Source organism: Hyperolius riggenbachi, chromosome 12, assembly GCF_040937935.1.
Source record: "Hyperolius riggenbachi isolate aHypRig1 chromosome 12, aHypRig1.pri, whole genome shotgun sequence".
Taxonomy (NCBI): Eukaryota; Metazoa; Chordata; class Amphibia; order Anura; family Hyperoliidae; genus Hyperolius; species Hyperolius riggenbachi.
This window is the reverse complement of record NC_090657.1, coordinates 38,526,005-38,598,093: the sequence shown is the minus strand read 5'-3', so window position 1 is coordinate 38,598,093 and position 72,089 is coordinate 38,526,005. Positions and strand designations below refer to the sequence as shown.

The 72,089-nt window shown below is 45.9% G+C and overlaps 2 protein-coding genes across 2 annotated transcripts in view; both read right to left on the bottom strand.

Moving 5' to 3' along the window:
* LOC137540924 (pancreatic polypeptide prohormone-like) overlaps positions 1-5,333 on the bottom strand; it is a 16,821-nt gene extending 11,488 nt beyond the window's left edge. The window contains exons 1-2 of the mRNA XM_068262104.1: positions 5,238-5,333; positions 2,168-2,343 (exon numbers count right to left, since the gene is read on the bottom strand). Coding sequence (XP_068118205.1) covers positions 2,168-2,343; positions 5,238-5,333 — 272 coding nt within the window. The remainder of the gene's footprint in view (positions 1-2,167; positions 2,344-5,237) is intronic.
* An 11,345-nt stretch (positions 5,334-16,678) lies between these two features.
* LOC137540923 (peptide YY-like) lies at positions 16,679-50,473 on the bottom strand. Its single transcript, XM_068262103.1, has 5 exons — positions 50,462-50,473; positions 48,620-48,807; positions 45,371-45,451; positions 37,371-37,457; positions 16,679-16,706 (listed from the first exon to the last, which is right to left on the bottom strand). Exons 1-5 carry the CDS (start codon positions 50,471-50,473, stop codon positions 16,679-16,681), a joined length of 396 nt encoding a protein of 131 aa, XP_068118204.1.
* Between the last annotated feature and the right edge of the window lie 21,616 nt (positions 50,474-72,089).

Sequence of the window (72,089 nt, the reverse complement as noted above, 5' to 3'; positions counted from 1 at the left end):
TGGGCAGGTCTGCCGCATGATTGCGTGTATGTTCTGGGCAGGTCTGCCACATGATTGCGTGTATGTTCTGGGCAGGTCTGCCACATGATTGCATGTATGTTCTGGGCAAATTTGCTACATGATTGCATGTGTTTTCTGGGCAAATCTGCCGACATGATTGCACGTATTTTCTGGGCATATCTGCCGACATGATTGCAGGTATTTTCTGGGCATATCTGCCGACATGATTGCAGGTATTTTCTGGGCATATCTGCCGACATGATTGCAGGTATTTTCTGGGCATATCTGCCGACATGATTGCACGTATTTTCTGGGCAAATCTGCCGACATGATTGCACGTATTTTCTGGGCATATCTGCCGACATGATTGCACGTATTTTCTGGGCATATCTGCCGACATCATTGCACGTATTTTCTGGGCATATCTGCCGACATCATTGCACGTATTTTCTGGGCATATCTGCCGACATCATTGCACGTATTTTCTGGGCATATCTGCCGACATCATTGCACGTATTTTCTGGGCATATCTGCCGACATCATTGTACGTATTTTCTGGGCATATCTGCCGACATCATTGCACGTATTTTCTGGGCAAATCTGCCGACATGATTGAATGTATTTTCTGGGCAAATCTGCTCACATTATGTGTATTTTCTTGAGAAAACCTGCACAATTATGTAAATTTTCTGGGGAAAGGGTCACCAAAACTTGGGCCCACTGTCTTTGCGTTGCACTTTTCAAGGGAACCTGAGGTGAGAATAATATTGAGGCTGCCATATTTCTCTCCTTTTAAGCAATACCAGTTGCCTGGTTGCCGTTCTGGTCCTCTGCCTCTTATTCTTTCAACCATAGACCCTGAACAAGCATGCAGCAGGTCAGGGGTTTCTGACAATATTGTCAGAACTGAGAAGATTAAGCTGCATGCTTGTTGCTGGTGTAATTCAGTTTATTACTGCAGCCAAATAGATCAGCAGGGCCGCCAGGCAACTAGTATTGTTTAAAAGGAAATAAATATGGCAGCCTCCATATCACTCTCACCCCGGGATCACTTTAAATTACAGTTAGCTCCGCCCTTATCAGCTCTGTTACTGGCTGCCCTCCTATGCAGGGCGGGGGTTAGCTTCTCCATGCAGCCAGGCTGGTTGTCTCTTTCTCCCCCTTCGTTGCCGCTTGGTTAATTATGCGGCAAGAAGAAGAAGAGCAGCCGGCAGATGATACCGCTGAGCTCCCGCGGTTTAAAGGGGCCATGCCAAGGGAGCATAAATTACCGAAAAGTGCGCCTTTGAACTGAATGGCTCTCTAGGCAGATTGCTGTAGTGCCAGTGCCGAAAGGCGCCCCTGTGTGTGTGTGTGTTTTTAATTTACTTCTATTTACTCATTTTTTGGGAATGATATAAACCTAATGAAACTATGAACCAGTTTATCTTCACTTTTAAAGAGGCACTGAAGTGAAAAAAAATATGATATAATGAATTGGTTGTATAGTATGGATGATTACTAGAACATTAGTAGCAAAGAAAATATATACACACACGCACACGCACACGCACACGCACACACACACACACACATTGCATCATTCTCTAATTGCAGTTTACACACTACTCAGCATTTTCAATGTTTTTACAGAGCAGGCCAGTGAACTATTGAACTGTCCTCTGCAGAGCAAAATAAATTACAATGACTTACAGTTGAGATAACAAGCTTCAGAAGGCAAAGCTCTCTGCGACTTTGAAAGTCGTGGAGCTCAATGGCTCTTTTGAATATATAACTGGAGTTTCTTAATGCTCCCTGCACTGGAAACAATTTTAGACTTCCGTCACTGCTCCTAATGTTTTATTTATTAGCTGTACTACACATACAAATCCTTATCATATTTTTATTTTCCCTTCAGTTTCTCTTTAACCCCTGAAGCATGCTGGTTAGTTGGGGCTTCTGGCTGCCCGAGTTCCGGATAACAGGGACTTGGCTGTAAATAGAATCAGCAGAACAGCCAGGAAACTAGAATATTTTAAAATGGTAGCCTTCCTATCCCTCTCACTACTACAAGGCAATTGTATACTTCAGGATTAAAAAAAAAAGTCTAAACGGAGGCATCCAATCCACAACCAGGTTTCATATCTGTCATGCATGTGTTGTCTTCATGCTGACTTTCTGGTCTTACCTTGGACGGGTGACGAAGGTAATGTACTGCCATAGATCGGAGTAATACTGTGCCAGCTGCTCGGCAGTTGCATGGTCTCCGGGATGCTGCGGCTCGTTGGGGGCTGCTGATGTGGCTGCAGTCAGAGCCAAGACAATGAAGAGGAAGGCAGAGAGGTATTGGAGGATGGAGTTCATCTGTGCAGAAAAATGAAGTCAAAGATTAATGGTCTTCTATAAGGCTTTTTCTGTCATTGATGGCAGATGAAGCTGTAGGACACGCTGTAACAAAGAAATGTTTTTCTTTAAAGGTTATTCTGCTGTTGTGTATCTGTTTAGAGCAGAGAGGAAGTTCTGTGTTCAGGTCCGCTTTCAGTTTCTCTGACAAAAGATTTAAACTGCATTTATGCTAGATACACACCATACGTTTTTCGGCAGATGGATGGTTCGATAGATAAATTCTGACATGTCCAATATTATTTCCGAACTTTTTTCTGGTCGATTTCTCATAGAAGTGAATAGAAATTTTAATAAGAAAAGGTAAGAGAATTGAGCAGAAAGTCGAGCGGAGAAAAACGCATCGTGTGTACCTAGCATTAGATTGCATCTAATGATGAACAGGGTCATGCAGTGGCTTACAAAATGCTCTTGTCCATTTACATTTTATATGTGTGGCTTTGTGGCAGGGGCGTAACAATAGGGGATGCAGCCCCTGCACCTGCGTGGCCATTTGGGGGGGGGGGCATTGCACAGCGGTGGGAAGGGGGGACAGTCCCCCTCCTCCCTCAACTCGAGCTCTCCCCTCTGCGCTCCCCTCCTGCGTCTATTAGTGGCAGCAGCGTTAAATACTTCCATTCACCACGGAGACCTGTAAGGGCTTCACACTACTTCCTGTTAAAACAGGAAGTGAAGCCCTTACAGATCGGAGACCTCCGTTGTTGAATGGAGGTTGTATTGGTGCCGCCACTGCTGCCACTAATAGATGCAGGAGGGGAGCGCAGAGGGAAGAGCCTGAGGTGATGGAGAAGGGGGACTGTCCCCCCCCCCCCCCTCCCACCGATGTGCAAAGCTCTCCCCTCATGCTGCGACCCCTCCTGCCCTCCCCCCCCCCCCCCCCCAAAACAGCCCTGAGGGTGCCCCTTGGGGGCACTCAAGTTCTTGCAGGGGGGCCCATTGACTTCTAGTTATGCCCCTGCTTTTGTGGTAAGCAATCTAACCTTGTAGTGTTGGAATCTTCAATATCTGTCCCATACAAGGTACAATCTGCATGGAGTGGGTATACTGTATTCTCCCTAAGATTACTTTACTGTGGGCTCACTGAATCCTCCCATCTACCAACAGCCCAAAAACACAGGTTCAGGTAAAGCAGAATACAATGATTTTACCAAACCTTTTGTCAAATGTCAATTCACAAAGGCTGTTGCCACATGGAAAACTGAAGCATTACAGACTAGTGAGGGAAATTACCAATCCTGAGGTAAATTGCCATAGTTGTGAGGTAAATGATTAATAAATGTCAATTCACAAAGAGTATAACACATGCAACAAAACAAGTGAGAAGTTCAGCATTGTATCGCTGGTCTGGAGCTGTTGGTAAGATAACAAACAGCCATTTGGAAGTTTACAGAGGGGTGTTCAGAAGGAGAAAGAAGGGTAAACAGGGTAGAGAAAGTTCATTTTAATTTATTTTGGAACGTAAGTAATAGTCGCAACAATGGAGACGAGAGGTAGAGTAAGTGAAGGTACTCACAAAGGAAGGTTGCAGAAGGGCAACCAACCACTCTTGGCGGATGGAGATGCACAAACCCGGCTCCACTCTGGTGTCCAGGTGAGCTGGACGTGGTCGCTCTCTCGATGCAAAAAGGTTCTAGATGGCTGTTTTGGGAGGTGTCGACCACCTGACCAAATAGAATACCCCTCCCAAGGGAGGGTGAATAACGCAAAGAGGGGAGAAAAGGTTCACCCTGGGTACTCCCTGGGTGCCTCTTTTTCCCCCTTTCTTGCTTCATTATTAGCGCGTCGTAATTAAAAATGGTTAACAAAATAACCGTTTTGAGCTGACACAAATTTCATGTTAATTTTATGCAGCTTGGACTTGCTCTTTAGTTGTTGTCAGTAAGCATGCATTCTCTATCAGATCTGGCTTCCATTTTCCATGCACTACAAAAAGCCATCAAATACTGAGTGAAATACCGTATGAATATTTAAGACAGCAAATACTGCATGAGGTAAAAACCGTTGTGTATTGTCATTAAATTTTGATAATTTACCAAACTATTACCATACCTCCCAACTTTTTGAGATGAAAAAGGACACTTAAGCCACGCCCCTGATCACGCCCCTGTCACACCCCTAGTCATGCATACCATAAAGATATCATAAGAAAAATGTTTTATAATTCAAACCACACTGGTCCTTTCTATCCTGGTTCATTTTCCTTCATATTAGCATTTTAAAATTAGTAATCTATCAATTTAAAGTATGGGAATAAAGTTTAGAGTCAATTTTTAGTAGAGAAATATATATATATATATATATATATATATATATATATATATATATATATATATACATATATATATATATATATATATATATATATATATATATATATATATATATATATAATATTTATTTACGAGGAGAGAGGGACAGGGCTCCCAAAGAGGGACCGTCCCTCCTAAAGAGGGATAGTTGGGAGCTATGCTATTACCACATATGTAAAAAATCTTAGTGCATGCTCCTCCAAACTTTTTTGTGTTTGCATAAGGTAAATTTACCTCACGTGAAACGTTTACCAAACAGGTAATATTGAGCCTTTTGACTTCCTGAATATAGCAGGGACAATAGTGCACAAACTGTGCCAGTGCTATATAGATGTTGTCGTTATTTTTTTCTATCATTTGTAGTCGTTTGTAGTGAAATCCTAGCTATTTTTGTATGATAAACTAGCAGCCTTTCAGTCTCCGCTGTTGTCTCTAGCTGTCACCAGTGGATTAATAAATTGCTGCCAACAATTTTCCCAAGGCCAGCAGACTCAGCTGTCGGGACGCAGGCGGTTAGGCAGAGCCCTGTGTGATAGGAATTCTTACCTTCGCAAGTTTGTTGCTTGGAGCATGAAATGATGACCCCTGAAAACCTGCGTAGATTTTTATCGCTGTCTCAGTTCCCTCCCAGTGTTTCATCATTATAGAATCCCACCCATTCCCCTCCCCCATGTCCTCTTCATACTTGCCCAGAACATTACTCAGTGCTAATGTGTCAACTTTCCAATTCACTGACCCCGATTTACTTGTGTATGCTAGTTAGTCATGGCTGGTGGACCCGAGTGATGTGCTGGTGAGGGACACGTAATCTGGATTCATTAAGTTGGTCAATGTATATCTCTGATAACAGTTGCATAGTTATCCAGGCTGACTTGTCTATCAAGTTTATCTTCTTAAGAGAGAAGAGGGCAAGAAGGGAATAGCCAGAAGGGTAAAACTTGTTTCCTGGACTGGATCAATTTGTCCCGTCCTGTGTCTAGTGTTGCAAAGTACCCAGTTAGTTCACACAGTGAATCAGATCCACTGACCTTTTTCGAGAGATTCAAAGGAACGAAACGGCACAGGGAAATTTGGGCAAACCAGGCACCGCCATAGACCGTAATGGGAATTATGGCTATAGTGGTGCTCATACAGTAAATTGGGCACTCTTAAAAGATGGAGCCCAAATGACTTTAGAAACGATAATAATCGCTGTCAGCCAAATTGCATCTTACCCACTGCGCTGAGTCCCCGGCGCCCTGGAGGTGCAATAGTAATTGACACTGCCAGGACTTTTACAGGAGCAGGGTGAGCTGTTTTTTGGCTTTACCCTGCTCCCAAAATTACCATTTTTACATTAATACCCAAAGGAAAATCTCCTTTCTAAAATGCTATGCTACATATTATTTTGCCTCAAAGTGAAAGGTATTTGCAATATTAACCACTTAGCGCCCCTCTATTGATGGTGCGTGCGCACAGGCTTTTTGGCAGAATTGATATTGAATATCCTATTTGCACAAATAGGACATTTACTGGCATGGATTTACATCACAGGAGCCTATAGGCACAGATGTCCTGCCACCCTAGACTTTGCCCTCCAGAAACACCCAAACCATGCTGATTAGCACTGCAAGCTGCCCCTTCTCCCTTACTTCCCTTGTTTGTTTATAGAGTAGTGAGCGACATCACCAATGAAGGGGGGGCTGGGAACGCAGACAGGTGCCCCTGTTGAGATGCAATCATTTAGCATGGGCTGACTCCTGCAGGGACAAATAGAAAGCACAATAGTCCGTTTAGACCCTGCACATTCTGGCTTGTAGATGCAAATGGTATGAGCTGTGCCTTTAAATGACAAGACACTGTTATGCAGCCAGTATATAAGTCGGATGATACCTAGTTTGGTAGCACAAACCCTCTGTATTTCTCTTGTGCAGTACAGTTTGAGGGTTTGTAGGCTCATGGAGGGTGAAGTGTAGGGTGCCAGGACATCTGTGCCTATAGGCTGCTGTGTTGGAAATCTGGGCCTGATAACTACTACAAAGGCATTAAAGGCGCGCTATGGCGAAAAATTGTAAAATGTAAAACACAGACAAAGTATGTTGTTGTTTTTTTTTTCTAGGGTAAAATGAGCCATAAATTACTTTTCTCCTATGTTGCTGTCACTTTACAGTAGGTAGTAGAAATCTGACAGAAGCGACAGATTTTGGGCTAGTCCATCTCTTCATAGGGGATGTTCAGCAAGGCTTTTATTCTTTATAAAGACAATCCCTAAAAAGGATTTAAACAATGATGCTGGCCAGCTTCCCTAATCGCTACAGTTTTTTTTTTTGGGCAGTTGGACAAAGCAACAGCCATTCGCTAAGTGCATTTGAATATAAATAAATCCCTGAAAATCCCCTATGAAGAAATGGACTAGTCCAAAACCTGTCACTTGTCAGATTTCTACTACCTACTGTGAGTGACGGCAACATAGGAGAAAAGTCATTTATGGCTCATTTTACTCTGGAGGAAACTTCTTATTTGTATATCCTTTTCGGGACCACGTGCATTAGATTCTACGCCGCACTTGTGGCTGTTCTAGCCTGATGCGGCGTAGAATCTACGCCGGCCCGCAATTTCCGCTCCCGACGCGATCGTGCGCACCCGGAGGGGGAGATTAAGCTGTCATATGACAGCCGACATCTCCCCCGAGTGATCAGCAGCCATCGCGTATGGCTGCTGATCACGTGATCACTACGATCGCCGTCGGATCGCAGTGATCAGTTTGACAGCTGCGGCGGCAGGGGGGGAAAGAAGAGGATCCACTCACCTCCCTGCCGTTCCCGCGACGATCGGCAACCCCCTCTGCTCTGGCCGGCATCTTCGCTCCGTCTGACGTCAGCGCCGAGTCCCGGATTGATGACGTCATCAAGCCGCGACCGGAACTGATCGTCAGACAGAATGGAGATGCCGGCCAGAGAAGAGTGTCCCGTGCGGCTCATCGCTGGAGCCTGGAAGGTAAGTGAAGGCTGCTGGCAGAAGGGGGGGCCCAAGCCACCATGGGGGGACACAAATCCAGGCAGCCACAGATGGGATCCGGCCGCCTGACCCCCCCAAACGCGCGAACCCCCTTCCCGCGCAAAATGCCTGGTCCTTAAGGGGGGGTAGGTGGCCGGTCCCAAAAAGGATATGTTTGCACATTGTTTACAGTTTAAAATTTTTCACCATAGTGCCCCTTTAACATTTTTTTTTTAATAAGCAAAGACTGGGCTCATCATAAAATCACTCAACCTGCAAGTGATCTGGTGCATTAAAAAGCGACCTTGTCAAGCAAGCTTCTCTACTTATCCTTTTTTAGATGGTCACTAAAATAATGGTGATTTTCTTAGAAAAAAAAATTACATTTGTTATCAGTTGCACATTATTAGATACAAATCGTGTAGTAATCTTGTCAACGCCAAACATGCCAGGGTCCAGATGCCTGTTACACTAGAAAAGTGTATTTAATGCGCTTATAAGAACTGAGCATACCAGGTCTGTACTGTTTAAATTTAAGGATATTTTAATTTATGTTGCAACATTTTGTGCTGGTCTGGTGTACGTATGATCTATTGTAATGGGAAGCTAGTGGGAGGAAAAAAAAATCATCTGAGTAGCAGAAATACGGAACACAAATGGAGCATATACCCAGCAGGCCATTAATCAAGGGGAAGTGCTTTAAAGAGACTGTAACAAAATGTTCAGCCTTATGTCTTCTATCCTATAAGTTCCTATACCTGTTCTAATTTGCTCTGGCTTACTGAAGCCTTTTCTAGTTGCACTGTCTCTATAATATATCTAATCTTCTTTTCTTTGCCAAGCTTTGTGGAGCAGAGAGGAAGGAGCTGCCTCTGCTGTGATGGGGAGAAGTTGTGCACGCCCCCTGCAGGCTCTGTGTGTGTGTGTGTGTGTGTGTGTGTGTGTGTGTGCTTTGTTTATTGCAGTTTGTGAGGCTGAGGGGGAAAGGAGCTGCTGCCTGTCACATGCAAACTGACTAATCTGAGACTGGAGTGCACATAATTCAAACTTGTAGTATACTCACTGTAACCTGAGATATATATATATATATATATATATGCATGCATGCATATTACAGTGTGTGTGTGCATATGTATATATCAAATGTACACACATACACATCACTTCCTGGTTGGCAGCCATGTTTTTTGTTTGTTTGTAAGCACTGCAGAAAACTGGCGATTAAAAGCCAGGATTGGGGTGGGGAGCTGTGAAAACGACAAATGGGAACCCAGTGACTTGATCGGTTGTTTTTTTTTTTTTTTTTTTTTTTTTTTTTTTTTATTGTACAAATCGGTCAGTACAGATTCTCTTTAAATAGTTTAAAAACAAAGGTTATAAAATACCATTCTACAGCTGAAGGGCAGTGGTCTGCTGGTATCAGTTGAAAAGGGCGCCTGGGACATCTGTGTAAAAAGGGCACTGCCATAGACTTCAATGTTGTTTTGCTGCGAATCTCGGCTGTAAGGTGCGGAGAAGGGCACCCAAGTATTTTTCTTTTTTCGGCTATAAAAGGATGCTGGGTATAACAGAGGTTTTTCTTATGGCTATATAAATGCGGCCACAAGATCGGTTATATCAGCAGATTACTACATATATTTATATTAGTTAATTCAGTTATATCCGTTCAAAATAGCATTTATGTTTGACATGAAATGCAGCAAAGAATGGTCACCACCATGGGGGAGTAAGGTTAGGTAGCACTACCAGGAGTATTGGGGTTAGACACCACCAAGGTTGGTCTTAGAGATGGGCATCAACACGGGTGGGGGTGGTCTTAGGGTTAGGCACCATGGGGGGGTCTTAATGTTGTGTACAACTGGGGGGGGGGGGTCTTAGGGTTAGGAACCACCGGGGGGGGGTGTCTTATGGTTAGGCACCACTCGGGGAGAGTCCTGTGAGAGTAGGGAGAAGTTGGGTCAAAGGAATCACTTTTCTCGGCTATATTCAACACAGTTTCAGAACCAAAACATAAAAACCTTGGCTATATCTGAGAAACTCTTACAGCCCCCCAAACATTTCGGCTATATCCAGCGCCCTTTTGTAGCCGAAAAAAATCTTGCCTATATTCCCCGACCCCCCCCCCCCCCCCCACCTTGGCTACTTGGCTATATCCGGTGCTATTTTGTAGAATATGAATGCTGGTCAGCCTATATTTGCCATTTAATGCATTTTTAAAACAATATATTCCTCTCACTTTTGGTTTCTTTTAAAACTCTGGGGCCTGCAATTCTCTCCAGGTATACCACTCTGTTGTAAACCTCAGAAAAGGGGTGGTAACTTAAAAGACAACTGAAGCGAGAGGGATATGTAAGTTGCTGTGCCGTATTTATTTCCTTTTAGACCACACCAGTTGCCTGGTAATTCTGCTGATCTTCTGCCTCTAATACTTTTGGCCATATACCCTGAACAAGCATGCAGCAGATCAGGTGTTTCTGACATTACCATCAGATCTGACAAGATTATCTGCATGCTTGTTTCCATAGCTCCCAACTGTCCCTCTTTCGGAGGGACAGTCCCTCTTTGGGAGCCCTGTCCCTCTTTCCTCCTAATTGGTCCCTCTTTCGGGACTTTGTCCCTCTTTCTATGTAAATATATATATTTCTCTACTAAAAAATGTTTGGTTGACTCTAAACTTTATTCCCATCCTTTAAATTGATATATTACTAATTTTAAAATGTTAAAATGAACTAAGATAGAAAGGACCAATGGGGTTTGTCTTCTAAAACATATTTTTCTTATAAAATCTTTATGGTATGCGTGACTAGTGGTGTGATTCAGACACTTCTGCAGCCAAATAGACCTGCAGGGCTGCCAGGCAACTGGTATTGCTTAAAAGAAAATAAATATGGCATCCTCCATATTCTTCTCATTTCACCTTTAAACAGACCGCCTCCCCCCCCCTCCCCCCCCCCCAGCAATGTTCAGCAGGCTGGGCTGCTCCCACCCCGTGTGGGCTAATTTAAAAAAAAAATGCCATGTGTGCATGTGTATCTTGCAGAGTAGCTGCAGCGGAGCTTCATACTCAACAGCAGGACAAGTTTCACTCCTCTTCAATGTAGCCGCACCATGCAACCTGTCGACTTGCGGCTCCCGACATGTGAGGAGCTGCAAGGTGGCAGGTTGCACTGTGGCTACACAAAAGAGTGAGGAGGACTTGTCCTCCTGCTGAGATAAGGTAAAGTTTGATGCTCCGCTGCCACTACTCTGCACCCCAGCACTGGGCCTTAGTGAGTAGCGACCCGACCCCCTCCCCCCCCGGGACAATGGCAGGGGTCATGGGGGCAATTATTACACCCCTGCTCCAAGAAAGTTTTTTCTGCTATGTCAGTGTTTCAAGTTCTTGGAAGAATTTCCAGCAGAGAGACCAGTATATTATCATTGTCAGTGTAATGGCTTTTACATGTTGCTTTGCTCTGCAGTAGCTGGTTCTGTCCTGGCCAATATGCTGAAACTGTTCTCACAGAAGATATCCAAATACAAAGTGCAGGTACAGAAAAGCAGCTAATTTATTGCTTATTTATTATTTACATATTGATAGAAAATTTACTTGCATCTTCTGGTTAACTCTACCGGTGGTTTTGGTAGAAAGATATCCCTCTCTGGTAGTTTATAATTCCATGCTCTGCTCTTAGCTATAGCCTTCAATTGTTTTGACCACTAGAGGGAGCATAACACCTTCTTTTGGCTTTATGAAACCTACTGTAGTGCAACAGGCAACATTATTCTAAAGCTGGGTCTACCCGCTGCGATGTTAACTTATCAATCGAGCCGCATCAGCGGCTCGATTGATAAGATCCGACAGGTCCGATTTCGCCGCCGCTCGATTCCCCGCGAGCGGACAATAGCGGGAAATCAAGCGGAAGATAAGTGGCGCCGGCGGGGACGAGCGTGTATCGAATCCGACGCACGCGCGGACGAGCAGGGAGGCGGCGGGTACGCGCGGGGATGCGGAAGAGGCGATCCGGTGGCTAATCAAGCCGCCGGATCGCTCCGTGTAGACGGAGCTTAAGGCTCCTATGGCCTGCAAGAAGATAGGAGTGCAAGGAAAAATGGGTGCCCACTTTCATTAATAAAATTAATATCTACAGATAGGCTTAGTTTTTAAAGTGATAAGTGTGGGTGTTCTTTTTTATGGTGCCCAAATTTATGCACCTGCCTAATTTTGTTTAAACAATTTATTGCACACTTTCTGTAAATCCAATAAACTTCATTTCACTTCTTAAATATCACTTTGTGTCTCCTATATGATATATTTAACTGGCATTTTTTTTTTTATTGTAACAACGAACAATTTATACAGGAAACTTTTTTGCATCTCACTGTATAATATATAATTTTACTCCAATTTAACCTAACCCTACTCTCACACAGCAAAAATCTATTAACCCTTCGCACTCTCGCATGCAAATGTTCAAACAAATGCATTCACAGATTCACTCATCCAGGCACAACTGTTATCCCTAGAGCTAAGTTAAAAGCCGGGGTTTTAGTTCACAGAAGAATGCATTCTTATGCTTAGTCACCTATACTGCGCAGAAGTACCGAGGTAAACATAGGTGTCCTAAGTCTGGCCCTGTAACATGCATAGTGCAAACACATTAATTGCATCAAACCTATCAATGGATTAGGAGCACACATCCTGACGTCCTCTCCTGGGACAGACAGTGCATCTTACCAATCGCACAAGGGAGCTAACGTTATGTGTCCATGTGCACCATGCACATACACCAGCATACGCTGTGTGCATGCTGACAAACACATACAGGGGAAGGAGGGAGTGCACTGAATTAGACCCTAGCCACAGGGGTCAGTAACAAGAAAAAAATACATATATCCAGGCACATCGCCTCTAGTTAGGACATTAAATGTGTGATTGGTAAGATGCACTGTCTGTCCCAGGAGCGGACGTCAGGATGTGTGCTCCTCAGACCCGGCCCTAGACTTTTTGCCGCCTGAGGCAATTTTCAAAGAAATCGCCGCCGCCCCGCCCCCCCCCCCCAAGCCGTGGGTGTGGGGGGCCGCCCGAGCTGGAGGGGACAGCGGGCAGGAAGGGGGTATTGGGCCTAGCGGCGGGGAGGGGGGTCGGACCCCCCCTCCCTCGCCTGGGTCCCCCGTCCTCCGCTCCCCTCCAGCTTTAACAAGGTCCGTGCTGGCTGCAGCTATTTGTAAGAGGCAACGGGCGGGGATTACTCACCTCTTCCTCGTTCCAGGCCAGCGTACGCTTCACTGACGTCACTTCCTGCGGCGTAGCAACCAACCAACATAGTAACCTGTGTTTACTCTTCTGGGAGGGTTTGCCACATCTGCTGGGAGGGCCTAACGTCTCCACCAGCTTGCCCCTTTGAGCTAGTTGTGCATCTCCTGTGTGTGTAAAGGGGCACTATGGTGAAAAAATTGTAAAATGTAAAATATGTGCAAACAAACAAATAAGAAGTACGTTTTTTCCAGAGTAAAATGAACCATAAATTGCTTTTCTCCTATGTTGCTATCACTTACAGTAGACAGCAACATAGGAGATATTTATCACAAACCATATACAGCGTTGTGGTTCCCTGTGATTTCTTTTGTTTTTGGTAACGGGACACGGAAGGCTTTTGAACTCAGCTGAGCATAAGCCGAGTGCATTGTTCTCCTCCCCCCGCTCACTTTTTGCCGCTTCATTGTGCGCTGTGACCCTCCATCGCAACAAAACTTGTTTATTAAAAAAGTAATAATGTACAAGCACTTTGTAATTTTAGTTGATCTTACATGAGGAGCGTAGCGATGTCCCTACCTGTCCAGAGAAAGGCTGGCCTGACCAGCAAAGTGACCTATCTGTCTGACCAATCTGAATGATTGCCCATTAAAGGCTCAGACACACTATAAGCGCTTTTTTGAGCATTTGCGATTGCTGAGCGCTTTTAAAAAATTGCTCCCATTCACTTGCATTACAATAGGTAAAGGATGCCCCCAGTATAGGTATCTAGCTGTAGGTGCCCCCAGTACAGGTAGCCAGGTATAGGTGCCCCCAAATAGGTAGCCAGGCGGAGGGGGCACAGCACGGGTACACGAACAGCAGCTCAGCGGGTAATCAGATACTTGCATGCCACATGTACTTACTCCTGATCCTGTGTTCCATCTCACAGTAATTGCGCCCCTTAGGGGGCGCTGTTACTATGAGATGGAACGCAGGACCAGGAGGAAAGTAAGTACATGTGGCGCTTAATCCAGGCAATGGGAGTATCTGATTACCCACTCAGCCGTTCTATGAGCAAAGTGGCCCCTCCACCCCCCCTCCCAGCAGCACGTGGGAGGTCAAGCGGGTCCAGTCACAGCGGCGACCACAGCAATGGGAGTATCTGATTACCCACTCAGCCGTTCTATGAGCAAAGTGGCCCCTCCACCCCCCCCCCCCCAGCAGCACGTGGGAGGTCAAGTGGGTCCAGTCACAGCGGCGACCACAGCAATGGGAGTATCTGATTACCCACTCAGCCGTTCTATGAGCAAAGTGGCCCCTCCACCCCCCCCCCCCCCCAGCAGCACGTGGGAGGTCAAGTGGGTCCAGTCACAGCGGCGACCACAGCAATGGGAGTATCTGATTACCCACTCAGCCGTTCTATGAGCAAAGTGGCCCCTCCACCCCCCCCCCCCCAGCAGCACGTGGGAGGTCAAGTGGGTCCAGTCACAGCGGCGACATCTGCGACCAAGGCCCCTACGCCATTGCTCATTTCCCTTTCATTGGCTTGAAAAAAATTCCTCTTTGTGATGCTTAATGTCCCTGCCTAACATTTTCCATTTCCTGAAGCCTCAATTCCCTTTCCAAACCACTAACCCTAACCGCACTACCTAATTCCACCCTAAGTAACCCTCCGATATTCCTAACAGCTGAACTCTAACTGGCATACAGCTTATTTACTCTTCATTGGCTGTCACTTTTGTCAATACAGTAGCCTTAACTCTTGCTTATATCTGTCAGGAACCATGCATAACCTTTTCCTGTCTGCCGGTGGCTGCATCTGCATGGACTGCCGGGACTTTCATTGTGCCACCAGCAGAGGGCTCTGTGGACTGTGAGCAGCCCTAATTTTCTGCAACTCATCACATGCATCCTGTTATCACATGGACTATTTAACCTTCCTGGTGGTTAATTAAAACCGCCAGGGGGCAGCGCAGCACTATTTAATTTTTTTTTTTTCTTAAACATGTAGCTAGCCTAGCGCTAGCTACATGACAGCCGCTCTGCAGCGGCAAATCTCCCTACCCTCTTCGATCGCCTCCAGCGATCAAGCCCGTCCGGAAATCCCGTTCTGAACGGGATTTCCATTAGGGCTTCCCCCGTCGCCATGGCGAAGGACGTCGTGACGTCAAAGGGAGTCCCGATCCACCCCTCAGCGCTGCCTGGCACTGATTGGCCAGGCAGCGCACGGGGTCTGGGGGGGGGGGGGCGGCGTGGCAAGCGGCGGCTAATCGGCGCGGAGCGGCGGCGATCGGAGTGCACACGCAGCTAGCAAAGTGCTAGCTGCCTGTTGCAAAAAAAATTATGCAAATCGGCCCAGCAGGGCCTGAGAAATCCTCCTGCGCGACATAGCCCGAGCTCAGCTCGGGCTTACAGCCAGGGAGGTTAAGGACTGCCTCTTCCCCCTGCTAATTGCCAGAACTTTGAGCTCCCAGGTTTGAGTTTCTGGACATCCTGGTTCCTGATTTGTGCCCTGTATTCTGTGTATGCTTTCCTGTTGGCGAACCCTGTTTATTCTGTCTGAGACCTTGCTTTTGCCTAATCCCTGGTACAGTGCTTCTCTGATAACCTTTTGCTGACCTTGCTCTCCTGCTAACTCTGATATTCTGCATGATCCCTTTTTGTACTGCGATTGTGTATATATTATCCTGTATATATTTGCTGTATATATTTAGTTAGACAGTCAGGGTGTTGTACATATTTGTGACTGCTTCCCGGGTTGTTTCTATATATTGTGTGCTGTGCATAGGTTTGCATGATATTTGCATTCACATTTGTGTGTATGCCTGCATTTGCAATAAAACATTATTTGCACCATATTCCTTGGTTCAGTGTCTGTATACTGCAAACTGTGGTCAAAACCCTGTTCCTCCGTTCAGGCCTGTGACAATATCCGTTCAGTGTCCCTGGCAATAAAATAGTCATAGCACTGAACCAATTTTCGCAGATGCTGTGATCAACTGATTCGGGCTCCAGGGCTTACTGACAATTTTTGTCCCAAGTCTACAAAGTGGCTGCCACACTGCCACAACATTAGGCAACCCAACATTTGTGTATCTGGTATTTTATAAATGCACCTGTCAGGCTTCTTCAAGAAGGAAAACAAGATAGATTGAAATTGTAAATACCTTTTTCTACCTCCCTCTGCTATCAGAAGTTGTATTCTGCCAGGAAAACTTTTATGGCTAACATTTGCTTATCAGTGATGTTTATTTTATTCTGACAAGGTACTGATAAGCCAGAAGCTGTCACTTCCACGCCTAACAACTTTTTCATGAAGCAAAAAAAGCAAGTAAAACAGCCTGGTTATTAATGTTTTGTACTGTACATACACATGTTTATCTCATCATGTCACATGTCGCCTCAGGTACACTTTAAGTTGCCCACAGCAATTACAACAACAAATTGGCTGAAATGTAAATCGTGGTATTTGCATTGGCTTTGAAATCATTTGGACAGCGGCACACTGAGAACTGTTAAATTTGCTTTTATTTTGTGGACACAATGGATTTATCCGTTGGACATAATGGACTTGGTCATGGAAGAGGCGTACACACATACATGCACACAAAACCTGTACATACAAGTCTTCTACATCCCGGAGAGAGGGTGTTACTGTCCAGTCTGCCCACTTCCCACTGAGTGGAGAGCTGAGATACAGGAACCAATCAGAAAGTGACAATGGGGTGAAGATTGTTTAAGAAGCTAAAGAAAGACACTGGTCACTCGGGGAGAAGCAAAAGGCCTTTTGAGGTCACCATTTATAGTAGGAATCATCATACCTGTAGGGAAATAGAATTGAGTGTTAGCTGTATAGAATGCAGGCCCGGATTTACATCACAGGAGCCTATAGGCACAGATGTCTTGGCACCCTAAACCTCGCCCTCCATGAACCTACAAAACTCCGCAAAAAATGCACTGCAACTGTGCTGCCTGCCCCAGCTGTTACTGCTCCCTTACTTCCTTTGCCCATCATATGTAGCTACAGGTGCCCCTAAGTATTAGGTAGCTAATATTGGGTAGCTGACTGAAATGAGATTTGGTCAGTGGAATTCCAAGAACAGAGTGAGTAGCCTCTCTTTTACACTCTCATCAGGACTTTGCATAGCAAATGAGAGAGGGGAGGCACTCCAGGAGGGGTGTGTGAGCCACCTTTCCATCATCAGGCGCCTGTAGGCACGTGCCTACAGTGCCTTATGATAAATCCAGCTCTGACAGAATGTAATATATGTGAAATGTGTTTGAGGTCTGCCATGCTTGGAATTATGGGATGGAGTCTGGGGGATCAGAGACCCTTCCATTAGGAGCCTCAATTAACCTAAGAGGTTTTCTAACATATTACACCATAACATCTATAGAGTAATGCTCACAAACTTGGGTTGCAAAACTAGCAACCACTGTAAGTGCCATGGAGAGGAGCCCATCTTCACTCAGGGTCTTGGGGCTTTCAATCAGCAAAGTCACACTCTAGACAAAACTTTAAAGTTCAAAGTACTTGGAACAGGCATTCCCCTGATTGGGGGGAAAGGGGGGGAGGGGGGTGGGTTGATATTTCTAATCAACCATTTATGCGGCCTGGACGTGATTGCCACGTCCAGGTGGCTGCTCTACAGCTTGTGCGCGCTTCCATGCTCGATCGCGTAGCCCAGAGATCATTGTTCCCTTTCATGGATCTAAGTCCCCAGCAGAAAAACCGATGGCTTCTCATCAGAGGGCGCAGTCTTTCTGACATAGTGTCCTCTCCTCTATATGCTTCTTGGAAGCGATCAGTACGCTTCCAGGGCTAAAAAAAAAAAAAAAAAAAAAAAACTCACTGTGGCCAAATAGTAAAACTACATTTATATACATTTTTAATAAAATAAACCCACATTATTACATTTAAAATTAGCGGTTTACATCCCACACCAAAAATTACCTAAATACATTTTTTTTTAATGAGAAAAAAAAATACAATAAAAAAAAAAAACTTTTGTAGTTACCTAAGGGTCTGAACTTTTTTAATATGCATGTGAAAAAAAACATTTTTTAAATTATAATCTTGTAAATCGTGATGGATGCAAAACTGAAAAAAATGCACCTTTATTTCCAAATAAAATATAGGCGCCATACATTGTGATAGGGACATAATTTAAATGGTGTAATAACCGGGACAAATGGGCAAATAAAATACATAGGTTTTAATTATGGTAGCATTTATTATTTTAAATCTATGTCTGAAAACTGAGAAATAATGACTTTTAACAATATTAAGGGGAAAAAAATGGAAAAAAAATAATTTAGAAAAAAATAATTCTTAGCAAAATGTACCACTACCACCCAAAGAAAGCCTAATTGGTGGTGGAAAACAACAAGATATAGATCAATTCATTGTGATAAGTAGTGATAAAGTTATTGGCGAATGAATGGGAGGTGAAAATGTCTCTGATAGTGCTGGGCGTAATGGAAAAAACTACGCTTACGGATCATTATGCGTAATTTTACGCTATTACGCATTACGGTTACGGCGTAGACATTAATCTACGGTTCATGTCTGTAATTATGCATGATCCTTACGCAATTACGTGTAAGAATACCGTAATGCAGGTTGTTACGGTACAGTCTTATGCGTAATTTTCCTACTAGCAATTAATGCGTAAGGCCATGCTCCCAAGCGGAAAAGTTGACGCATGGATCAATGTTAGGTAGCGGCCGACTTTAAGGGTTAATAGCAAAGCCCCCTTAAATGCTAAGAGCCTCAAATTTGGAGAATATATTAAGGAGATCAGAAGGAATAAGAGGAACAACATTTTTTTAAAAAGACCTTATAGTTTTTCAGAAAATCGATTTTAAAGTTTCAAAGGAAAAATGTATACATTTAAAAACCCGCCGACTTTAACGGTTAATAGCAAATCGATTTTTAAGTTTCAAGGGCAAAAATGTCTTTTAAATGCGGAAAATGTCAGTTTTTTTTGCACAGGTAACAATAGTGTATTATTTTCATAGATTCCCCCAAGTGGGAAGAGTTTTACTTACTTCGTTCTGAGTGTGGGAAATATAAAAAAAAAACGACGTGGGGTCCCCCCTCCCAGACCTCTTTAACCCCTGGTCCCCCATGCAGGCTGGGATAGCCAGAATGCGGAGCACCGGCCGCGTGGGGCTCCGCACCCTGACTATACCAGCCCGCATGGACCCTTGGGGGGTCTCGGAAGGGGAGGGGCAGCCAAGCTTTCCCCTCCCCCTCCGAGCCCTTGTCCAATCCAAGGACAAGGGGCTCTTCTCCACCTCCGATGGGCGGTGGAGGTGGCTTTGCTATTAACCCTTAAAGTCGGCGGCTTTTTTAAATTATACGGGAGCGTAATATTACGCGATTACGGCAGACTGTGTAATTTCAATAGGAGTTTACGGTCTTGCGCGTAATTTGATACACGTAATAACGTAACTTGCGGTCTACGCGTAATTAATTACGTGTAATACCGTAACCTTACACGTAACGCTTACGGTGCATTTGTAGTGAATTACGATGCGTAATTACGCTAATGCGTAATTTCGGCCCAGCACTGGTCTCTGATGCATAAAGTGAAAAATACCCACGGGCTGAGATGGTTAACTGAGAAATAGGTGCCTCCCCTCCCCCCCCCCCCCCCAAAAAAAAACAGGTTCTGTCTAGGGCGCACCTTATCTACATGATGATGATGTCTGGTTCAGTGGTCCTGGTGCAATTGCAACCTCTGCAACCCCTATAGCAACGCCACTGACTTCTTGCACTGTTCTGTTTACTCTGATAAATGTTAGCCCTTAACACACATTCAGATCCGAGAAATCGAACCACTGCTTTTTGTTACTCCTTGGTACACACTGCTAGTGGAGCCACCATAGTTACACTGTAACAGCTGCTGCCATATTAATTTCCTATTAACCACTTCCCGACCGCGCACTAATACCACGTGTCGGCAAAGTGGCAGCTGCAGGACCAGCAACGCAGTTCTGCATCGCCGGCTCCAGGCTAATTAATCAGAAAGCAGCCGCTCGCGCGAGCAGCTGCTTCCTGTCAATTCACGGCGGGGGGCTCCATGAATAGCCTGCGGGCCGCCGATCGCGGCTCGCAGGCTAAATGTAAACACAAGCGGAAATAATCCGCTTTGTTTACATTGTACGGCGTTGTTGCGCAGCATCGCCGTAAGGCAGATCGGCGATCCCCGGCCAATCAGCGGCCGGGGATCGCCGCCATGTGACAGGGGACAGCCTGTCACTGGCTGCACAGGACGGATAGCGTCCTGTGCAGCCCAGATTGCCAGGGGGGACAGGGATGAGAGGGAGGGGGGCTTTGAGGTCCCCCCCCCCCCGCATACACCCAGGCAGGCAGGAGAGATCAGACCCCCCCAGCACATCATCCCCCTAGTGGGGAAAAAAGGGGGGCGATCTGGTCGCTCTGCCTGCACCCTGATCTGTGCTGGGGGCTGCACAGCCCACCCAGCACAGATCAGCTAAGACGCTGGTCCTTAAGGGGGGGGTAAAGGGTGGGTCCTCAAGTGGTTAAACAATACCAGTTGCCTGGCACTGGCAGTCCTGCTGATCATTCTGTTTGCAGTTATGTCTGAATCACACACCAGAAACAAGCATGCAGATCTGACAATCAATGACAGAAACATACAATCTACTGCATGCTTGTTCAGGGTCTATGGCTAAAAGTAATAGAGGCAGAGGATCAGTAGGGCTGCCAGGCTACTGGTATTACTTAACAGGAATTAAATATGGCAGCCTCCATATTCCCTCTCGCTTCAGTTTTATTTTAAAGGGGAACTGAAGAGAGAGGTATATGGAGGCTGTCCTGTTTATTTCCTTTTAATCAATACCAGTTACCTGGCGGCCCTGCTGGTCTATTTCTCTGCAGTAGTATCTGATTAAAACCAGAAACAAGCATGCAGCTAGTCTTGTCAAATCAGACTTATAAGTCTGAACCACTGAAACACCTGATCTGCTGCATGCTTGTTCAGGGGCTATGGCTAATAGTATTAGAGGCAGAGGATCAGCAGGGCTGCCAGGCAACTGATATTGTCTAAAAGGAAATAAACATGACAGCCTCCATATACCTCTCTCTTCAGTTCCCCTTTAACTATTTGACATTCCTGGACGTGAAACTCACGTCCAGGAAGCCATGTCCGCTCCTGCGCATTCCCATGGCCGATCGCGTGCACGCGCGCTCCCGGACACGGTTTGTTAGCCAGCGAATCAGTAAATCGGGCAACGGTGCCCGATCACTGATTCCTCTCCTCCGCAGAAAAAGCGACAGCTTCTCTCGGAAGCTACGCTTTTTCTGTTTCCTATGTTCCCCTACGTCGCTCTAAGCGTACGTGTTACGCTTAGAGTGACGTCACTGTAAACTCATGGCTGCCATCTTGTGGCCAAAAAGTAAACCACATCTAAATGTTAAATAAAAATAAAAATACACATTTACAAAAATAAAAATACAATTTCAATCCCACCCTCCCAAAAATACCCACATAAAATGTTTAATTAAAAAATACAAAACCATTACAATGAAAAAAAAACAAAACAAAAAAAAACACAAATATTTACCTAAGGGTCTAAACTTTTTAAATATCTATGTAAAGATGAAATCTTTCTATTTTTTTTTTTTATTATAAGCTTGTACATAGTGATGAATGCAAAACGGAAAAAATGCACTTTTATTTCCAAATAAAATTTTGTCGCCATACATTATGATAGGGACATAAATTAAACGGTGTAATAACCGGGACAAATGGGCATATACAATACGTGGGTTTTAATTATGGAGGCATATATTATTTTAAAACTATAATTGTCGAAAAGTGACAAATGATTTTTTTTCTTATTTTTCCTTTTAAAATGCATTTACAGTAAAGTGGCTCTTAGCAAAATGTACCCCCCAAAGAAAGCCTAATTGGTGGCGGAAAAAACAAGATATAGATCAGTTCATTGTGATAAGTAGTAATAAAGTTATAGGCTAATGAATGAGAGGTGAACATAGCTCGGATGCATAAAGTGAAAAACGACTGAATGCGAACTGGTTAAGGAAGGTTTCGTGCAAAGAACGCCACATAACGATCTCACTGCTTACTAGCTTAGAGTGCACTTTTATTAAAGCCAAAAAAGCCAACTAAACTTAAAGGACCACTCCAGCAAAAAAAGTAAGCAGTTAAAATCTGACAGAACCAACCAGTTTTGCATCAGTCCATCATCTCATTCTCAGGATTTTCTTTGTTTTCAAAAGCATTTCCAGTTTAACTGCCAAAATGGTAAGATACCAGCCAGCCTCCCTACATGTTTGCATGCTATTTTGTCAGTTAAAGGGACTCTGAGCACCTCTCATGGGCATGCCTTTGCAGTACTGGTCGAAGTCTTAAAGCGGTATCGTCACCATAAAAATCAAATTTCAACAGCAACTGGTCTGAGTGTATTAAGTGATGAGGATGCTAATCCTGCATTCAAAACTTTCAAAATGTTTTCTGCTGTTATGATTTGGAATAATCATATACCTTAGGAGCACTGGCCCTTTAGTAGTCGGTGCCAAAGAATTGCATGCTGGGGGTTCTTTTTATCTATAATATATTCCTCCTCTTCCCTTTATTTCCCTGCCTGTTGCTTATCTGAAACCTGATCCCCTAATCACTTGTGTTTACAAGAAAGGCTGAGGTGACTCCGCGATTGGAGGAGACAAGAAAAAAAGTAAAGGGCAGAAATGACATCACGAGTTAACCTTTACTGTGGGCAAAAGACATGGCCCCCACCAGGAACAGAATTCTTGTCATTTACTATATAACATTCACTGAAATCAAAACGTGGACAGTACAATACATGTGTTATGTAAGTAGATCAAGTATTTATCTACTTATATATGTGTTTTTTATATATATCTTGTGCTCTCCTCTTTCTTTTGATGCCTGAATCGCCATTCTACACCAAATAGTTTTAATTTGATTTCAATTTAAAACTCGCTGCTGCCATCTTGGCTATGTTATAACTTCCGAGTCACTCCTGTCTTCTCTGTTAGAGAAGTGCATCACTTAAAGGGGTTCTTTCGCGAAAAAAGTAGGCAGTTAAAAAATATGACAGATGACAGGTTTTGGGCCAGTCCATCTTTTTAAGGGGGATTCTCAGGGCTTTCTTTGTTTTCAACAGAATTTCCTGAACAACAGTTTAACTGCCAAAATAGCAAGATACCAGCCGGCCTCCCTAATCACTTGCACACTATTATGTCAGTTAGATTTTGCAACTGCTGTTCAGGAAATGCTGCTGAAAACAAAGAAAGCCCTGAGAATCCCCCTTAAAAAGATGGACTGGCCCAAAACCTGTCATTTATCACATTTTTTAACTGCCTACTTTTTTCGCGAAAGAACTCCTTTAATGAATACAGGTGGCCCGACCGGTTCGCATGCGAGCATTAACACGCAAACTTTGGTGGTTCTCGTTCGCCACCGAACACGAACTATATGCGAGTTCGACCCGCCCCCTATACTACGTCATTAGGGTTGACCCTCTACATCACAGTCAGCAGACACATGGCAGCCAATCAGGCTACACTCCCTCCTGGAGCCCCCCCCCCCCCCCCCCTTATAAAAGGCAGGCAGCGTCGGCCATTTCCCTCACGTGTGTGGCTGCAGTAATTAGAGAAGGGAGAGCTTGCTGCAGAGATATTAGGGAAAGCTTAGTTAGGCTCTTGTTAGGCTTGTTAGCTTGCTCCTTGCTGATACGTATTGCTAAAAAGCACCAATCAACTGCTCTTTTGAGAGCTAATGTTGTTCACCCAAAATAATAACGTCGTTGCTTCATTGTGGACAGACCAAATTCGATCAGCTGGACAGTCACTGTTGTTCTTTCATTCAGCTACCTCAGCCTGACCACATGGGCTTGAAAACCGCCATCACCTGCACTCTGGCTATGGTGCGCACCAGTCCAGAACGGCCGTCGCTACACAAACCAGTGTTTGCCGTGCGTTACACAGTGACTTTGGTCTGTCAGTGTGAAGCAGTACACTAATTACACTACCTGATTGATGTATACACATGCAAGATGTTTTAAAGCACTTTAGGCCTCCAATTTAGCATGCAATGTGATTTCTGCCCTTAAAACGCTGCTGTGCATGAAATCCTGTTTTTTTTGTTTGTTTTTTTTGCTTGCTTGTTTTTTTTTTTCCGCTGGGACTTTTGCCGTGTATCCCACTCCGCTATGTCCCCCTCCCAGGTGTTAGACCCCTTGAAACATCTTTTCCATCACTTTTGTGGCCAGCATAAATGTTTCTAGTTTGTAAAGTTCGCCTCCCCATTGATGTCTATTGCGGTTCACGAAAGAACCGAACTTTTGCGGAAGTTTGCATTCGAGGTTCGCAAACCGCAAATCTGAGGTTCGAGCCATCTCTATTGATGAATGAAGCAGGAAGAGGAAGTGACACGCTTGGTCATTGCAAGAGGCTCCTCCAGAGGGGTCATAGCACGACTTTGTTGGAAGTAATCTGGCTTAAAGACATACCCATGAGAGGTGCTCGGAGTCCCTTTAAAATCTGACCAGGCCTATTGAAGATTTGTTTTTCATTTCCGCTGCCATTCACATGTGGGTTTACCTTTATATTTTTGGTTACTGACTGGCTTCAGCTTCTGCTCAGACAGATGACTGATTACTCCCCCTCAAGAAATTTTCTTTCATAGTATATAGAGAATTCATGATGCCTTCAGTGACTATAATTTTCTTGGTCCTGAGGCAATTCCTTTTCTCCACGCACGCACGCACGCACGCACGCACACCACCTTTGACCCTTTGACTGGATAGCTGCTGTTGCTACATGGCTACTAAAAAAAAAAAAAAAAAGGGATCACTTCCTATAACAGGAGAGTGTTCACTAGCACCATCTTGTGGGCAAAAAGTAAAATTACACATACAGGCAGGTACATGTACATGCACAATATTAATAAAATAACTTACACTTCCAAAGCCACCTTCCCCCCTCCCCCCCAAAAAAAAGAATCTTGTAGAGAGTTTAAAAAAAACACATAAATAGTTGCCTTAGGGACTTGGCTTTTTTTTTTTTTAATCTATATTTTATTAGGAAAAATTACTTTTACTTTACTACATAGGGGCTTGTAATTATGGACCGGACAAAAAAAAAACGAAAAAGAACACCTATATTTCCAAATATATTGTCATCATACATTGTGATAGGGACATAATTTAAACTGTTTAATAATCGGGACAACTGGGCAAATAAAATGTGTCGGTTTTATCCATAGAACATTTAATTTTAAAACTATAATGGGTGAAAACTGGGGGAAAAAAAGTTTCCATTATTTTCATATTTTTCCCATTAACCACCTCGGCGTTCTGATTCCCAAGGATTTCTGTGCAAAAAGCGGTACATTTAATTTTCAGCACCTTTTTTCCTGTAACTTACCAAAATGAGCCAAGCAAGAGTTTAGTATACATTCTGAGTATAATAAAAGTGTCAAACACTAATTCTTGTCAAAAATAAAATAAAATTTATTAATAACTAACTGAAATACCTTGCATTTTTTCTCAATGCAGAAATATAAAGAAAATGCAGAAATAAATAAATCAATGCAGAAATAAATAAATGAAGGCAGAAACAAAATTATACAGGGTACAAGTGTACCTTAGAACACTTCTTTAGTGTGGTAGATCTTGAAGCATGGTAATGCGCAAAGTGGCACGTCACAATCTGGGCAGTAAGTGCGGGTCTCTTTCCGCATCTTTTTGCCATCCTTGTCCTTCTTATTGCAGCAAACAACGCACCTTCTTGTAGGGTTTGCTTTCTGTGGGGTCGGTGGCAAGTACTCCACAAAGTGTCTCCCTGAAAGCCGTGCCGGATTCACGACATATGATGCCCTGCGCCCCGGTCTAGATGTTGACTCTGGTGGGGGGTACTTCATGCAGATTGCTTCCGTCAGCTGCCAGACAAAGTCATGGTGGGGTACAGGCCTTACACAGCTTTTCTTGTAGAGCACATAGCCATTCCACAAACACTGCTCAAGTAAGTGGCGGAAATTTTTTTTATAATATTTCCGCTGCTGCTTGCGGACAGCCGGATAGAAAGTCATGGCTCCATCAGCCCTGTCCACACCCCCCATAGTGTTGTTGTAATCCAGTATGGCTTTGGGTTTATCCACCTCCTGTTTACTCCTGTTGGTGGTGCGGACAGTCTCGGCATTATGAATAGTGCTGAGGACACATACATCACGTTTGTCCTTCCACCTTAGAGCCATCATTTTGCCTTTCTGCCAGGCAACGACCTCCCCCTTTTTCAGCTTCCTGGCAGAAAAGGCCGGCGGCAGATTCCGACGGTTAGCCCTCAAGGTACCATAGGCATCGGTTTTATGCTGGACCAGGTAATCAAAAAGTTCAGGGGAGCTGTAGAAATTGTCTGTCGTCAGGCAGTACCCCTGATCCAGCAATGGCTCAATTAGGGTTAGGACAGAGGAGGTGGCACACCCAAACTGGCTGAACTGAGGGGCAAATTTGGTGCCTTTGCCCGTGTAAATTACAGAGTTCCAGATGTACCCGGAGTTGGCCTCACATAACATAAACGACTTCACCCCAAAGCGTGCCCTTTTTGATGCAATAAATTGCACCCAGCTCAGTCTCCCCTTATATGCCATGAGGCTTTCGTCAACCGTGATGTCGCGATCTGGAACATACACAGCCTTGAAGTTCGCAACAATCATCTGGTATATGTCCCAAATTTTTTTCAGCTTGGGTGCGGGATGGGTGGCCTCATCAAACTCCTTGTTGTTTCCGAAGTGCAAATACTTCATGATGAGGGTATACTGTGGCTCGGACATAACAGATCCAAAGAAGGGCGTACTGAGGATCTTATTAGTGGTCCAGTACCACTTCTGCAGCGGCTTACCAACCACTCCCTGGAGGATGACGAGCCCCAGGAACACCCAGATGTCGTTGCTGGTCACAGGTTCCCACTTCCTGCTCCGCGAGAACCTGGGTAGAGAAGATTCCTGCTGATGTTGCGCTGCATAGCGATTCGTCTCCTCAACGATCTTGCGGATGACGTCATCAGTCAGGAAGAGCTCCAGAAAGGACAGCGGACTCTCGTCGCACGCGATCTTCTGCCCGGGTGCCCCTGTGAAGGGGAACCTGGGTGGCGGAGCTTGAGTGGGGCTCCCCAGCTCACACCAGGTGCGTGCGACCGTCACTGGCTCCTCGGCTTCCTCATCACTGGTCTCCGTCTCCGAAGACAGGTTACCGGGAACCTCGCTGTCTGTCGATTCCTCTAGGAGCTCGTCTTCGCTGTCGCTTGCCTCGAGGACATCCAGCAACTCCTCGTCACGCACACGCCTCCGGGAGGACGAGGCCATGACCCCAAGCAGGGTACGGGGTCACAGGCAGCGACAAACCCCCCCCCCCCCCCAAAAAAAAAAACAGCAAAAGCAAACGCACAGGGATCACAGCGTCTTGAAAAAGACGGAAAGCAATACGCAATCTGACAGTAATATGAACGAAGCTAAGGCTGGAAAAAAAGCAGTAATCGCACATAAATCGCACAGAAATCACAGATGCTAGCTGACAACAGACTAACACTGGACGCTGGGGACTCTGAAAGAGGGAGAGCCAGTAACTGTTCAGGGTTTTTATTGAGAGCTGACAGGTGTTTGTGTTTGTGCAAACAACTTTTTGAATTACTGTAGCATGATTGGATTACATAGAGTTTGTGTACCTATGTAATCCAATGATGCTGTCGCCGCGACGGACACTAGGGGGCGCAGGAGCCGGCGTCAGAGGAAGTGGCTGGGCTACGCCATCTTCCCTGACTGCCGGATCTCCGTAGGCTTGCGGAGAGAAGAGGGGAGCGGGGACCGGAGGATCTGGGGAGCCTGGGACCGGCGATCAGAGCCCAGCAGGAGGGAGAGGGAGCGCCGCAGCAGCACAGAGAAGGCGGCGGAAATCATGCGCTGCACAGCGGTGAGTGGGGACAGCGCTGGACGAGCTGAGCTCGTCCTAAACACTAACAGCAACTTTTTCTTGGACGAGCTCAGCTCGTCCAGAATGCTAGGGTGGTTAAAACACAATTGGAATAAAAAAAAAATTCTTAGCAAAATGTACTACCAACAGAAAGCCTGATTGGTAGTGAAAAAAAATGAGGTATAGATCATTTTGTTGTGATTAGTAATAAAGTTATTGGGAATAAATGGGAGGAGCACTGACAGGTGAAAATTGCTCTGGTCTGTTAGGGTAAAAACCCTCGGGGTGAACTGGTTAAACAATACCCAGTTGCCTGGCAGTCCTGCTGATCTTTCTGGTCAGTAGGGTCTCAATCACTCACCTGAAACAAGAATGCAGCTAATCTTGTCTGATGTTTATCATAGACCTCTGATCTGCACGCTTGTTCAGGGTGTATGATATTGGAGGCAGGGGATCAGCAGGTCAGCCAGGCAATGTTTTAAAAGGAAATAAACATGTCCGCCTCCATATCCCTCTCACCTTGGGTTCCCTTTAAGTCCCCCTTAATTTTCAAAACTGAACCCATTATCCAGGTGTGTAGCCTGGGAGCTTCAAAAGGGAGATCAGATGGCGTGCCTTACAAGGATTGAGGCTGGAGAATCTTCCTTCCTTCCGCCAGCAAGGCACCCCTTTCTGACTACTGGGCAGGAGCCTCCTCCCTTCCCTGTCCACCCAAGAATAGGGGGTGGGCTTATAAATAGTAAAACAGGAAGCCCTTATGGTTGGCAACTTTGAATGAAATGTAAGCTACCGGTCCGCCCCATGTGATGAGTGTAGGAATCATATGTAATTTGCATATTCTCTAAAAAAAAAATCCCAAACAGGCCTTTGACTAAACTAAACTTATACTTATGGGCTATTTACAAATTTTGAATACATTTTTAAATTGGCTTGTAACCAATAATGAATCCATCAGTGAGATAGTGGATAGGGCGGAGGCGCCCAATGTATGTTCTATTTTAGTATTTTTAAATACAAATAAAAAATTATATAATGAGAGGTAATTGCTTAGTTCTTCAGAAGATATAGACACCAGCTCAACTGGAAAAAAAAGTTTTTATTCAAAAAGCAATCTGACAACGCGTTTCACGGGTCATGGGCCGCTTCCTCAGGTCCATACAAAATGCCTTGATAGCATAGGGGATAGAGTATAGGTGCCTCTGTCATGTAAGTGGACATTAGAGGCGCCTATACTCTATCCCCTATGCTATCAAGGCATTTTGCATTGACCTGAGGAAGCGGGCCATGACCCGTGAAACGCGTTGTCAGATTGCTTTTTGAATAAAAACTTTTTTTCCAGTTGAGCTGGTACCTATATCTTCTGGAGAGTTAAGCAGTTACCTCTCTTTTTATTATATAATTTTTTTATTTGTTTTTAAAAATACTACAATAGAACGCACATTGGGCGCCTCCATCTTACCCACTACCAGTCACAGCTCCTTTTGGAGGTAATAGCTTTGCAGTTTTTCAGGAAAGTCTACCATACTACAGGAGAGCGACCTTCCAGTATCCAGCAGGACATGGAGTACCGAGCAGGCATGGTTAATTCCCTGCAGGCCTATACAGTGCAGTGGCTGCAGGAACTGCAACCCACCTTTGTGAGTATCTATTTATATGATTTTATCCTCCCTATACCTATGATCAGGGCCGGTTTTACCATAAGGCACTGTAGGCACGTGCCTACAGGCGCCTAATGATGGAAAGGCGACTTACTCCCCTCCTACTCCTCCCCCCTCCTACTCCTCCTCCCCCCCTTGCCTCCCTCCTGATCTCCCTTCAGTTGGGTGCACCTTTAACTACCTATTACATTGGGGCATCTCTAGCTACTTAATACTGAGGGTACCTCTGGCTGCCTAATACTAAGGGACACCTGCAGCTACCTATGATGGGCAGGGGAAGTAAGGGGAAAGTGACAGTTGGGCCAGCCAGCACACTTGCGGTTCGGGAAGGTGTTTGTAGGTTCATGGAGGACAAAGTCTAAGGTGCCAGGACATCTGTCCCTGTAGGCTACTGTCTGCTAACGATACTGCACCATTGGGCTCCCGGTCTCTCCCTACTTCTCACCTAGGCATTCTTGGCCCTTACAAGAATCACCAAAAGGGAAAAAAAACTACATCAGTGAGATAAGTTGCAGTGACCTGGTGCTCAAGATTCTAAATAGATTCATGTAGAAAATGTCTACATGACAGATTCCTGGCTGGGGTACCTAAAATTTGCAACTGGGAATTTGATGGATTTGGTCAATGACGTCATCTAGAACAGAGTTCCCCAACCCTGTCTTCAAGGCCTACCAACAGTACATGTTTTGCAGGAAACCACAAACATTCACAGGTGAGGTAATTGGTGCCCCAGCAGAGCTGATTAACTTCCTGTGTGGATTTACAGAAAACATGCACTGTTGGTGGGCGTTGAGGACAGGGTTGAGGAACAGTGATATAGAATACCAAGCACGACTGGTGTTACCGCCGGAGCTGGTAACCGGACACTTAGCAGTAAAGGGTTAATGTGTACAGTTCAGTGAGTAATATTTCACCCTGGTTGATGCTATGACGACATCACTTGATGATTTGATACAAATGGTAGATATCTGTGGAATTACGTTTGGATACATTACATTTTATAATGCTGAATACGTGGAATTACGTTTCGGTACATTACATTTTAATTTTAAGCCTGGTAAGAGTATTTGGCCTCAATTCACTAAGCTTATCTCCTGTCTTTAATAACTCTTCTAGAGTTTTTACCATGGTGATAAGGCATGTAGTATTCAGGAAACCTTTTACCTCAGGCAAGCCTAAAGTTAACTCTTCTGTCTTTAAATTAACTCTCCAATCCTTAAAATAACTCCAGAGTTAAAGACAAGCTGTTAATTAGCTGCATGTGAAAATAACTACAGAGGAGGCAAATTAACTACAGGAGAGGTAACTTAAGGAATGAAGAGGTAAGATAACTCTCTCACGTGTGGAGGTAAGTTTTCTCTTGCCTTATTATCTCTAGCATGATCTTAGTGAATTGAGGCCAAATGTTTTATTTCATTCAATGATTTTTCAAAGTGTCTATTTTCCCCTCCCCCTCTTTATCTTGAACCTTTTAACTCTGGAGTGGGTAGAGCTTCACAACATATTAAATGTTTAGTTTTGTTACAATGGGGTGTGCGCAATAAACTTCATTCAGCAGGATCACGCAGGTAAAGTCTTACGTACGTTGAGTAGAGTGTAATGCATTGCATGCAATTCATTGCATTCTGCTCTACTCATTGTGCAGTATAATTTTACACAAGTAATTGTTACTAGTGCAGTTTATTGCATGCAGCCCAATTGTAAAATGGAAAACTGGGATAACTGATGCAATACTTCCTAAAGGTGCCTCAGAGCAGACTTCCAAAGTAATTTTTGTTGTCAATAGTATGTTCAGGATTCTGCCATCATTTCTAAACCCCCTCACCCACTCCCCTTTTCCTCCTGCTTTAAGATTTTATTTGTTTATTTATTTATTTATTTATTTTTAAAGGCAAGAAAATGCGGTCACTGTGCTTCAGGTGAGGGATCTTTTCCACTAATTGCGCTTCAATCCAATCTTTGGAGCAATATGCATTTTGCAGATTGCAAGGACACATCTGAGCGGTTTAGGTAGCCTCAAACACTGCCGCTCCACGCAGCTCCTGTGGGCCACACTGGCCCACTTTCAACTTCACTTTTTCACTTTAACAACGCTGGAATGAGAGACTGTCTCTCATTCACAGTGTGCAGGGAGGCGGGGGAGTGGCAGGGGGAACGGCCGGGGAGAGAGAGCTACCCAATGGCAGCTCTGGAAACCCTGCAGGGACGCCCTTGGCGAGCGTTTTAAACAGGGAATCCCTCTCCCCTGTGTTTACCTCTGAGATAGCGACAAATATTGTCCCTAATCTCGATGGGCTATAGCGCAGTGGTGGTGGTGGGGGGGGGGGGGGGGACAGAGAGTGGCAGTGTGTGGACACAGAAGCATGTCATGAGACTGAGAACATGCCTCTGTGTCCCATCTGCACCCTGTGGAACCGCCTCGGGTTCTCTTTTACGTGGATCTGAGATTATACACAAACAGAATGGAATAGCCTGACCTTTACCAGAATGGAATAGCCTGACCTTTACCAGAATGGAATAGCCTGACCTTTACCAGAATGGAATAGCCTGACCTTTACCAGAATGGAATAGCCTGACCTTTACCAGAATGGAATAGCCTGACCTTTACCAGAATGGAATAGCCTGACCTTTACCAGAATGGAATAGCCTGACCTTTACCAGAATGGAATAGCCTGACCTTTACCAGAATGGAATAGCCTGACCTTTACCAGAATGGAATAGCCTGACCTTTACCAGAATGGAATAGCCTGACCTTTACCAGAATGGAATAGCCTGACCTTTACCAGAATGGAATAGCCTGACCTTTACCAGAATGGAATAGCCTGACCTTTACCAGAATGGAATAGCCTGACCTTTACCAGAATGGAATAGCCTGACCTTTACCAGAATGGAATAGCCTGACCTTTACCAGAATGGAATAGTTAACAGCTTTTTCTTCCAAATTCCTCCAAAATATCCTGTAATAATGTGATAGTATTTTGATAGATTCTTCATGTTGAGGACTTCACTATTCTCAAGAGATCGAATGTATTGTGAGGCTTAGGGCTCTTTTCCACTACAGTGTTTGCGATGGCTGAATCGCAAAAACGCAAACCGCTAGTGATTTTCAAAATCGCTACAGTTTGCTTTTAACATAGGAATTGCGGTAGGTCATTTCCACTACCGCGATTCGTTTTTTACCCAATCGCACGGCAGAACGATTATTGCCGCGATTTTGCTATGCACCGCATAGCAAAATTGCGATCGGAAACGGGAACTCGCCGGGAATTTTTTACCTTTGGCTGAATCGCAATCGCTAGCGCTTAGCGTTAACCCTAGCGATTGCACGTGGAAAGAGCCCTAAGACTTGTTTGCAAAGAAGTGGTGATTCCATAACAGATCATCATTTCTAATCTATATTAATTTATGGGTTGCCCCTTAAAGATTTCAGTATGCATGGAGGTGCAATCTGGTTACTTTACGGTGGCAATCAGTCATTTCATTACTTACTGTAATTATCCTAAAATAATGATCCAAGGCTCCATTCCCTTGAATGATTGTCTATGCTGAATGAAAGGGAATTGTAGCATAGTCATGGCCTTTAACCACTTGAGGACCACAGTGTTAAACCCCCCCCTAAAGACGAGGCCTTTTTATTGTTAATTGGCCACTGCAGCTTTAAGGCCAAGCTGCAGGGCCGCACAACCACAGCACACAAGTGATTTCCCCCCCCCCCCCCCCCCCCCCCCCCCCCCCTTTTCCTCCTCACCAACAGAGCTCTCTGTTGGTGGGGTCTGATCGCTGCACGGTTGTTGTTTTTTTTTTTTATATATACATTTTTTTTAAAATAAATTTAGCTTTTTTTTTTTATTTGTTCTCCCTTGCTCCCTCCCTCCCCCCGCCAGCCAATCAGGGTGATCAGCTGTCATAGGCTTCAGTGTCACACGGCTGTCCCCAGTACAGCGCTGCTACAGGTCGCATCGCTGTACATGTGAATACAGCAATTGCCGCTCGAAGACTGACGGGCGGGGCGGAGCTCTGCCCCCCGAAAAGGAGATGCGCAATCTCCTGCAGTAGCCGGCCCCAGGGACTTGACGCCAATTGGCGTTTAGGCGGTCCTGGGGCTGCCGCCACGCACATTGGCGTGGAGCGGTCCTTTAAGTAGTTAGAGACACTGAAGCGAAAAAAAATGATTTCTATGTGTAGTACAGCTAAGAAATTAAGCATTAGGAGCAGAAACATCAGTCTAAAGGTGGCCATACATGGTACAATTTTTCAATTAGATAATTTAGTTCGATTATTCCATTAGATCGAATATAAAGATTTTTCCCAGCATGTCCGATCATTTTTCCAGAAAAAACGGGATAATCGTTCGAATTTCTTGATCGAAAAAAAAAATATTTTCAACTTTCATTCAATTCGATCATTTAGATCGAATAAACGGAAAATCGAACGTTTTTATTGTACCGTGTGTGGCCACCATAATGGTGCCATACATGGTACAATTTTTCAATTTTTTTCGATTAGATCATTTAGTTCGATTATTCCATTAGATCGAATATAAATATTTTTCCATCATGTCCGATCAGATTTTTTTTTTTGAAAAAAACGGGATAATCGTTCGAATTTCTTGATCGAAAAAAAATATTTTCTACTTTCATTCGATTCGATCATTTAGATCGAAAAAAATGGGATAATCGAACGTTTTTATTGTACCATGTATGGCCACCATAATATTCGTTTCCAGTACAGGAAGAGCTAAGAAACTCCAGTTATCTATGCAAATTACCATTCAGCTCAGGCGCGGAGCTAGGGGGGGGGTCGGGGTAGGACAAGTGCCCCGGGCGCCGGTCCCCAAGGGCGCCCAGCTGAGCTTCGGGTTTTGTTTTTTTTGCGGGGCTGAGGGGAGCAGCGCAGAGAAGAGAGAGAGCTATGCGGACGGTGGGGAAGGGGGGCCATCTCCCCCCTCCTTCCCTCACCTTAGGTGCTCTCTCTCTCCCCTCGCTGTCCCCTCCAATGTCTGTCCGGTGGCTGGCAGCGTGCGGCGGAACTCACCTCCGTCACGCTCCAGCGCCGCGTCGGAACACCGGCCGGAAGTTCGGGTGCGCAGCCGCTGCTCTGGTCTGGACCAGACCAGAGTAGCGGCAGATCTATCCGGCGCTGCGACGAGACGGAGGTAAGTTCCGCCCGCCGCTGCCAGCCACCGGACAGACATTGGAGGGGACAGCGAGGGAGAGAGAGCAGCTCTTCTCTGCGCTGCTTCCCTCCTGCTGGGGAGGGGGACACCTGGCTACCTACTCTGGGCACCTATACCTCTGGCTACCTACTCTGGGCACATATACCCCTGGCTACTGGCTACCTACTCTGGGCACATATACCCCTGGCTACCTACTCTGGGCACATATACCCCTGCCTACATATATTGGGCACATATACCCCTAACTACATATACTGGGCATATACCCCTGGCTACCTACTCTGGCCACATATAACCCTGGCTACCTACTCTGGGCACATATACCCCTGCCTACATATAATGGGCACATATACCCCTAACTACATATACTGGGCATATACCCCTGGCTACCTACTCTGGGCACATATACCCCTGGCTACCTACTCTGGGCACATATACCCCTGCCTACATATATTGGGCACATATACCCCTAACTACATATACTGGGCATATACCCCTGGCTACCTACTCTGGGCACCTATACCCCTGGCTACCTACTCTGGGCACCTATACCCCTGGCTACCTACTCTGGGCACCTATACCCCTGGCTACCTACTCTGGGCACCTATACCCCTGGCTACCTACTCTGGGCACATATACCCCTGGCTACCTACTCTGGGCACATATACCCCTGCCTACATATACTGGGCATATATACCCCCTGGCTACATATACTGGGCATATATACCCCCTGGCTACATATACTGGGCATATATACCCCCTGGCTACGTGGACTGGGCATATATATACCACTGGCTACATATACTGGGCATATATATACCACTGGCTACATATACTGGGCATATATATACCACTGGCTACATATACTGGGCATATATATACCACTGGCTACATATACTGGGCACATATACCCCTGGCTACGTGGACTGGGCATATATACCCCCTGGCTACGTGGACTGGGCATATATACCCCCTGGCTACTTATACTGGGCATATATACCCCTGGCTACATATACTGGGCATATATACCCCTGGCTACATATACTGGGCATATATACCCCTGGCTACATATACTGGGCATATATACCCCCTGGCTACGTGGACTGGGCATATATACCCCCCCTGGCTACATATACTGGGCATATATACACCTGGCTACATATACTGGGCATATATACCCCCTGGCTACATATACTGGGCATATATACCCCTGGCTACATATACTGGGCATATATACCCCTGGCTACATATACTGGGCACATATACGCCTGACTATATATACTGGGCGCATATTATTCTCCTGGCTACATATACTGGGCATATATATACCACTGGCTACATATACTGGGCATATATATACCACTGGCTACATATACTGGGCACATATACCTCTGGCTACATATACTGGGCACACATACCCCTGCCTACATATACTGGGCACATATACCCCTGGCTAACTGTTCTGTGGACATCTCTACCCCTGGCTACCTGTTCTGGGGACATCTATACCGCTGGCCACCTATTCTGGGGACATCTATACTGCTGGCCACCTATTCTGGGGACAACTATAGACCTGGGGCTACCTATTTTTGGGGAACCACGTCAGGTTGAGTGTATTTTGGAGAACTGCTGCCAGGTGAGAGGTGTCTACCATATTAAGGGGGCATTCTACCTATTTATGTGAAATGCTGTCTATTTATGTGACTCATGACTGCTGAATTTGTCTTTTTGGGGGCCTCATGGTTACTGAATTTGTCTTGTTGGGGGCCTCATGATTTGTTGGGGGCCTCAAGATCGCTGAATTTGTCTTGTTGGGGGCCTCATGATTGCTAAATTTGTCTTGTTGGGGGCCTCATGATTGCTGAGTTGGTTATGTTGGGGGCCTCATGATTGCTGAATTTGTCTTGATGGGGGGGGCTCATGATTGCTGAATTTGTCTTGGAACATGCTGGAAGGTACATACTGAGGGAGGGTGGGTGAGCGTGAGCCTGCTAACCTCCATATACATTTGGCTCCACCCATAACCACGCCCACATTTGTTATGTGACCCCGCCCCTTTTTGGCGCGGCGCAACCTTGACTTTGGGGGGGCGCATTAATAGTCTTTGTCCCCGGGCACTGAAAATCCTAGCTACGCCTCTGATTCAGCTCCATGACTTTCAAAGTCGCAGAGACTCTGTGTTCTAAAGGCTGTTATCGTATTGTTTTTTTCTTTTGCAGAGAACAGTTCAGGACAGGTCAAAAGCCCACTGCCTGTTTTGTAAAAAAAAAAACATTTAGAATGCTGAGTAGTGTGTAAACTGCAGATATTAGAGAATGATGCAATGTTCTAAAAAAAAAAAAAAAAAAAAAAAAAAAAAAAGCTGTATAATTGAAAATAAAAATGAGAATATTTTTTTTGCTACTGATGTTCTAGTAATTATCTGTACTACACAACCAAGTCATATAATTTTTTTTTTTGCTTCAGTGTTTCTTTAAGTTGAAGCCTTGTTGTATAGTTTTTGTGATGCATCCCGGACAGGAAAGTGACCCAGGGTAGCTGGATGGACAAAATATGCCAATCTAGCAAGGATACCATCTCTCAGCTAACAGAACTTGTATTTCATGCCCCCTAAACTGATCACTACATGACTGCTGGCACTGTACTAGATACACCACACCTGCACTTACCGAGATCTGCTGATGTAGTTTTCATCGTCTCCAGTCAAAAGGTCAGATAGCAACAGGAAATCATCTGTACTGTCCCTCTTCCCATACCTGTTGACCGGCACAAAAATGAGGGGAGATTTGAAAATGACATACATCTCTAGATCTGGGTTTACAGCTCAGGAGCCTATAGGCACATAAGCTTTGGCGATCTAATCTTCAGCCCTTAACACAGGTCACACGCCTCAAATCACACACATTTTTCTTATTAAAGGGGCACTACAGCGAAAAACTGCAAAATTTTAAATATGTGCAAACATATACAAATAAGTACCTTTTTTCCAGAGTAAAATGAGCCATAAATTACTTTTCTCCTACGTTGCTGTCACTTACAGTAGGCAGTAGAAATCTGACAGAAGCAACAGGTTTTGGACTAGTCCATCTCTTCATAGGGGATTCTCAGGGATTTATTTATTTTCAAAAGCACTTGGTGAATAGCAGTTGCTCTGTCCAACTGCCAAAAAAACTGTGTAGCGAGCAGGGAAACTGGCCAGCATCATTGTTTAAAGGGAACCTGAACTGAGAAGGATATGGATTTTTCCATTTAAAATAATACCAGTTGCCTGAGTCTCCTGCTGATCCGGTGTCTCTAATAGTTTTAGCCAGTGCTGCTCAGCAAGATTTTGGATATCCAGATTACCCAGATAATCCAAACTTTTTCAGCTATCTGCCCGGATTCAGATTCCGGATACCTGGGCCAAAATCCGGATAGCTATCTGCAGATATACCAAACACACAGGAGATACTCACTTCCCAGACAGTTCTCTGCTGCTTATATAAAGCCTGCAGGCTGCTTGTAAGCCAATCAAGAAGTGCACATACACATGACACGTAGTCTGCAGTGATTAATTCAAACAGAAGCTAAGCTACTCAGCTAGTAATTGGAGAGGGTTTCAGTTGCATATAGACAATGGCTATATGGCCAGCAGGGGGCACCAGCGTGCAGGATATACCCTCTCATCTGCCCCCCTCCTAACTAAACTGCATGGGAATCTACAATAAAATTAAAAACAATAATGGTGCACAAGCCAGCCTGGGGCCCCAGGAACTCTCACTGCCCGGGGCCCCAGAACCAGCATGCAACACCATATGTGAGCGCAGCCAAGCCCTGGATCTGCCACACCCAGGAGCTTGTCCCCAACTGCTCTAAGACTTACCAAACACACAGGAGATACTCACTTCCCAGACAGTTCTCTGCTGCTTATATAGAGCCTGCAGGCTGCTTGTAAGCCACTCAAGAAGTGCACATACACATGACACCTATGCTACGTACACACATGCGACAACGATCGTTCGTTAAGAACGACGAACGAACTTTTAATTGATGAAAGAACGACCTAAGTAAAGGTAGTTTTAAAATGTGTGTAACGATCTGATCGTTAGAACGAACGTTACATCACAGAAAGCAACTATTGCGCCTGCGCATAAAAATGAGAAGTTCCATGGAGAAATAGTGAAATGCGCATGTCAAGCCTAGTACGAACGATCGTTTCCAACGATGTACTACTTTTGCAAACGATCGTCGTTGGTTAAAATCCGCCGAGACAGAACTTTCTTTTGTAGCGATTTGGCTCGTTCGTCGTTTGCCTTAATAGTCGGTGGTTCGTTTTTTGTAACGATCGTCGTTGGTAAAGATCGGGGAACGATCGTTACAAACGACTATAGTCGCATGTGTGTACGCACCTTTAGTCTGCAGTGATTAATTCAAACAGAAGCTGAGCTACTCAGCTAGTAATTGGAGATAGTCGGCAGGCAATGCGGATATTCGCAGATATCAAACTATTGAGATACTGTAACTAAGGAGATGATGTCCCTGATGTCATTGAGCCAATCAGAGGGCTCCCAGGGGCTTCCAGCAGAAGCCCTAGCAACCAATCACAGAAGGGAACCCTGGCCTGCCCCACCTAACCTCATTGAGCCAATCAGAGGGCTCCCAGCCTAAGCCATGGCACCCAATCACAGAAAGGAACCCTGCCCCCCCCCCCCCCCCCTGTATAATGAGGGCTGCCATGATGAGAAATATCGTCCTAGCTTGTGAATGCTCACTGAGACATGCTCCAGTGCTCCTGGCCTAGCAAGTGCTGTACACACAGTGATAAACCTAAAGCTGTTCAGTGATTAACCCCTTCACTATCACTACACTATTGTTGTATTGTTAATTTGCTTAATTTCATTGTGTGACAGTCAGTCAGAGTGTTTGCTGCAGGGCTGCTGCAGCTGCTATGTGTCTGTGTGTGTGCTCTGCACAGACCAGGCCAGCTGCTGCCTGCTGGCCAGCTATTAGCCTTAGCTACAGTATAGGTTAGGTTAGGGAATAGGATTACAGTGTTATTGTGTAGTTAGTACTGTAGTACTGCAGTCAGTGCTAGTAGTTGTTAGAGTAGTAGTACTACTGTTAGCTTACTACAGACCTGCTGTGCTGCTGAGCAGTGCCAGTGTGACAGTTAGGGCTCGTTTCCACTATAGCGAATCCGCATGCGGGCACTGCACGCGAATTCGCATAGGCAATGTAAGTGGATAGGGCCGTTTCCACTTGTGCGGTTGCGGCAGCGTTTTTTGGGGCGGCAGAAATCTTCACGGCAGAGCCGTCAGATTTCGCGTGCAGAAGGAATGTGCGCGAATCGCCGCTAATGTATCTAATAGGGAAATCGCATGCGGGGTGACCATGCGTTTTTTTGCTGCGAAATCGCATGCGATTTCGCATAGGTATCAATGTTAATTTACACAGGCAGTGACATGGTTACATTCGCATATACCTTACCTATGCGGAATCGCATGCGAAATCGCGGCAAAAACGCATGCGGAATCGCACCCGCATGCGATTTCGTCCGCAGTGGAATGCAGGCGATTCCGCACCGCACTAGTGGAAACGAGCCCTTAGTGTCTTCTCCTCTGCTGTTTGACTGTCACTTGGCCCGTGGCACTTTGCACGTGGCAGGTGCCACTGCCAAGTGCCACTGCCAAGTGCCACGTCCGGCATGCTCCTGGCAGACGTTGCACCTGTTGCTGCTGCTGCATTGCCCTGCTCCTGCTGCCTTTGCTGCTCCCACAGCCAGGGTTCCACATGCCACTGCTGCTGTGCTGATACCACCTATATTTAACCCAAAACACAAATGCTGCGTAATTTTTTTGGAGGTGTCTGGGCTGAAAACTGCCATGCCCCAGTTGTGCGGTTGGACTTTGGACACAATGGGCTTGATTCACAAAGCGGTGCTAACTGTTTAGCACGGGTGTGCTAAACAGTTAGCACGTGAAGTGACGTTCACTGACTTTTGCGCGCAAAGTGCCGCGATTCACGCGATCGTGGACATTTGTGCGCGCAATTTGCCGCGATTTGTGCAAATCACGGCAAATTGTGCGCGCAAAAGTCCTTGAACGGCACTTCACGTGCTAACTGTTTAGCACCGCTTTGTGAATCAAGCCCAATGTGGGCTGCATGACCGCCGTGTGGAACCTAGTCCTGATGTTAATTGACAGACATTTTTTTTTTTTTTTTTTTTTTTTTTGGGGGGGGGGGATTTTAAGTCCCCACATCATCAATTAGTGTTTCCCTTTAAAAAATAATGATGCTACATGCCTCATTTACCCTAAAAAAAATGTTTTTAAAGCAATTTAAAGGCCACTTCCGGTTTTTCTATTCAGATATCTGAATCCGCCCGGATACCTCGGATACTGGGGTCAGATTCAGATTCGGATCAGAAAATTTTGAACTCTGATATCCAACCCGGATTGGATATCTGGGTATCCAGATCCAATCTGGACTTTGAAAAGGGGTATCAGAGCAGCACTGGTTTTAGCCACAGCCCCTGAAAAAGCATGCAGATCAGGTGCTCTGACTGAAGTCAGACTGGATTAGCTGCATGCTTGCATCAGGTGTGTGATTCAGCCACTACAGACTACTAGATCAGCAGGACTGCCAGGTGACCGGTATTGTTTAAAAGGAAACATCCATATCCCTCTCAGTTAAGGTTCCCTTTAAATCCTTTTTAGGGAATATCTCTATAATAAAAGCCTTGCTGAGAATCCCCTATGAAGACAGAGATAGACTAGTCCAAAACCTGTCGCTTCTGTCAGATTTCTACTGCCTACTGTAAGGGCTCATTTCCACTATAGCGAATCCGCATGCGGATTCGCACAGCCAATACAAGTGGATGGGCCTGTTTCCACTTGTGCGTTGTGCGGAGCGTTTTTGTGTGCGGGGAAAATCTGCACGGCAGAGCCGTCAGAATTCGCTCCCCGCACACCGCTAAGCGAATCGCATACAATGTATCTAATAGGGAAATCGCATGCAGTTTTGGCATGCGTTTTTCCCCATAATTTCGCATGCGATTTCGCATAGGAGGTAATGTTAATTTACAAAGGCAGTGACATGGTTAAATCGCCCACCTACTACCCTATGCGAAATCGCGTGAAAAAACGCATGCAAAATCGAACCCGCATGCGATTTCGTCTGCGGTGATTTCCCGGTGATTCCGCACCGCACAAGTGGAAATGCAGCCTAAGTGACAGCAACATAGGAGAAAAGTAGTTTATGGCTCAATTTACTCTGGAAAAAAAGTATTTCTTTTTTGTTTAGGTTTGCACATATTTGACATTTTACAATTTTTTGCCATAGTGTCCCTTTAAATAAAACCACACAAGGTAATATAGATATTAACATAGAGAAGTAGCCAGATATGCCCCTCTCCCCTTCCATAAAACTAGCCAGACATGCCACCTCTATAGTCAGATCTCTCCCCTTTCCCCCTTCTAACTAGCCAGATATGCCCCCCTTCTCCCAATAAAGATAGTCAGATGTGCCCTGTATAGATAGTCAGGTTCCATGCACCGTGCTTATGTGCCTTCATCTCTTTTCTAGATAATTTTACCATAATACACAGTTTTTACCCAGAAGCCAGTGAGATGCATACATTTCTTTCCCCACTTCTTTCAGGTCTTCCCTGTTCAGTGTTGTTATAATGCCCATTATTAGTTCTTAGGGCCTAATTTACTAAGGTTCTCCAAGGTTAGGAAACAGTAGAGGGCCTAAGTAAGAATATTTTATAATACCTTATAAGTCCAGAAGAAAACTGCCCTTATTCAAGAAAACTTTTGAAGCCCAGCTAAAGCTAAACATTTTAATCTTAAATTATATCCATTATATTATGTATATCTCCCCATGTGCTTTTACCACACAGAGCAATGGCAGACACAAATGTGAATATATCATGTAATAAAAATGTAGAGTACATTTGTTTCGGGCAGTATCCATTCTTAATGATTGCACTCCAATACACACTTATTGTCAATTTTTGTTTTAAATGGGTGCACATACAGTATTGACATAAGAAAGATGGACACTTTTTAAGAAATGTCCCACCACACTCCTTGTCATATATCGCTTAGAATTCAATTTTCAATTTTAAAGATCATAATCTGTTTTCCTTAATTTCAACAATTTAAATTTTTTTGAAAATAGGAAATATATTTAACTGATGGGAATATATTTGTAATTTTTTTTCCATCAAAATACATATATTAACACAGATCTGTACATCAAACCTGGAACCGGGACAAAGAAGAGGAAGAGAGGGATTTGGTTCCCAAAGAGGGACTGTCCCTCCAAAAGGGGGACAATTGGGAGAATGGTAATCACGGGCATCCGCCGGAAATTTTCCGGGGGAGGGGCTAAACTGGTTGGGGCAAGCCATGTGGCACGTGCAGCATTGAAAAATGGGGGGGGGGGAGTTGTGCGGCGTGCTTAGCAGTGCCCAAAAATGGGGGTATAAGTCAAAAATGGGCGTGACCATGGACCAGGATGTGGGTGTGGTCACCGGTGGAACCAAATTTACATGAACTGAGCAATGGTGGGGCATTAGACTAGGACTATGGTAGGAATTAGATTGTAAGCGCCTCTGACACAAGTGCCCCTCAGTTTAGGTAGTGACAGGGACCACCCATGTTTAATGACAGGCACCCCCTAGTTTACGTGATGACAGGTGCCCCCAGTTTTAGGTAGTGACAAGGACCCCCGCAGTTTAGGTGGTGACATGTGAACCCCCAGGATAGATACAGTAGTTACAGGCTCCCCCCTAGTTTAGGTAGTTACAGGTTCCCCCCGCTGTAGTTAGTGACAGGTGCCCCTGCCCCATGTTTAGTGACAGACAGGGACCCCACTCACCATCAGTCATCTTCATCCCCCCCCCCCCAGGGGGACATCTGCGCTGAATCCTAGCAACCAGCGTCAGACGTCACCAGGGGGAAGATTGATGGCTAGGCTGGGGCATCTTACCCACTTTGCCCCTATGTGCGAATGACCATGATGGTAATATAAAGCAGATAACAGTAGTGCATGGACACTGATGAAAAAGACAGGAGACAACAGGAGCCCAATATGGTGTAGTAAATTGATAGCTCAGCTGTGGAAGACAAACCTATATGAGTGTAATACAGTACTCACAAAGATGGGTTGCCAATTAGAAAACCACTTTTTTTGATGTGTAGGGAAATACTGTCCCTACTCAGCCGTGTAGTTTGGTGCCTTTTGTAGCTCCCCCAAAATAAGAACCTTATGTGTAAATAAAATAGAATCCAGACCTGATTTGACAGTTTTCGAGTAATGCCAAGATTCTTTTAGTCGTATTAGATTCCCCCATTTCCTGTCTCTTAGCACACTGCAAGGAGTACACTGTCACTCGCTTCCACCAACGCTGTCTGCTTTCATTGGTAGTTTGTACTGCCTTTTCCTACTGCACAGTAATGGCCCATACTCACGGGCAACTTTTAGGGCCTGACGCCAGCACACGTGAGCGTGTGGGCGACAGGCCGGCGACAGCTCCTCGCCAGGTCCCTCCGCGTACGCACGCGGAAGAGGGACCATCGGCGCGACGGAAGCTGTCGCCGACGTTCCGCCTCCCCCCGCCGGAAGCTCCGTATACTTCAATGGAGGCTGCTGTCGCTAGTCCGCGTACTCACGCGGACTAGCGACAGTTGCGGCGGGGTTGCGGCGGTGACTGTTGCCAGGCGATTGAGCAGTTCAATCGCCTGGCGACATCAGCGACGGGCGACAGTTCGGGGTGCGCGCCCGTGCAACGGCGCATACTCACGGGCGACCTATCGCCGCAACACGCGCGCGCCACGTGTTGCGGCGACAATTGTAGCCTGTGAGTATGGGCCATAACAGTTGTTATGATGAAGCCAGCGAACCACATCACCTGGTCTCCAAGAAATTGTCGCTCTCCCCCTCTGCCTCCTCCCTCTGTTCTCCCATAGTGGTCACTATATAGGAGTGGCCACCAGCCAAAGCTCTCTCTCGTTTTAATTGCTTTAGGCCCACTGGCCATTGCTCCAGTGCATTTTACTTACTTTCAATATTGTTGTAGCCCTTTGGCAAATACAGGACTACAGAGAGTGCACGGGGGGGGGGGTGTAAGGCAGAGCTATGACTTTGGGTTGGGGAGATTGGTGACTTCCTGGCAAGGAAATATGCGCTGCAGCAACACTCAGTGGGCCGCAAAAAAAAAGTTAGTTTGAAGAGGAGTGCAGCCTCGATCTTTAGTCCAACAAATCCTTGTTGGAATTTTTCCAGGTGGTCCGCGCTCTGCATTAGGGGACTGGAGGAAGGCATGGAAAACCTCCTATAGGATCTAGAAGCTCCCCTCTTCTTAGGAAAGTATGTGTTTTTGTACTCCAGGTTCACCTTGGGTACACTTTAAAGTATATAAGTGAGTATCCTGAATTATTTTTTTATATTCTTCTGAGTCGTTACGGGTTATTTCAGCTCAATATATTGGTTGAGGAACTTTAAAAATCCAAAGCCCAGTCACTGTAAAAAGTTGCAATAATTGGGATAGTCAGGAATGGGCTGTGTTTTTACATCTCTGTTAAGTAAAATGACCAATTTGAGACCATTTTTTTTCAATGCCCTTAAGGGTGCCATAAATTGCGATTTGTTACTGTACATTGCACAACACACCTGCACTTACTGAGATCTGGTGTTGTAGTTTCCATTGTCCCCATGCAGGTCAGAAAGCAGGTAGTCATCTGGGCTGTCTCTTTTCCCATGCCTGTCAAATAGCATGAGAATGAGGAGAGATTATAAAATGCAAGCAGAGATTTGTTTTTAATTATAGCTGCAAGTGCTAATCCAGTTTGACTCTCTACTGCTTTGAGTGCATTCTATTGGAGATATAGCTTTATAACGAGGGCACTCTGGTGCCATGGGGGATCACGGGGTAAGGGCGCATGTGAAATCATGGGATCCCAGGGTGAGGATGCATGTGAAATCATGGGGATCCCGGGGTAAGGGCGCATGTGAAATCATGGGATCCCAGGGTGAGGGCGCATATGAAGCCATGGGAAACCCAAGGACAATGGTGCATGTGAGCGCTTAGAACATGTAAGGATGTGCAGTATTTCAGCCCCAAAACTGATTATTTTATTTATTTTTCTTTTTTTCTTTTTCTTTTTATGCTGGCAGCTGAGTGAACAGGAGCACTTGGAGATGAAGGGTCTCAAACAACACCATGGGGAGCAGAGAGAAATCACTAAAGGCCTGTAACGACCACCTCTGCCGAGAATCCAGAGTATATACAGCTGCCCAGGGGCAGACTGACCATTAGGGCACTTGAGCATGGACCAAGAGTCCGTGGTAAGTAGGGGGTCCACCCCAGCATGATTGTGAGGCAGGGAAGGGAAGTGGCGCAGCGGCAGGGGGAGCGGGCATAATAGTTACAACTCAACTTCGGCCACTGATCCCCAGCAGCCTCTATCTCCTTCCTCTCTCCCAGGCGTCCATCGCGTTGGTAACAGCACCTCTCTGTGATGACGTGACCGCATGTCATCACAGGGGCGCTGTTACCAATGCGAGAGACGCTGGGAGAGGAAGGAGATAGATGCTGCGGGGGATCGGCGGTGGAAGTTGAGTTGTAACTACTAGGTCTGCTCCCCCCACCTCTGCGGGGCACCTACCTATCTAACCTACTGGGGGAACTGTACTGGCTAGTATTGGAGGCACCTATGCCTCCGCCGCACAAATGTTTTTATTTTTTTGGGGAGGGGGGGGGGCATTATAAGTCCCCACATCATCAATTAGTGTTCCCCTTTAAAAAAAATGATGATACATGCCTCATATACCCTAAAAAACTTTTTTAAAGCAATTTAAAGGGCACTTCCAGTTCTTCTATCCAGATATCCGAATCCGGCCAGATACTGAGGTCAGGTATCAGTTTCGGATCGGAAATTTTTGAAATCGGATATCCGACCTGGATTGGATATCTGGGTATCCGAATCGGATGTGGATTTTGAAAAGGTGTATCCGAGCAGCACTGCTTTTAGCCATAGACCCTGAACAAGCATGCAGCAGAACAGGTGTTTCGGACATTATTTTTTTAGCAGCAGATTAGCTGCTTGCTTGTTTCTGGTGTGATTCAGAAACTGCCAGGCAACTGGTATAGTTTTAAAAGGAAAGAAGTATGGCTGCCTCCATATTCTTCTCACTTCAGTTTTAATTATAAACTCAAAGCAAGCCGGCAATGCCAATCTAAAGCTTTTGAAGCTAACAGAAGCATAACTTGTAAAAAGACACATCGCTGCGAGAAACCGAGAGAGGAGAGGTCATTTTTGTCCTGCTGCAAAGCAGAGGTACAAACATCCCTTGGCTCTGCAGTTCAGCTTTGGGTATCCATTCTAAAAAAAGAAAAAATATCCCGAACTGGAAGGGATCCAGAGGAAGATCTAATAAGATAATGAGTATGGAAGACCTCTACTTTGAGAAAAGGTTAGCTGAATTAAATGTATCTACTCTGGAAAATAAGAGACTAAAGTGTGATTTGAGAACCTTGTATAAATGTGTTTATAAATACCGGTACTCCATACAGAAAACCAAGTATAAAGTTGTTCAGTTGAAGGCCTTAAGTTTTGAGGACGAAAAGTTCAGCCCATCTTCAAGCTAAAAAAATAACAATGGTTAAGGGCTCTGCCTCTGACACAGAAGACCAGAGTCCAAATCTCAGCTCTGTCTGCTCAGTAAGCCAAATACCTGAATTCCCTGGCAGATTAGACCCTCCTCCCTCCGGTAGGAAGGAGGAGGGAATAGGTTGGAGGGTGGAGGGAGGAGGGAGGAGGGAGGCCTAAAATTGAACCTAAAATAGGGGTTTATGTGAAATCTAGAATTTTGCCTGAGACTTTTGATGTGTATTTCACTCAATCATGTCTGCCTCCAGGTATTAGAGCCATTGAACCATGTTTTGTATCTTTTTTTCTTTCGGTCCGCGAACCCTGTTCACGAATCTCCGCGAAAGGTTCGGTTCGCAAAAAAGTTTGCGAACCGCAATAGACTTCAATGGGGAGGCGAACTTTGAAAAATAGAAAAAATTCTGACGGCTACAAAAAAGATACAAAACATGGTTCAAGGGCTCTAATACCTGGAGGCAGACATGATTGAGTGAAATACACATCACATCTCTATTCAGTTATCGTATAGCCAAACTCCGACTGATGTCACAGGGCTTTTTTACAGCCAAACTGGTTATGGGCAATTACACGCCATAATCTGTGCCCAGAGTTTGACTATTTTGTAGCTAAACACTGGATTGGCTGCAGTGCTTGGCTACATAGGTTAGTGTTAGATGTAGGTTGGGGTAGTTAGTGTTAGGTCTAAGTGGTGAATCAGGTTGCATCGGCGCTGGGCGCTGCTATTTCACTGATGCTATAGTACTCACTCCATGCATGGGTGATTTGTGGTAACGGCAATCTTAGAACCCTGAAATAATGTTTTTGTGGCTCAGAGGGGGAATAGTAATTAACGCTGCTGGGAATTTAAGCAGGAGCAGGGTGAGCCAAATGACCAACGGCTTTGAGGGGGTTTAGGCGTGAGGAATGGAGGTATAACAAAAGCCTATAATAGTAAATCAGTGATATTATATTACCAATATTCAAACTATTGGCAACAGCTGGCCCTTAAACTAACAGGTGCTGTTGATAACCGTATGCTCCTGGAGAACCTTAGTAAATCAGGCCACTAGAGTGAAGCCCACTGAAGAGCTCGAAGTCCTACCTGACCTACCTTTCGCATTCTTCATTTACTTTAATTGCAACATATAATCCGACCTGGTAGACAAACCCTTACTAATTATGTATGAACATAAAAGTTGTCATGAAATTTAAGAACTACTTCATTCGTCTACAACAGAATAGTTCCTAATAGCACCTCCGATGGAGCCATAAGATCTCACCTCTGTCGTGTCACCAGGTTGATGTAATGTCGCAGGGCAATTAGGTATTTATTTTTCTCCTCTGGTGTTGCGTCTTTTCCAGGGACTTCTGGTTTTGGTGGAAATCCCTCTACAAATGTTCCTAGACTTGCTAGAACACAGATTGTGATGGCTACTATGCATGGCAAGAGCTTCAGGGAGACCCCCATCTGAAAGGATAAGGGAGAGCACTGAGTCTTCTGTAGATGTGTTGGGAAGCCATAGTCTTACTAATGTATAGGAGTAGGTGGAACATGAACTTTGTGTGGTTTTACCATATTTGACAGTTTGTCTAGTTTGAGGTGACCTAAATACACAGCTTGAAAATGTCCTCCGAAAGCTATAGGATTACAATAGTAAATCACAAATTCCTTTTCAATCTTGAACTAAGGAACTCCTTGATAACCACTTATCCATTGACATGAATAGTCTTTCCAGTCTGAGTTGGCAGCATTCTTTTCCAATCTCAGTATATGGGTTCAATATTCATGCAAATGGGTAGGAAAGAGATACAGACAGCACAGTGATAATGGCATACTGTTGAGCACATCAGGGTTTTTTCTTTAGAGCAGGGGTCCTCAGACTTTTGAGACCAAAGGCCGGTTAATGGGCTTAAACTTTTGGGGGCTAAACACAACTCCCATATATGTGGGAAAGTGGTATGGGCGCTCCTCAGATATTGTAAACCCGAGATCTCGGTATTTAAATGTCAAGTCTATTAGGTGGATCACTATACAATTGGGGATGGCAGTTCCCCTAAACCTTTTGACTGAAACTAGAATGTCTGTACAGCGCTCACTCCCCGTGGTCGTTCATAAAGTAATTTTCCACAAAGTTCCACGGTTTGCAATGGTCTCCAGTCTCTGAACGCTGGTGAGAGTGTTTATTTCTACCAAAGGCTGATTTGTCACAGATCAGCTAAACGTGTATTTCAGATGGGCTGCACTTCTGTTTTCCTCCCTATAGCATCACGAACCTGGCTCCACTTGTTCCTCAAAAAACATATAGTATAACATAGCGTAAAACTGTAACTTCAAATCTGCCAATTTTTTCACATATGACGCCGTAAAGGAGATTGGCGATCCCAGGCCATCTGATAGGTTAAAGCCTATTAGAGGCAGCGCAGGATGGATGCCGTCCTGTGGCTCCTATAGCCCGAACGAGAGGGAGGGAAGGAGAGGAAGGGAGGAAAATCGCTGCGGAGGGGGTCTTTGAGGAGCACCCCCCCGCTCGGCCACACAGAGCGGCGGCGATCAGACCCCACCCCCCAGCAGGACAGCCCCCTAGTGGGGAAAAAAGGGGGGGAAGTGAATTCACCCTGCCTTTTACTCGATCGGTTCTGCAGGCTGGAGAGCCCACGCAGCACAGATCATCCAAAAATCCCCTGTTCCTTAAGTGGTTAAACTTTACCCTGCGCCCTTTTTAATACCGTTCTTTTAACATATTTATTCTAATGGAGATAAAGTAATGATAAAAAACATTGATATAAATGATATTTTGACATTTTGGCTATACTGTACCCCGCACCCTTTTCTCCTCGCACCCTTATTTGTTTGCCTATAGCGTAACCCTCACTGATAAGTAATTACAGCCATAAACTACTTTCCTGGCACAAAATGGCTTCTGAGAGCAGGAAAGCGATTCAATAGGCAGGAAAGAGGCTCAATAGGTCATAGATTTTAGCTCTGGCATACCTCAATGAATGTCACTGAGGCAAATACACAGTACAAACTGAAAAAGTAGATTTAAATATAAAATAAAACTGTGGGATGTCTAAAGAATGGAGGATAGATGCAATTGTTTATCTCCTCAGTTTATTTTTACCTTGGTGTTCATTTAACTACTTTAGCCTATTGGACATAACTGCTATGTCCAAAAAGCTGCTGCGCGCTCCCACGGCCAATTGAGCGTGCACTCCCGTGCCGCCGCCCATTAGCCCGGAGATCAGTGAATGGGAACACAGTTACCATTCATTGATCTAAGTCCCCATTAAAAAGACCGATGGCTTCTATTAGAAGCCGCAATCTTTCTAAAGAAAAAGTTTCACATCCTCACTTCACTTCCTGTAAGGAAGAGCACTCGCTTACAGGAAGAAAAAAAATTGACTGAGGCCATTTTGTGGCTAAATAGTAAAACCACATCTACATAATTTTTTTTTAAATAAACCCCCAACCCATTACATTTAAAATTAACTTTTTACCACGCACACTCCAAAAAATACCCAAATGTATATTTTTTTTTATTAAAAATTGTAATTAAAAAAAACAAAACGTAAAAAGTTACCTAAGGGTCGGAACTTTAGTAAGCATGTCAATTGGGTATATTACTATTATTTTTTTTAATTATAACTAAGCTTGTAAATAGCGATGGACATAAAACTGAAAAATGCACCTTTATTTCCAAATAAAATATTGACGCCATACATTGTCTAGCACCATACAAAATAAATGGGATACAGTTGGGGACATCAAACTTGGAGAAGGACTTAGGAGTACTCATTGACAACAAGTTAAATAATCGTACTCCATGCCAAGCAGCTGCAGCTAAAGCTAACAAAATTTTGGGATGCATTAAAAGGGAAATAAAAACTCGAGATGCTAGCATAATATTGCCCCTGTTTAACTCTCTAGTAAGGCCACATCTGGAATATGGAATTCAGTTCTGGGCACCACATTACAAAAAAGATATTGCAGTTTTAGAGCAGGTGCAGAGACGAGCAACAAAATTGATGCGTGGGATGGAAGGTCTCACTTATCGAGAAAGGTTAGATAAACTGGGTTTATTTAGTCTAGAGAAAAGACGCCTTAGAGGGGATCTAATTAACATGTATAAATACATCAGAGGGCAATATAATACCTTGGCGGATGAGCTTTTTGTCCCTAGGCCTTCTCAAAGGACTAGAGGACATGATCTGCGCATGGAGGAAAAACGTTTTAACCATTTATTTAGGAAAGGGTTCTTTACAGTAAGAGTGATTAAGATGTGGAATGCATTGCCACAGGAAGTCGTTATGGCAAACTCTATACCTGCATTTAAAGGGGGCTTAGATGCTTTCCTTGCGTTGAAAGACATCCATGGCTACAATTACTAGGTAATGCCTAATGATGTTGATCCAGGGATTTTATCTGATTGCCATCTGGAGTCGGGAAGAAATTTTTCCCTTTAGGGGCTAATTGGACCATGCCTTGTAAGGGTTTTTTCGCCTTCCCCTGGATCAACAGGGATATGTGAGGGAGCAGGCTGGTGTTGTACTTTATACTGGTTGAACTCGATGGACGTATGTCTTTTTTCAAACAAAAGAACTATGTAACTATTTAATTGTGATAGAGACCTAATTTAAATGGTGTAATAACCGGGACAAATGGGCAAATAAAATATGTGGGTTTTAATTATGGTAGCATGTATTATTTTAATGCTATACTGGCCGAAAACTGAGAAATAATAATATTTTTCCATTTTTTTTCTTAATATTCCCGTTAAAATGCATTTAGAAAAAAAGAATTCCTAGCAAAATGTACCACCCAAAGAAAGCCTAATTGGTGGCAGAAAAAACAACATATAGCTCAAATCCATTGTGATATGTAGTGATAGTTATTGGCAAATGAATGGGAGGATGAAAATTGCTCGGATGCATAAGGTGAAAAATGACTGAAGGCTGAACTAGTTAATAAAGTGCTGCAAATACTGTTGGTGATGTAGAACTATAGGAGATGGTGTCAGCTACTTACTGTGTGCTGGAAGGAAGGGGGTGTGCAGGAAGGTAAGGATGTTGCAGGTTTTTCTGTATCCCTCTCGCTCTCCTTGTGGGTTGTTCAGAATGATCTATTTTCTCTTCTGCTCCCTCTGAGAGTTTATATGTCTTGTGTTTGCTGAAGATTAAGCCAGCCCCTCCTTAAACTTGGGGGTTCCATCTGCTATGAGCATGCACTCCCTTATCCCTGAGTGATCGGTGACTTGCCTATTCTGGTACCTTTTGTGTATTACAGGGAGGGGTACCATCCCATGGGGTGGGGGTCAGAGGTGTGCATGGGCACAAAACAGACTATTAACCTTCAGGTAGGGTGCATAATGTGCATTTGAAACTCAATTGTTTTATCATTTTACACTTTCAGATAGGAGTTCATTATTTAATGATGCTGTTGCTTTTATCGATGGTAGATGGTTTTAGGTTTATTGCTCCTAAAAGACTCCCTTTCATTTTAAGTGACCATTAGTTTTCCTGGTCATTGTTTGTTAAAGTGGACCTGAACTCAGAACTCCTCTCTGCTCCATAAGATACACAGCAGCATAATAACCTTTAAAGAAAACCACATTTCTGATACAAATCCTAAAATAAATCTGCACAGTTTCTACTTCCTGATTCATGGAAGCAGACATATTGTTTACAGCCTGTGCTTTCACATGGGCTTATCTGCTTATCTGCCTTAGGCCAGAAACCCACTGGGAGCGCTTTGTAAGCGTGAGTGATTTGAAAAAGCTCTTGGTAATGCAATGCTATGGGGATTTTTATAAAATCACATCGCTCAAGTGGGATCACACCCATAGCATTACATTAGCTAGAGCTTTTCAAATCACAAAGCGCTCAGGAAAGCTCTCCTAGTGGGTTTCTAGCCTTAGGCAGTCATGTGACATGGGGGAGATCAAATTACAACTAGTGATTGGACACAAATGAGGGGGAATTACACTGGCTAAACGCTTTAAATAAATACAGGGTGCTTTTCTGTTATGTGTTCCTTGTGTCTCGTGCAAGCATTCAGGTCCACTTTAAGTTTGGTTATACTGGTATTGCTAGCAAGCACAGATTACTAGCAGGTGAATGCAGTCTATCGAAGGCAAGAAGTTTTGAATCAGGATGATACTCCTTTAAGTTATCCGATAAATAAATGGTAAGAATAAGAGTAATAAGCTTAAAGAGACTCTGAAGCCTTGTTAAATGTTTTTACTTTAAAAACCTCTTAAGCATGTTTACCCTAACTAAAACGCTGCATCCCCGCAGCTGAAAACTAAATGAATCACCCCAAACTCGCTGGAGCGGATTGCGGGGCTCCTTCCGTGAGAGGCAGAGCTTTTGGCTGCAGCTCTGCCTCTACACGCGTCCATCGGTGGTGGATCTCCGCTTCTCCCCGCCCCTCTGTCTTCCTTCACTTAGAGGGGCGGGGGTGAGGCGGAGATGTGCGCGGATTGACGCGCATGGAGGCAGAGCTGCAGCTGAAAGCTCTGCCTCCCTGGGCAGCAAAATCCACTACCAAGAAAGTCGTGGATTTTGCCAGGGGTGTTGGGGGTGATTAATTTAGTTTTCAGCCATGGGGATGCAAGGTTTTAGTTAGGGCAAACATGCTTAAGAGGTTTTTTAAGTAAAAACATTATTTTAAGGAGTTAAAAACAGGGAACACCAAGAGCTCCAATAGTGTAAAACGCACTGGATAAGGTGGCAATAAATTCGTATAGCTAAATACTCACAAGTCAGGGTCACCAGCAGGCAACCACTGTAAAGGCAGGTGGGGAGATTATCCTGACCCCACTCAGGATTAAGAAGTCGCTCTCTGTAGACAGGAAAAAAGGGTAGCAACCCTCCACCAAGGGTGGACTTCAAATTGTATACAATGAACAGAGGTGCCCAAAGTATAAAATTAGATTAAATGAGCTTAAAAACCAACTCAAACAGGAAAAATTAAGGATGAAGTGGTGGTCTTGCCTCCCTCAAGCAGACAGAGGCGCTTAACTTGAATCCTTGTGCAGATCGCTTGATACTCCTCCCTATATTGCCTGATGACGCAGGATTGAGCCTGCAAAACATGTTGCAAAAATTTGGGGGGGAGTTTCTAATAAATGTTTGACTGTCTGAATCGCAGTCGTTGTCGTGTCTGCTTGAGTTGGTTTTTAAGCTCATTTAATCTAATTTAATACTTTTGGCGCCTCTGTTCATTGTATATGTTACGCCAGAACCCGAAGTGTGGCCACTTCGCGGTCTGGCCGGCCACTTCGATTCAGGCCGGTCAATGTGAGAACTGGCCGCTGCGCTGCGGCCAATGTTAGAATTGGAATATTTCCCTCTGAAGATTAAGGTTTTTTCTGGCCGTCTCTGGCCAAATGTAGCAAAAGTTAATGTAATGAAGCCGGCGGCTTCCGTTCTCTCTCCTCCCCCCTGCCTCCTCTCCTCCCCAATACTAGCAGCGGGTGGGGATGGAGGGGGAGAGACATGTGTCCCCCAGAGTCGTTCGTCACAGCAGGCAATCCTGCCGCTCCTGCAGCCTCCCCGCTCTGCTTCCCTGCAGCCACGAACGACTCTGGGGGGACACGAGTGTCGTTCCCCCCCCCCCCCCCCCCCCCCCGCAGCGCCCATAGGAGAGAGAGAGAGAGAGAGAGGCAGGTGGAGGAGAGTGGAATTGCCACCACTTCATTTTATCAAATTAACTAACTTTTGCTACATTTGGCCAGAGACGGCCAGAAAACACATTAATCTTCAGTAGTGATGGGCTGAACCTCCGATTTTAGGTTCGCGAACCGGGTTCGCGAACTTCCGCAGAAGGTTCGGTTTGCGGAAAAGTTGGCGAACCGCAATAGACTTCAATGGGGAGGCGAACTTTGAAAAATAGAAAAAATTATGCTGGCCCCAAAAGTGATGGAAAAGATGTTTCAAGGGGTCTAACACCTGGAGGGGGCATGGCGGAGTGGGATACACGCCAAAAGTCCCGGGGAAAAATCTGGATGTGAAGTAAAACAGCGTTTTAAAGAGACTCTGTAACAACAAAAACCTCCCCTGGGGGGTACTCACCTCGGGTGGGGGAAGCCTCGGGATCCTAATGAGGCTTCCCACGCCGTCCTCTGTCCCACGGGGGTCTCTCTGCAGCCCTCCGAACAGCCGGCGACAGAGCCGACTGTAGCTTCAATATTTACCTTTGCTGGCTCCAGCGGGGGCGCTGTGGCTGCTTTCGGCACGGAAATAGACGGAAATACCCGATCTCCATCGGGTCCGCTCTACTGCGCAGGCGCCGGAAACTTGCGCCTGCGCAGTAGAGCAGACCCGACGGCGATCGGGTATTTCCGCCTACTTCGGAGCCGACAGCCGTCAGAGCGCCTGCGCAGGAGCCAGGGAGGTAAATATTATGTCACCGCTGCACGGAGGGCTGCAGCGAGACCCCTGACGGATGGAGGACGGCGTGGGAAGCCTCATTAGGATCCGGAGGCTTCCCCCACCCGAGGTGAGTACCCCCCAGGGGACGTTTTGTCGTTACAGTTCCTCTTTAAGGGCAGAAATCACATTGAACGCTAAATTGCAGGCCTAACGTGCTTTAAAACATCTTGCATGTGTATACATCAATCAGGTAGTGTAATTACAGTTCTGCTTCACACTGACGCACCAAACTAACTGTGTAACGCACCGCAAGTTACCAGCTGTTTGTGTAGTGACGGCCATGCTGGACTACTGCGCAACATGGCGAGATTGCTCTTCCTCACTCAGTGATGTCAGGTTATGTGTGACTGCCTTCTCAACTTTCCATGGCATTGTTAAAAAGCTTACGTTTTGTTTTTAAATTACATTTTCTACTTGTTGTGTACTTGTTCAGTACCGCTACAATGAGAATCCTATGGAGGCAGGCAAGTCTGGCATTGTGACCCCAGGTAATGGCCGGGGAATGAGGGATGGAATCCGGTGGAGCCTGAGCAACGGCTACCACTACACATCCAAGGAGGGCAGCAGTCAGGCATGCACGCCCTCCCCGAGGTAGTGACCAAAAATAACAATACAGGAGGACTATCGAGGGCTTGCTGTATTTGAAATGAATGTACTTTAAATCCTTTACCGAGAACCAGTTATGGTGGGCAAAGATGACACCACATTCCTTTCACGAGAATCATATGGAGGCGGGCAAGTCTGACATTGTCACCACGTGTAATGGGCGGGGAATGAAGGTTGTATTCCGGCCCGAAGTGGGAGCCTGCTGAGACCCATGCTGTAGCTGCCCTGACCGTGCTTTGCAGACCAGGCATCTGTGATCAGATGGACCCTTGACCCAGCGGAAGACAAACCAAGTCGAAAGCATTTGCCAAGAATGTTTTACGGAGGGCAAGTTTTTTACCTTTTTTTTCAATAGTTTGAAACTATAGATGGTTGTATTTTTAAATTGTTTGAAAATGTAGATGGTTGTATTTTTAAATTGTTTGAAAATGTAGATGGTTGTATTTTTAAATTGTTTGAAAATGTAGATGGTTGTATTTTTAAATTGTTTAAAACTGTATCCATTCAAGTGCAAGTTATGCACTGACTGCCAGGTATAATGTGCAGTCACAGATGCAGTAAAAGGTATGCAGTGATTGCAAACAGCCTTTTGTGTAGTGACGGGCGTGCTGGACTGGTGCGCACCATGACGAGAGTGCAGGTGATGGTGGCTTTTCAGCCCATATGGTCGCCCGGCTGATGTAGCTGAATGACAGAACAGTAACTGTCCAGCTGATCAAATTTGGTCTGACCACAATGAAACAACGACCTTATTATCTTTGGTGTGCCACCCCCACCCGAGACACTCATATAGCCGGCGGTCATTGCTTCATTGTGATACGCAAGCCCCTTCACCGCGGCAAGGTAATGATCACGAAGGGGGATGGGCACATGTACATGACTTTTGTTTTTTTGTTGCAGCCGCCTGCAGTTCAGCTAGAAAAATTAGGCAGGCATGTGCACGCCCCAGAAAAATTAGTATAGCGGCCGCTGCTAGCAGCGGCCTTAAAAATTCTGGAATCCGCCTAGAGTCCTGGACCCTGTTGGTGGTGGCGGAGAAGGCAGTCAAGTGGCCTGCAGGCAGAGATGCTGTGTGTGGGGACTGACTTAGTCTTCGGTCGTGCAATAGCCCTCAGGGGATCCATGCCTCGTTCATTTTGATAAAGGTCAGGTACTGAACACTGTCATGACTTACGCGACTTCTCTTCTCAGTGACAATGCCTCCAGCTGCACTGAAGGTCCTTTCTGACAGGACGCTTGCGGCAGGGCAAGAGAGAAGTTGTATGGCAAATTGGGACATCTCTGGCCACAGGTCAAGCATGCGCAACCAGTAGTTCAAGGGTTCATCGTCGCTGCTCACAGTCGCAGTGTGTACATCCACACTTAAGGCCAGGTAGTCGGCTACCTGCCGGTCCAGGCGTTGGTGGAGGGTGGATCCCGAAGGGCTACTGCGAGGCGTTGGACTAAAGAATGTCCGCATGTCCGACATGACCCCGAGATCGCTGGAGCGTCCTGTCCTTGCCTGCGTGGACTGGTGTGGAGGAAGAGGAATACTGCCAGTGGTACCTTTATTGCGTTGTACTGTCACATCACCCTTAAATGCGTTGTAAAGCATCATTTACAGCTTGTTCTACAAGTGCTGCATCCTTTCCGCCTTGTGTTGAGTTGGTAACAGGTCTGCCACTTTGTGCCTGTACCGAGGGTCTAATAGCGTGGCCACCCAGTACAGGTCATTCCCCTTGAGTTTTTTGATACGGGGGTCCCTCAACATGCTGGACAACATGAAAGAGGCCATCTGCACAAAGTCTGATCCAGACGTACACTCCATCTCCTCTTGCTCTTCCACAGTGACGTCACGCAACTCCTCTTCTTCCCCCCCCCCCCCCCTAGCCACGAACAATACCACAGGAACGTGGAGCAGCAGAAGCCCCCTGTGACGGCTGCTGCGGTTGTTCTTCTGCCGCTGCCGCCTCTTCCTCCTCCACAGAAACACCTTCCTTATAATCATCCAAGTCTGACTCCTCTCCTTCGCCACACGACTCCTCTTTTTCCTCCTCCTCCCCCCTCTGTGGTGCCGCAGGTGTTGAGGAAACCTGTGGTTCGGCTGAAAATTGGTCCCACAACTCCTCCTGCCATAGCTGTTCCTGTTCCTGCTCCTCCACAGCTTCAACCACCACTCTACGCACGGCACGCTCCAAGAAGTAAGCATAGGGGATCAAGTTGCTGATGGTGCCTTCAGCGCGACTAACCAGGTTGGTCACCTCCTCAAACGGCCGTATGGTCCTGCATGCATTTCGCATCAGTGTCCAGCTGTTGGGCCACAACATCCCCATCTTCCCAGATTGTGTCCTTCTACTGTAATTGTACAGGTACTGGGTGACGGCTTTCTCCTGGTCTAGCAGGCGAGAGAACATGAGCAGGGTGGAATTCCAACGAGTCGGGCTATCGCATATCAAGCGTCTCACCGGCAAGTTGTTTTTCCGCTGAATTTTCCGCAAAGCGTGCCATGGCCGTATAAGACCGCCTGAAATGCCCACACAACTTCCTGGTCTGCTTCAGGACGTCCTCTGGGTACTTTGGGACAAATCTTTGCACGACCAGATTCAGCACATGTGCCATGCAGGGTACATGTGTCAGCTTTCCCAAATTCAAAGCGGAAAGGAGATTGCTGCCATTGTCACACACCACGTTGCCGATCTCTGGTGCGGGGTCAGCCATTGCTCCACCTGTTTGTTAAGAGCAGCCAGGAGAGCTGCTCCAGTGTGACTCTCCACTTTGAGGCAAGACATGTCTAAAATTGCGTGACACCGTCGTACCTGGCATGCAGCGTAGGCTCTGGGGAGATGGGGCTGTGTAGCTGGAGAGTAAGAGGAGATGGCAGCACCGCTAGAGTTCAACTGACACTCAGCTGAGGTGGAGGAGGTTGACAGCGAAGAGGATGTAGCTGGAGGAGAAGTATAGGAGGTGGCAGGAGGCCTGCCTGCAAGCCGTGGAGGTGTGACACGTCGGTCCGCTGAACAGCCACGTACTCCCTGCTTGCTGCTATCGGTCACCAGGTTGACCCAATGGGCTGTGTACGTAATGTAGCGGCCCTGCCTGTGCCTGGCAGACCAGGCATCCGTGGTCAGGTGGACCCTTGACCCAACGCTCTTCGCAATAGATGACACCACTTGCCTCTGTTATATTGGTAGGTGAACAGAGGCGCCAGAAGGATAAAAGTACATAAAATGTTTTAAAAATTGCTGGGAGGAAGTGGTGGACTCGCCTCCGTTAAAGCAGACACCAAGGACTGTAAATGTATAGATATACACATTTATTGAAAATACCCCAAAGATGCAACGCGTTTCGCGGGCACAGCCCACTTCTTCAGGCAATAAGCAGGGGATAAACAACAGCAATTCAGTTATAGCAAGCAGAGCACCTCTGCTTATTGCCTGAAGAAGTGGGCTGTGCCCGCGAAACGCGTTGCATCTTTGGGGTATTTTCAATAAATGTGTACATCTATACATTTACAGTCCTTGGTGTCTGCTTTAACGGAGGCGAGTCCAACACTTCCTCCCAGCAATTTTTAAAAAATTTTATGTACTTTTATCCTTCTGGCACCTCTGTTCACCTACCAATATATTTGAGTCCACCCCAGGTGGAGGGGTGATCTACCCCCTTTCTTCCTATCTACAGAGAGCGACTTCTTAATCCTGAGTGAGGACAGGTCTAATCTCCTCACCTGCCTAATGAGTGGTTACCTAGGTGGTAACCGGTGTTTGTGAGTATTACCATCTCACTGTTTCATTTATCCAATCAATTTTGACATACTACACCATATTGGGCTCTCGATTTCTCTTCAACTTTAGTTACCACTTGCCTCTGAACTGCACGGTACAGTTTGGGTATGGCCTTTCGTGACAAATAAGTGCAGCCTGGTATCTTCCACTGCGGTGTCCCAATGGCCACAAATTTACGGAAAGCCTCTGACTCCTCCAGCTTGTATGGTAATAGCTGGCGAGCTAATAGTTCCGCCACATCAGCTGTCAGACGCCGGGCAAGAGGGTGACTGGCCGAAATTGGCTTCTTCCGCTCAAAGACTTCCTTCACGGACACCTGGCTACTGCTGTGGGCAGAGGAGCAGGAACCGCTCAAGGGCAGAGGCGGTGTGAAGGAGGGTGGCTGTGAAGGTTCAAGGGAGAAAGCGGATGAAGACGATGCACCTGAAGGAGGAAGAGGAGAAGGAGGGTGGCTTGTCTTTTGAGGGGTGCTGCTTTTCCTCAGGTGTTCTTCCCATAGCCGTTTGTGCCTTTTCTCCAGGTGCCTTCATAAGGCACTTGTCCCTACGTGAGTGTTGGCCTTTCCACGGCTCAATTTTTGGAGGCAGAGAGAACAGATGGCTTTGCTCCTATCTGAGGCACACACCGTAAAATATTTCCAAACCGCTGAGCCCCCCTGGGGTGATGGCACTATGGTGGCATCAACCGCTGACCTTGAAGGGCATGTTGGCTGGCTGGCCATAGCTGGTGATACATGGCGCCGGACACTGCCCCCAGCTGTTTCTGAGGACGAGCTCCCTCTGCTTCTTTCATGGAGTCGTCTCCTCCTACTCCTCTCTGGCTCCCCCTCTGAACTGTCCCCCTGGTCATCTCCTCTATTGGGAACATACGTGACATCCGTATAATCGTCATCATAATCCTCCTGCCCAGCTTCGCTTTCCTCAGACAACTCCACAACTGCACCAACTTCAGGTGGTTCATCATGCCCCTCCTTACACATTACGTCTATACTATCGCCACCTAACTCAGACGTATGAGGTGGTGTACCTGCGCTTTCTTCTTGTTGTTGCAGTAGTGGCTGTGAATCAGTGATTTCACCACCACCACCAAATAACTCCTGCGAAGTGTCAAATGCAGCGGATGTGGTGCTTGTCGTAGCGCTGGTGGCTGCGGGAGATGGTGTTCTGTGTTAAATACTCAAGCACGTCCTCACAATTTTGGGAAGTGATGCCACGTGCCTTCTTCTGAGCACTGTACTTTGGTCCAGGTCCGCACGAAATCACAGCAACACCACCTCGCACAGACCTGCCAGTGCCAGGTGGCCTTCCTCTGGGTCTGCCTTTACCTCTTCCTCTACCTGGTTTGTCCATTTTGTCCATCTCGGGGGGAAGCTAGGTATATGCAGTGAGGTGAGTTCACTCAACCCAAAGGTAGCTATATATGCAATGAGGTGAGTTCACTCACCTCCAAAGGTAGTTATATATGCAGTGAGGTGAGTTCACTGAACACAACAGGTAGTTAGATGCAGTTAGCTGAGTTCACTCAACACAAAGGTAGTTATATATGCAGTGAGGTGAGTTCACTGAACACAACAGGTAGTTAGATGCAGTCAGCTGAGTTCACTCAACACAAAGGTAGTTATATGCAGTGAGGTGAGTTCACTCTACAGAAAAGGTAAATATGCAGTGAGGTGAGTTCACTCAACTTAAAAAGGTAGTTATATGCAATGACGAAAGTTCACTCAACACAAAAGGTAGTTATGTGCAGCGAGGTAGGTTCACCCAACACAAACGTAGGTGTATGCAGTGATGAGGTGGGTTAACTAAACACAACCGGTACTAGTAGTAGGTAAATGCAGTACTGGGTAGGTAGTACAATGTGCAGCTCCCTGTCACACACACAGGTGTCACTGAATGTGCTGCTGAATGCTGGTGGGCTGCTGGCAGTGGGAGCATTGCTAATTCATAATGTGTGTGTCCCACAGTGGGACACACACATTATGAATTAGCAATGCTGTCTAAGCAACACAAGTGTCTCACACACACAGGTAGTAGTCACTGAATGTGCTGCTGCTGCTGGCAGTGGGACACACAGTATGAATTAGCAATTCTGTCTAAACAACACAAGTGTCCGTTTCAAACACAGAAAAAAAAAATTGATTACATGAGCAGGATGAGCTCTGAAAAGAGCTTTTCTGGGGCGCTATTATAGCAATAAGATTCAGCTAAGCAAGCTAAGAAGGCAAGAGCCTGACTAATCTGTCCCTAGGAGAACAAGTCTGCAGCAGCTGTCCCTATTCTGTCTCTAGCAGGCTCACGAGTGAGGCTAATGGCTGCCGGAGCCTGCCTTATATAAGGGGGTGTGGGGCTCCAGGGCTTAGTATAGACGGATTGGCTACAATGCGCCTGCTGACTGTGATGCAGAAGGTCAAAGTTGACCCTCATAGAGCATTATGGGGCGAATCGAACTTCCGGGAAAGTTCGCCTTCGCCGGCGAAGGCGAACCACCCGAATTTCGCCTGGAACCGTTCGCCGGTGAACCGTTCGGCCCATCTCTAATCTTCAGAGGGAAACATTACATTTCTAACATTGGCCACAGCGCAGCAGCCAGTTCGCACATTGACCGGCCAGAACCCGAAGTGGCTGGTCAGAATGCGAAGTGGCCACACTGCAAAGTGGGGTGTGCGTAATTATTCAGCCCCCTGAGTCAATACTTTGTAGAACCACCTTTTGCTGCAATTACAGCTGCCAGTCTTTTAGGGTCTACCAGCTTTGCACATCTAGAGACTGAAATCCTTGCCCATTCTTCTTTGCAAAACAGCTCCAGCTCAGTCAGATTAGATGGACAGCATTTGTGATCTTGCCACAGATTCTCTATTGGATTTAGATCTGGACTTTGATTGGGCCATGTTAACACATGGATATGTTTTGTTTTAAACCATTTCATTGTTGCCCTGGCTTTGTTTAGGCTCCATCAATCTTCCAATCAACTCTGACTAGCTTCCCTGTCCCTGCTGAAGAGAAGCATCCCCAGAGCATGATGCTGCCACCACCGTATCTGACAGTGGGGATGGTGTGTTCAGAGTGATGTGCAGTGTTAGTTTTCAGCCACACATAGCGTTTTGCATTTTGGCCAAAAAGTTCCATTTTGGTCTCATCTGACCAGAGCACCTTCTTCCACATGGTTGCTGTGTCCCCCACATGGCTTGGGGCAAACTGCAAATGGGACTTCTTATGCTTTTCTGTTAACAATGGCTTTCTTCTTGCCACTCTTCCATAAAGGCCAACTTTGTGCAGTGCACGACTAATAGTTGTCCTATGGACAGATTCCCCCACCTGAGCTGTAGATCTCTGCAGCTCGTATAGAGACACCATGGGCCTCTTGACTGCATTTCTGATCAGCTCTCTCCTTGTTCGGCCTGTGAGTTTAGGTGCACAGCCTTGTCTTGGTAGGTTTACAGTTGTGCCATACTCCTTCCATTTCTGAATGATCGCTTGTCCAGTGCTCAGTGGGATGTTCAAGGCTTTGGAAATCTTTTTGTAGCCTAAGCCTGCTTTAAATTTCTCAATAACATTATCCCTGACCTGTCTGGTGTGTTCTTTGGACTTCATGGTGTTGTTGCTCCCAATATTCTCTTAGACAACCTCTGAGGCCATTACAGAGCAGCTGTATTTTGTACTGACATTAGATCACACATAGGTGCACTCTATTTAGTCATTAGCACTCATCAGGCATTGTCTATGGGCAACTGACTGCACTCAGTCCAAAGGGGGCTGAATAATTACGCACAAATCACTTTGCAGTTATTTATTTGTAAAAAATGTTTGGAATCATGTATGATTTCCATTTCTCACATGTACACCACTTGTGTTGGTCTTTCATGTGGAATTCCAATAAAATTGATTCATGTTTGTGGCAGTAATGTGACAAAATGTGGAAAACTTCAAGGGGGCCGAATACTTTTGCAAGCTACAGTATCGCTTGGCTGGGTAAAGTTACAGCTTTAAATTGGTAATACTGCCACGGATATTATATCATATGAGGGCTGTTCCCATGAAACCAAGACATCCTTTAACTGCTCTGCGACCGACTTTACTACTGTTGGGCACTCAGAGTGGCTCCCCCAGGACTGCCTAACACCGATTGGTGTGAAGAACAGTGGCCGTGGATTAGCAGGGAACGAGCGCGCGCATGCGCACCCGTTCTCTGCATATCAACAGAGCAGGGATCCGATAGCAGCCTGCCAGCCACGATCAGAACTGGCAGGCTGCAGTGTTAAAAAATAAAAACACAAACCGTTGTACAGCGGTGTGATCTAGTGCAGCGCTGTACATGGGACAGCCCTGTCACTTAATTGTCCCTCTGATTGGCTCACGATCTATTCCCTCTCATAGGCTGATGCCTATGCAAGGGTGATGAAGTGTACAGACTACAGAGCACAGTCAGGGCCAATTTAGGGGGGACTAAGTGAGAGGGAAAAAATAGGTTATTTTATTTTTTAACAATTAATTAAAATTAATTAAAAAAAGACAGCAGCAATTAGTGACCACCAAAACATTCTTTCATTAGTGGGAAAAAATAGAGGTAAAATTTTATTTTGGTTGTATGGCCAAGCAAAAAATTGTTAAAGCTGCGCAGTGCTGATGAATTGTAAAAAAAATTGCCTGGTCACTAGGGGTGTAAACCTGTGGTCCTCGAGGTTAATCCTCCGAGGTTAATCCTTTCAAAAACTCTTTATGAAATGTGTCTGGAGTTCTAAGCCTTCCCGTTTTTAACCACTTGCCGACCGCGCACTCATAACGCGCACTCGGCAAAGTGGTAGCTGCAGGACCAGCGACGCACATCTGCGTCGCCGGCTGCAGGCTAATTAATCAGGAAACAGCCGCTCGCGAGAGCGGCTGCTTCCTGTCCATTCACGGCGGGGGGCTCCGTGAATAGCCTGCGGGTTGCCGATCGCGGCTCACAGGCCTAATGTAAACACAAGCGGAAATAATCCGCTTTGTTTACATTTTTACAACGCTGCTAACAGTAGCAGAGTTGTACTAGATCAGCGATCCCCGGCCAATCAGCGGCCGGGGATCGCTGTCACATGACAGGCAGGAGCCTGTTAGAGGCTGCACAGGACAGATCCGTTCCTGTGCAGCCTCCGATCTCCGGGGCGGAGAGGGAGAAGAGGGAGAGGGGGAATCCTGCGGTGGAGGGGGCTTTGAGGTGCCCCCCGCCACCCACACGCATGCAGGAGCGATCAGGACCCCTCCCCCCCCCCCCCCCCAGCACATCATCCCCCTAGTGGGGAAAATACGGGGGCGATCTGGTCGCTCTGCCTGTTATTTGATCTGTGCTGGGGGCTGTAGAGCCCACCCAGCACAGTTGTTAGAAATCAGCGCTGGTCCTTAAGGGGGGGTAAAGGCTTAGTCCTGAAGTGGTTAAGAACATTTACAGGCGGATTTTGGATGGTGGGGTGGGAGTGCTCAATCTTTGGTACTATTATCTGGCAGTGAGGTTTACACAGATATTACTTTGGTATAAGACTAATTCACATACCCCATGGGTTCATTTTGAATTGGACTCTGTGTGCCCTTATAACTTAGCCTCTGCTCCCACTCTCCAAAGCACTGTTAGGGGCCGCTTATAAGGACTGAACTTGATAGTAACAGATAACTTTATTTTAGGCTACGTATCCACTTGTGACTTTCGCAGTAGATTTTTCACATATAAAATTTACATTCATTTAGCAACAAATGGTAGTGACTGGAGCAATTTCCATTAAATGTGAATTTTCATAAGCAATCATATGCGAAAAAAATCTGAGGTCCTGCTTCATTTTTTTCAGACATTTTACACGTATCGTCCGTGATTTGCGTATGCTTTTCAGTGGCATGACAACGCAAATTTTTATGTTATTTTGCACAAATTGTTTTTTTTCAATTTCTATCCAGCATGCTTATGTATTGCCTGTTCCTGTTACTAGGCAGATTATGTTAATTTGAGTAATTTTCAGGTCCAAAATTTTGCAAAAAAACTCACACATTTACATGCAAATTTTTTATTTTTTTTTATTTTTTTCCCAAATCAGAAAAATCGCGTACGATTTCTTGGACACAAGAAATTCACACTACAGTGGAAACGTAGCCTTATGGTCCACTTATAGAGATGCAATGAAACTTTGCTCTCCTAACCCTCCCAGGCTCTCATTTAATGGTCGTCCTGATTAATTTCCCCCAGCCTTTTATGACCACTCTGTTATTGAGTTAGTATCCACCACTCAAACAACTTCAAATCGCTTCTGGCTGGCAGATAAATGTATTCCTTTTTTTCTTTGCTTCAATTTAATAAAGACCCGCCTTCTTCAGAGTGTCTTAGATATGCTCAGATTAGGCATTTGGTATTTGAAATCTTAAGAGACCACGGAGGCATGTCCTGTGCATAATGACATGCCTCTGGGTGTCACTATTGCCACCTCCTAGTCCCCCCCCCGGAGTCTTCTGTGCCCCCCTGTAAAAAGCGCCCGGCTAGCGACAGTCTCCTTGTGGCTAGCCTTCTATTTACCTGGCGCATTGAATGACATACAGAAGGTAAATAGAAGGCTAGCGACAAGGAGACAGTGGTTGGCCTGGGACCAAATATGATGGGCACAGTGGCTGCTGGCAGTGCCTGCTGGCAGTGTTGGTGAGGCAGGTGCACTGTGGCTGGCAACAAAAAAGATGGGCACTGTGGCTGCTGGCAGCCAGGGCCTGCTGGCAGTGGTGAGGCAGGGGCACTATGGCTGCAGCCAATGCCTGGCAGTGGTGAGGCAGGGGCTCTGTGGCTGCTGCTGTCAGTGGTGAGGCAGGGGCTCTGTGGCTGCTGCTGGGCAGCTGGCAGGGGCTCTGTGGCTGCTGCTGGCAGTGGTGGTGAGGCTGGGGCACTGTGGCCGGCCTGGCTGGCAGTGCTGGCACCTAACCGCTAGCTCTGTCTCCCAGTTCTACCTACCCCAAGCTAAACCCCAATGCAAATGGCGGGGCCAGCCGCGCGTTGGGGTATTATTATACCAGAACAAGTGATCCGCTCGGCTAATCACAGCTATGGTTACAGCCAGTTAGGCTGTGTGACCATAGCTGTGGAAAAAGCATCATCACCACTTATTGGCTGCCTGCAAAGGCGCCAATAAACGAGGGGAGGAGACCGAACAGTGCAGCTGAGCACCATGCGGTGCTCGACCCGAACACGCCAATGTTCGGGGAATAACAAACAGTGCCGAGCATTGTTCAATCAACACTAATCTCTACTTTACAAATTTTGCATAGGGTGAAAGAGATGCATGGATTATTTGTATCACACTCTGCACGATACCCTGTGAACACATAAGGCAAACTGAAAGAAATGGTGTGGCGCTAGCATTCTGTAGTCCAATGAGTTTATGCATTTTTGACAGGCCTGGGAAGTTTTGGGTGTTCTTGACATTTTATTTTCATTTTTGTACCACGAGTTGGAATAGTTAAGCATGAAAGTTCTGATAATGGTTGTTTTTCTAATATGTTATCTTATGTCCTTTTGTGGGGTTATGTATATGGTCACACTTTTGGGTTGATTCACAATGGTTACCACTGAGCTAAACCATGAGTTATGTCAAATAAGGAGAGCTAAATTATGAGTTATGTCAAATAAGGAGAGCTAAACCATGAGTTATGTCAAATAAGGAGAGCTAAACCATGAGTTTTGTCAATAAGGAGAGCTAAACCATGAGTTAAGTTAGATATGGAGAGATAAATTGTGAGTTAATAAATAAGGTGAGTAATTTAACAGAAAAACTTTGTGAATCAGGCCCTATATGCTTTATTATTGCTATGGCAGATGTAACCTTCATTCATCTATGTACACTCTCTTTTTTCAAAACGGGGGAGCAGGCATGTGTAGCGCACAGTCCTCATGGCCTCAAGGCCCCCGGAGCTACTTCTGTGTCGACCAGGGTAGGTGAGCAGTGTTGATGGGAGAGCTGGCAGGCACTCGGGTTATGCTGTATGTAGCAAGCAAAATGGACGAACACCCAGGTACACTATGTGCTCAAAACTGAAAGACAAAGTCTATGCAAAACAACTGGAGGGAACATGAAAAGTCTGGCACTATAGTGTTTATTTTCATCAAGTGGAAACAATGCAGCAAGCAGCAATGTGCATGCATATCTTGCAATGAACTGACATACAAAGTAGTGGTACACCTTTTGGCGCCCACACCTGCTACCTCCCTACGCCCAGGTATAGCCTTCCAGCACTTTCTATATTTACTTGCATTACCACTACTTTGTATGTCAGTTCATTGCAAGATATTCATGCACATTTCTGCTTGCTGCATTGTTTCCACTTGATGAAAATAAACACTATAGTGCCAGACTTTTCATGTTCCCTCCAGTTGTTTTGGTGAGCAGTGTGCAGGCACCGCCCAGCAACGTGCAACCTTGATCATGAACCTGTGGCTGGGAAAGCATAACGTAGTTGTGACAAATAGGGCTGAGCTCTCGGATTCCGACTTTTGAGTTTGCCATCGGAATTTGGCAGTTCCGAGTAAGCACTCGAAACTCGAAAATTCTGCAATTCCGAGTACCGAATTCGTGTTTACATTGAAGTCAATTGTGCTAAATTCCGTGGTGAATTGTGAAGCCCCCTTACATGCTATCATCACCAAATTTGGCATGTATATTAAGCAGATGAGTAGGAACATGGTAAAAAAAATTTTTGTGAAAAGAGCTTATAGTTTTTGAAATAAACGATTTTAAAGTTTCATAGGAAAAATGATTTTTAAACTGTGTAAAATGACACTGCTGCAGAGCAGGTTACTGCATTCCGAGTTCTGTATACATATTGTATACATTTCATGAAAACAGACAGCGTGGGGTCCCCCCTCCCAAGCCTCCTTAACCCCTTGTCCCCCATGCAGGCTGGGATAGCCAGAATGCGGAGTCCCGGCCACGTGGGGCTTCGCACCCTGAGCTATACCAGCCCGCATGGTCCATGGTATGGGGGGGCTCTGGAGGAGAGGGGCGGCCAACCTCCCCCTCTCCCCCAGAGCCCTTGTCCAATCCATGGACAAGGGGCTCTTCCCCACCTCCGGTGCCCCAGGAGGAGGTGGGGGCCGCCGACGTCCTGGGGGGTTCATGGTGCCATCCGGGGTTCCCCTTTAACAATCGGACCCCGGAAGCCGCCCCCTCCCCAGGAGAAATGAGTATAGGGGTACACGGTACCCCTTACCCATTTCAGCAGAGTTAAAAAAAAGAAATAAAAACACAACGAAAAAAGTCCTTTATTGTTCTAAATTAACCAGGGATACTTACCTTGCAATAATCTCACGCCAGTAACCTCAGGAGTGGTCCCACGCCAGTATCCTCTTATGACATCCCACCTCCCTCCCACACTGGCGAACTCCCACCACTGAATGGTCACAGTCAGCCTCTGCATCTGTATAGCAGAGGCTGAGAACACGAAAATTTTGCCTTTAAAACAAGAAATTTCGGCAAACAGTGATGCAATCAAAATGGCCACTGGGAAATCCCCGATCGCTGGAGGCCACACTAGAGTGGCGAAACCAGTGATTTTTTACATAGATGGTGGGTCCAGGTGACCAGAGCAGGAGGTGCCCTAATCCCCTGGACCCACCCATTCATGTGAAATAACGCGTATTCTGACACTCTGAGGTGGCCTCCGGGGAACGGGGATTCCCCAGCAGCCATTTTGTTTATGACACTGTTTGCCGAAAATTCTTGTTTCAGCAAACAATTTTCGTGTTTCTAGTTTATGCAATACAGATTGCAGAGGCTGTCTACAGCCATTCATCCCCAGGAGTTCTGCAGGATCGGCAGGTGCGCGGGACCTCCTAAGAGAATAGAGGGGGGCACAGCGCAGGAAGGTGGGAAAGTGGGCACAGAGCGGCGGGGAGGGGGGGAAGCCTCCCCTCCCTCACCTAGGGCCCCCCCTTGCGCACTCCCCCCCCACCTCCAGAATTTCAGCCAGCCAGCGGAACGGCTTACCGAGAGTGATAGCTCTCTGTGCCGCTGGTCTGGTATTCTGCACTGACACTGTCCAATCACGCTCTCGCAGTACTTCCTGTGAGAGCGTAATTGGACAATGCAATGCAGGAGACCAGACCAGCAGCAGCGGCACACAGAGCTCTTCTCTCGGTAAGTGATTCCCGCTCGCTGCCGCTGCTGGCTGCAATTTTGGAGGGGGAGCACGGAAGGTTGACCCTAGGTGAGGGAGGGGGGAAGGCTTCCACTCCTCCCCACCACTCTGTGCCCACTGCCTCCCCTTCCAGCATGGGGGCCCCCACTAACTGGTGACCTGCCTACCTAAACTGGGGGACACCTATAGACCTGGGTATATCTATACTGGTATCAAAACACTGTAGGAGGCGCCCTTGTATCTTGTTATAACATACAATCAATAAATCGATAAGCGTAGTGTGTCTCACCTGTTATGAAGGTACGTACACACGTGAATCATAAAATTGGGTTTATTATAGCACAATGGACTGGACAACGCGTTTCGCGACCGCAAGTCGCTTCTTCAGGTCAAATACAGTGCTGTTAGCCGGAAGGTTAGCAGCGTGGGCGCCCACGCTGCTAACCTTCCGGCTAACAGCACTGTATTTGACCTGAAGAAGCGACTTGCGGTCGCGAAACACGTTGTCCAGTCCATTGTGCTATAATAAACCCAATTTTATGATTCACGTGTGTACGTACCTTCATAACAGGTGAGACACACTACGCTTATCGATTTATTGATTGTATGTTATAACAAGATACAAGGGCGCCTCCTACAGTGTTTTGATACCTCAATACCCCACTACGTGGGGGCTTATCTACTGTAATTTATTATAGTAGTGTTTTTTTGGGAGCAGCGACCAAGCAAGGCCGAGTGGAGACGGTACTTCTCCACATGTTCGGATGGTGGTTGCATAAACTGCAACCCAGAATTGTGAGTATAATTGTTATCCTTTAACTGTTCAACTCACACGACGGTAATACACGATATTGGGCTCCCGGTTTCCCTGTGCTTTTTACCTCTTCTAGCCCTAATATCTATACTGGGGACACCTATATACCTGCCTACCTAAACTTGTAAACTTGGCAGCGAGCGGGAATCACTTACCGAGAGAAGAGCTCTGTGTGCCGCTGCTGGTCTGGTCTCCTGCATTCCATTGTCCAATTACGCTCTCACAGGAAGTACTGCGAGAGCGTGATTGGACAGTGTCAGTGCAGAATACCAGACCAGCGGCACACAGAGCTATCGCTCTCGGTAAGCCGTTCTGCTGGCTGGCTGGAATTCTGGAGGTGGGGGGGGAGTGCGCAAGGGGGGCCCTAGGTGAGGGAGGGGAGGCTTCCCCCCCCTCCCCGCCGCTCTGTGCCCACTTTCCCACCTTCCTGCGCTGTGCCCCCCTCTATTCTCTTAGGAGGTCCCGCGCACCTGCCGATCCTGCCGAACTCCTGGGGATGAATGGCTGTAGACCGCCTCTGCAATCTGTATTGCATAAGCTAGAAACACGAAAATTGTTTGCTAAAACAAGAATTTTCGGCAAACAGTGTCATAAACAAAATGGCTGCTGGGGAATCCCCGTTCCCCGGAGGCCACCTCAGAGTGTCAGAATACGCGTTATTTCACATGAATGGGTGGGTCCAGGGGATTAGGGCACCTCCTGCTCTGGTCACCTGGACCCACCATCTATGTGAAAAATCACTGGTTTCGCCACTCTAGTGTGGCCTCCAGCGATCGGGATTTCCCAGTGGCCATTTTGATTGCATCACTGTTTGCCGAAATTTCTTGTTTTAAAGGCAAAATTTTCGTGTTCTCAGCCTCTGCTATACAGATGCAGAGGCTGACTGTGACCATTCAGTGGTGGGAGTTCGCCAGTGTGGGAGGGAGGTGGGATGTCATAAGAGGATACTGGCGTGGGACCACTCCTGAGGTTACTGGCGTGAGATTATTGCAAGGTAAGTATCCCT

What these genes read in the sequence shown, in the direction of transcription:
- LOC137540923 (XM_068262103.1), bottom strand. An exon ending in AACCTGGTGACACGACAGAG is followed by an intron (nt 45,452 to 48,619) that starts GTGAGATCTTAT and finishes GCTATTTGACAG; the next exon opens with GCATGGGAAAAGAGACAGCC. An exon ending in AACTACAACACCAGATCTCA is followed by an intron (nt 37,458 to 45,370) that starts GTAAGTGCAGGT and finishes GCCGGTCAACAG; the next exon opens with GTATGGGAAGAGGGACAGTA.